This window comes from Asparagus officinalis, chromosome 7, assembly GCF_001876935.1.
Source record: "Asparagus officinalis chromosome 7, Aspof.V1, whole genome shotgun sequence".
Taxonomy (NCBI): Eukaryota; Viridiplantae; Streptophyta; class Magnoliopsida; order Asparagales; family Asparagaceae; genus Asparagus; species Asparagus officinalis.
In genome coordinates this window covers 144,483,791-144,550,661 of record NC_033800.1, presented here as the reverse complement: position 1 = coordinate 144,550,661, position 66,871 = coordinate 144,483,791, and the positions used below count along the sequence as shown (strand labels likewise).

At 41.6% G+C, this 66,871-nt stretch overlaps 6 protein-coding genes and 1 long non-coding RNA gene across 9 annotated transcripts in view; 4 read left to right on the top strand and 3 right to left on the bottom strand.

The window, feature by feature from the left end:
* Positions 1-4,228, top strand: part of LOC109847641 (receptor protein kinase TMK1-like) — a 4,935-nt gene extending 707 nt beyond the window's left edge. The window contains 3 exon segments of the mRNA XM_020416873.1: positions 1-1,700; positions 3,521-3,733; positions 3,736-4,228. The exon segment at positions 1-1,700 is cut by the window's left edge and continues 13 nt beyond it. Coding sequence (XP_020272462.1) covers positions 1-1,700; positions 3,521-3,733; positions 3,736-4,019 — 2,197 coding nt within the window. The 3' untranslated portion in view covers positions 4,020-4,228.
* On the bottom strand, positions 8,986-21,609 carry LOC109849266. Of its 2 annotated transcripts, none has more exons than XR_002249054.1 (8): positions 21,249-21,609; positions 21,120-21,165; positions 19,542-19,719; positions 19,377-19,463; positions 11,865-11,935; positions 11,420-11,519; positions 11,075-11,214; positions 8,986-9,732 (listed from the first exon to the last, which is right to left on the bottom strand). It is a non-coding gene; the product is annotated as an uncharacterized LOC109849266 (long non-coding RNA). The 2 variants fall into 2 exon arrangements; XR_002249053.1 differs by having other exon boundaries at positions 19,546-19,719; positions 21,249-21,606.
* LOC109849265 (cyclin-SDS-like) lies at positions 21,960-25,145 on the bottom strand. The gene is made up of 7 exons (XM_020419076.1): positions 24,218-25,145; positions 23,971-24,138; positions 23,153-23,319; positions 22,922-23,050; positions 22,663-22,843; positions 22,445-22,489; positions 21,960-22,338 (listed from the first exon to the last, which is right to left on the bottom strand). Exons 1-7 carry the CDS (start codon positions 25,109-25,111, stop codon positions 22,306-22,308), a joined length of 1,617 nt encoding a protein of 538 aa, XP_020274665.1. The 5' UTR covers positions 25,112-25,145; the 3' UTR covers positions 21,960-22,305.
* LOC109849185 lies at positions 31,507-32,727 on the top strand. The gene is made up of 2 exons (XM_020418998.1): positions 31,507-31,862; positions 32,257-32,727. Exons 1-2 carry the CDS (start codon positions 31,536-31,538, stop codon positions 32,440-32,442), a joined length of 513 nt encoding a protein of 170 aa, XP_020274587.1. The 5' UTR covers positions 31,507-31,535; the 3' UTR covers positions 32,443-32,727.
* Positions 36,048-37,700, top strand: LOC109847903 (RNA polymerase sigma factor sigD, chloroplastic-like). The gene is made up of 4 exons (XM_020417135.1): positions 36,048-36,093; positions 36,388-36,686; positions 37,422-37,622; positions 37,665-37,700. The coding sequence occupies exons 1-4, from the start codon at positions 36,048-36,050 to the stop codon at positions 37,698-37,700; spliced, it is 582 nt and encodes a 193-aa protein (XP_020272724.1).
* Positions 38,343-39,851, bottom strand: LOC109847902. The gene is made up of 4 exons (XM_020417134.1): positions 39,814-39,851; positions 38,922-39,207; positions 38,752-38,814; positions 38,343-38,670 (listed from the first exon to the last, which is right to left on the bottom strand). Exons 1-4 carry the CDS (start codon positions 39,849-39,851, stop codon positions 38,557-38,559), a joined length of 501 nt encoding a protein of 166 aa, XP_020272723.1. The 3' UTR covers positions 38,343-38,556.
* LOC109849286 (coatomer subunit alpha-1-like) lies at positions 42,741-49,782 on the top strand. 2 transcript variants are annotated; one of them, XM_020419095.1, is made up of 5 exons: positions 42,741-42,907; positions 42,991-43,229; positions 43,955-44,449; positions 45,999-48,965; positions 49,350-49,782. In XM_020419095.1, exons 2-4 carry the CDS (start codon positions 43,022-43,024, stop codon positions 48,962-48,964), a joined length of 3,669 nt encoding a protein of 1,222 aa, XP_020274684.1. In that variant the 5' UTR covers positions 42,741-42,907; positions 42,991-43,021; the 3' UTR covers position 48,965; positions 49,350-49,782. The 2 variants fall into 2 exon arrangements, with proteins under 2 accessions (XP_020274684.1, XP_020274685.1); XM_020419096.1 differs by lacking the exon at positions 49,350-49,782 and adding an exon at positions 49,150-49,320.

Here is a 66,871-nt window from a genome sequence, read left to right as displayed (position 1 = left end):
GTTCTCGGGTTCGAGCATTCGGTCCCTCTGGCTTAACAACCAAAATGGGGTTTCAATGTCTGGGGGTATTGAGGTCGTTGGCGCCATGGGCGGGCTCGAGGAGCTCTGGCTGCATTCTAATGGGTTCTCGGGCCCGTTGCCGGACTTTTCGAACTTGACCAATTTGAGAGATTTGCAGCTGAGGGACAACCAGTTTACTGGTATCGTTCCTCAATCTTTAGTCTCTTTGAAGGGCTTGGAACGGTTAACTTTGACTAATAATTTGCTTCAAGGGCCTGTTCCTGCTTTTGGGAAGATTAAAAAATTGGATTTTAATCCTGACACTGAGAGCTTTTGTAAACCAGAGGGTGGGGATTGTGATCCTAGGGTAAGTTCATTACTCTCCATTGTGAAATCTTTCGATTACCCCGTGAAATTTGCGCAGAACTGGAAGGGGAATGATCCGTGTAGCGGTTGGCTGGGGGTTACTTGTGATGATGGGGGGAACATTACTGTGGTTAATTTTCAAAAATTGGGTTTGAATGGGACTATACCTGATGATTTCGGGTTGATTCCTTCGCTACAAAGGGTTTTGTTGGCGGGTAATAATCTCACCGGAACAATCCCTAAGACCCTCTTGGAATTGCCTCGTTTGAAGGAAGTAGATTTGTCGAATAACAATCTTTCTGGTCAAGTTCCTATCTTTGCTAAGGGTGTGTTGTTGAAGACTGATGGAAATCCGAACATTGGCAAAGATGTGGTTACTCCTCCTAGCGGCTCTGGTTCTGGGTCTGGTTCTGAGTCTGGTTCAAGTTCGAGTTCATCTGATTCTGGTAGCGGAGGTTCGAAATCTAAATCAGTTTCTGTTGGAGTCATTGTAGGATCAGTTCTTGCTTCAGTTTGTGTGATTTCTCTTCTTGTGTTCTTGGGCTTACTCTTTTACAAGAGAAGAAGGCAACATTTCGGGCGGGTACAAAGCCCGAACACGACCGTGATCCATCCAAGGCATTCTGGGTCTGATCCGGATGCGATCAAGATCACGGTCACTGGAGCCGGCTCCAACGGAGCTCCAACAACTTCTGAAGTCTATAGCCAAGCGAGCACTGGCCGCAGTGATGTTCATGTGGTCGAGGCTGGCAATATGGTAATTTCAATCCAAGTCCTCAGAAATGTCACCAATAATTTCAGCGAAGAGAATGTTTTGGGTCGCGGTGGATTTGGGACTGTTTACAAAGGCGAGCTTCACGATGGTACAAAAATCGCGGTTAAGAGAATGGAGTCTGGAATCATGGGCTCGAAGGGATTGACAGAGTTCAAATCCGAGATTGCAGTGCTAACCAAAGTCAGGCATCGAAATCTTGTATCGTTGCTTGGATATTGCTTAGATGGGAACGAGAGGTTGTTAGTTTACGAGTACATGCCACAAGGAACCCTAAGTCGACATATTTTCGATTGGAAAGAAGAAGGATTGAAGCCATTAGAGTGGAAGAAGAGATTGGGGATTGCTTTGGATGTGGCTAGAGGAGTTGAGTATTTGCATAGCTTGGCACATCAAAGCTTTATTCATAGAGATTTGAAGCCATCAAATATTCTTCTTGGAGATGATATGAAGGCTAAAGTTGCTGATTTTGGGCTTGTGAGGCTTGCACCTGATGGAAAATGTTGTTCAGTTGAGACTAGATTGGCTGGGACATTCGGGTATCTTGCTCCAGAGTATGCAGGTAAACTCTTAGTCCTTAAATCATACTGTTTGCTTAGTTATTTTTCTTATTTCAAGTTTCATTTAGACTATTGCATGGTAGCATGTAATCATATTATTACATAGAACCCTTTTATTTGCCTTCAGATTTTTTGCATGATGGCATCTAATCATATTATTACAGCCCTTTATTTTATTGCCTGGGCCCCTTGTGACATCTGCTGTTTTGAAGTTGTTATTCCTGCAATTCCATTTTGGCTGATAGATCCCTTGGGTGAATTTCTTTTGACTCTTTTACCCTCATATAGAATCATTAATTCCACCCGGGGGCAATATCTACCAAGATTTCACCGGGGTAGAAGAGTCAGAAAAAATTAATCTGAGGGGTCTATTTGCGAAAGTGAAATTAAAGGGGCAATAAGCTCATAATAACAATACTTCCGGGGGTCTATGTGCAATTAGCCCTTAAATGTTAACTAAAATGTGTTATCTCAATGTTCAGAGGCATTTTGAAAGGCTTAATATGTAGCCTGCTGACCTCAGGTTTCTATGAACTATGAGTGAAACATTTTATCACTATGAATTTCATTGAATAAGAAATATAGCACTGATGTCCATCACATGAATTTAATTGATTTCTGAGAGTAGGGGAGCAGGTTGTCACATGAACTTAACTGGTACCTGGAAATAGTAGAGCAATTAATAGCAGGAGACTGGATATCAAATTTGGACACTGTGAAATCAAAGGTTATGCTAGTTTATGGACCACCAAGTAAATACCAAAGTAGAAATGTGACGTCTTACGAACTTTACAATGTACTGAATTTTTTCCATACAAGGAAGAATCCTAGCTAGTTCTTTGATTTGAATTTGTGATTTACAAACCCTAGTTAGTGTACTAGTGTGCAAAGAGATCTTGTACTGCATATGCACATATGTATCTATTGCTAGATTGCGCAAAGACAAGCGTACATAATACTGTTGTTGGATCGGGTCGGGTCCATTTTACATACCGCTAATACCCGGACCCAAAACCATTTTGTGTGCACATGTTGGCCCGGACCAGATCCTTCATAAACGGTCACTGGCAAGTTAAAAGTAGTAATAATTGTAACTTTTGAAGATAAATGATATGTTTGTTAACGAGCATCAAAACTTTAAACCCATTAGGACACCAAACAAAAATGTTGAGAATGATATAAACATCTAAAACTCTTGACTAGTTCCGTAATGCCATTTATTGCATTTGATGAAGTTCTCATCTAAAATCTCTCGGTTTCGTTACCTGATCAATTTTGGAATTTGGTCTGTATTATAAGTGAATTAATCGTGTATCGAACTAATATCTAAAAGTCAGGGTTATTTTCGTTTAACCCTGGTATTCCAACGTGTAAGAGTTGGATCGATGCATGCTAGTTTCTTATGTACTCTAAACCCATACCCGATTTTACAAGAGACTCTGAAACTAGATTTATTTCCTAAATTTCTAGTGTTAGTTGCAGATACATCTCTTCTACTACTATACAGAGTTAGCCAATTATTATTCCCAAAATTTTTAGTAGCCCTTGCACCTTGTGATTAGTATTCTATTGTATTGTATCGACACTGTTAAGGAGATGTGTGTTCATCAGCTATAAGAGGGTTTTTTCCGCAAATTAATGAAATACTACGGGATCATTCTGCAATCTGTTGACATCGTGTGATGATGCACATAATTCTTGTTCTGCTATCTGTTGACATCATGTGACAAACATGAGATGCATATAATTATTGTAGTCTTTGATGTATATTTCCTTCATAAAAACAGCTGCTAATCAATTTCCTCCAAAATCTCATTTTCAGTGACAGGCCGCGTAACCACCAAGGCCGACGTCTTTAGCTTCGGCGTAATCCTAATGGAGCTCATAACCGGCCGCAAAGCCCTCGACGAGTCCCAACCCGAGGAGAGCATGCACCTCGTCACCTGGTTCCGTCGAATGCAGCTCAACAAGGACGAGAAAACCTTCCGCAAATCCATCATCGACCCCAACCTCACCGTCGACGACGAGGAAACCCTCGCGGCCACTGCTGCGCCCGTGAGCCCCACCAGCGGCCCGACATGGGCCACGCCGTCAACGTGCTTGCTTCGCTCGCCGAGCTCTGGAAACCCGCGGATCCGGATTCTGAGGACAGTTACGGGATTGATCTCGACATGACGTTACCGCAGGCACTGAAGAAGTGGCAAGGGATGGACGGAGCAACGTCGTCAGCGTCGTTCTTAGATATGGACAACACGCATACGAGTATTCCGACGAGGCCGCCGGGGTTCGCGGACTCGTTTACGTCGGCCGATGGGAGGTAGAGGGGCTTAGGGACGTTCATGTTTCTTTTTGGGTTTTTGGATTTTGGTTAGATTGTGTAGAATGCTTGGCTCGTTCTTGTTTTTTGAGTTCTCCTCCCACCCCGTTTGTATTATGATGAAGATAACTTATCGGAACTACCTCGATCGTATTTATGGCTCACTTTGTAGCTTGTGTACTAAATCTTGGTTGATGCCTGAGGTTAAAATTTTTTCCCGGTATGTAGCGGTTAATGTTATTATGATAGCATACATGGAAAATTTAGAATCCTCGTTTTCTTATTAGATTTATAGATTCTCAAAATACCGGATAGATGCATTAAATGTGATTCGAGAAACTGGCGCTTACCTGTTTCAACCAGATACGTCCGTCAAAATTCACTCGCAAACAAACAGAAAATGGTGGCTCGATTTTGAGGAACTTGGATCCTCTTCACTACAAAAAAAAAATAGTGGAGAGGCCACTACTTTTAATCTCAATCGTTGATTACTTAGTAGGCGGTTATGATATAATCTAAATCTAACATTCACCATAGCTCCGTGTATCACACTCATTCCTAAGTTGGATTCAAAGAAAAAATCATAATCATCAACTAGATAATTAATAGTTGTGATTATGTAGTGGTCTCTCCCCTACTTTTTAAACAGTGGAGAAGATCCGAATCCGATTTTGAGTTCAGAGCCCAATTTATTTTGCTTTTAACTGAATAATAGTAAAGCGAAGCCTACCCCTCAGCCTTGCCTGCCCTTTTCAGGATCTCTTTTTTACACGAAACCATATAAGGGGTAATAAAAAAAAGCCCCTTTTGAGAACCTCGACTCATGACCCAAGCATGAAGGAGGAAATGAAAATGGGCCCTTCGCACGCGTAATTGAAGGCCGTTAAAGCCGCGGGGACGAGTTTGGAAAATATTGACGAGAATCAGTTCGGAGTGGGGGGAAAATAAATTTAAAAAAAAAAAGAAAAAGAAAAAAAAAAGGAGACGTGGAAGTCCGCGTACAGCTATATACAGAAGGAAAGCATGGGGCTGACGTGTACGCGAGAGAGTAGGATTTATGGGTAGGAGATATTTATCAAGGGGAAACGGATAAGAACGGTGAGCCTAGGATTCATAGTAGTGCACGTTTCGGCTTCTGTTTGCTTACGTGGAATTCTAAAGATTCTGCAAAAAAGCCGAGCGAGTGACAAGGATTCTGACAGAATCAGGATTCTACAAAAAATTCGTTTTCCCTTCGTCTTCATGAAAAAGTTTGACCAGAGCAGTGGATGAAATTTATTGTCACGTCAGCATGTTTCGGTAGTAAAAAGTAATCTTAAAACAAGAAACAAATCTGAAGTTTAAAATTTTAAAAAAATCATAATTTTTTCTGGAATCCCAAATACCTTACAATTTTTTTCACAATCTAGGCGACAATTAATGAAGAAAATTTAAAAGATCAAAAGATTAGAACCCCACAGAAACATACTTGTACGAATCCAGCTATGGGCTGTTTCCTATGGAAAGCTCGCAATGATCGCATCTTCTCAAACTCCATCACCACTTCTCATTAAATTTTCTCCAAGGCAGCTTACTTTATTCTTTTATGGGCATGTGTTTCTTCTTCCAAGAAGGCTATCAAGCTTAAGAACATCATTCGTTCCTCAGGGCTTGCGGATATCATTGAATCAAGCGAGGATAGCAGCGGAAATCCTTGAGTTGCGGTTCTAGCTCTTTCGATACTTTGGTTTTTACATCATGTTAGTAGTTGTATATATCCTCTAGACATCTACTAGTGATTGATATTTTACTCCATCTCAAAGTTGTCGCTCCGATCACCAGTAGATATCTACTTTTGTAATCCTCTCTCTTTTACACTTATATATTTATCTATGATAGGGCTCGTTGCCCTATTTTACATCAAAAAAAAAAAAAAAAACTATGGACTGTTTCGTTAAACTCTTATTAATGAAATACGAGGGTAGCTTCCCACTATATTAAAAAACAACTATGAAATAACAACTTAGGGCCACCCACCTATGAACAATAGCATGTTTTGTGTCGGTTCTCAAAAGACAAAAAGTTAAGACTTGCTCACAAGTCACAATATTCATCAAAAATCTCAGGTGGCTGATCTAACATGATAACGGTCAGGCAGCTCACGCTCAATCACATAAGTAACGAAGCAGAGTTTAACATCAAATTAATAGAGACTCACGAGGACACATCAGCCTCCGCATATTGAAAATAATGGTGTTCATGATCTAGACTACACCTAGCTAGCTAGTATTTGCGCATAATTCACAATCGTGCCTATAATCAATCAGGCTTTCTATAAAAGAAAAGAAAATTTCAAAAGAAAGCCTAGGTTATCATGTTGTCTCACACTATAAATTAGTTCTAGAACATGTAATTTTTTTGAAAATAATACTGGAACTGAAGTTTATTTCAGCCAATTTGACCATGTGGTGATGGTCACTAGGGCTTGGAGTACTATAAAAATTAATGTTTTTATTACAGATAAATTCCATAAACTTTCAAATTCATAGAAATATCATAAACTTTTGAAAAAAGTATACATGCAGCAGACAAATGGCAGTGAGAGTTATCCAACAATATTACCAATAAATTAACATGGTAGTTAATGTTGGATTTAATCTAATAAATCTATTTGTGAGCACATATGATTAATCAATGTGTATTGCTATCTTTCAGGATAATCCACTAAAGTGATCAATTAATTTGGGTTAATGGGTATTTAAATAAATCATGGGGTTATATGTGCAGATACCAGGTTGTAATTATGATTTGTTGAAGGGCCAAATTGTAAATTTATAATATCTATAAATAAGGGGTTATGGTCCATAATCTAGGGTTACTTTCTCTAATTTTCTTCACCCCAATCTAGAGAGAAATTCGGCTATAGAGAAAACCCTAAGGTTAGAAGATCCAAAACCCATCTCTGGTTTCATCTATGGATTCAGGTATAAGCTTCCACTCTTTTGATTCTTGTTAATCTCTTCGAATTAATCATGGCTTTATGGTTTAGATCTTAAGTTTTTTATTAGATCTAACAGTTAAGTGACTTTATCCAAACATCCATGATAGTTGTCTAAAACATTAAAAAAAATCATGGTATATAATTCACGAGATAATTTTGAAAATTTGCGATATTTTTCTCTACAGTTTAATGTTGGTGATGTTTTTCACTGATGAAAATAGTTTACGATAAAATTTACCTTAGACTTTTGTTATTTCTCAAGATGTTTTTCCTTGCCAAATAGAAAAACACTCAACTTATACAATAATTAGCTGGCTGAAATACCTTTGTGGTATTCCATCCTTTTTCTAAAAAAAAAACTTATACAATAATTACTCGCAAGAGCTTCATTAATGCATGAGAGAGAGATAGAGTGTGTGTGAATGTGTGAATATATATAATATGACCAAAAATTGCCATATATCAACAAGTGAACTTCTTTCACGAAATAAAAATAAAAATTAATGAAGAAGAAACCTAACAAAAATTATAGGAGATGGTACGTCATGTCGATCGAAATTAGTTCTTTTCAACTGCTGGTTTTCCATCCAAAAGAAAACCATTAACAAATAAATATGGAGGAAAAAAAAATGCAAAGACATAATAAGAAGAGTTAATTGCAGATACATTCCTTTATATGTATTACTATGCTAGTATAATTCACACCCTTCAAAGTAATTTGTTGGTACTGACAGTCTCTGAATCTTGGAGAGAGTTACTTTTTGTACTTCATTAATTTAGAGTATAATTTAGTCCTTGTTTAAAATTAAATGAAAACTAAGTACTAATACAGTCACATGAAAAATCTAGCGTGACATCTCAACATAACGAAAGAAGTAATGTCATCTGAAGTTCAATTAGTGTAACAAAAGTTTTATCAAAGGCAGATTAAGGAGAAGGCTTAAAGTAGTTAATCCAAAATAAAAATTAATCTAGCTAATTGGTTAGGTAAGATTTATTTCTATTTTATGCTCTTTTAGTGTTTCAAAATAGAAAAGATTAGTTAGCCGTTGATATAAGTAGTTAACGTTGATTAAATAGGTGGTGGGCCAGAATTTGTGCTGCTCAAATGATGGTGGACCCCAATTTAGCATTTTACGCATTATATCTTAATTTTATAATATTTGCTTGTTTAAAAAATAATCTTATTTCCAGACAATAATTTTAATTAGTTGTGGATAGACTTCCTGTACTATAGCCAAACTACGGATATACTCGTATACTTCTATTGTTGCAAATGGAGAATCTGAACTCTCGGCCCCTTAGCTTTATATGAAGATTGAGCACACAGGAAAAAAAAGAAACAAACAAAGAAAGAAAAGCCCATATAACTTCCTGTGTGTATGATTGAGTCAGAAAGGAGAATGTACTTGTGAATTGTGATACCCCAAACTTAGTGTCACGTCGGATATTGATTGAGAGATTAAATATTTTATAATGTAAATCTAAGGGGTCAAGTACAAAATTGACTAGTCAATTTTGATAATGTATCGAGTGAAATCACCTGTTGCACTCAATACATATCCCAATGCTTACATCGCATTAAAGTGTTAGTGGGGCAGGAGCATGACAGTGTTTACATCCCTTTCTTTATTCATCACCGGTTCTTTATATATATATATACACGAAGAAAAATTCCTCAAGGACCCAAAATATGAGACCAATAGAGGGGACAAGTGAGGTGTCCACCTTCTATTAGATAATGAGTTGGTCATCATTAATGATGACCAACTCATTATCCAATAGGAGGGGGACACCTCACTTGTCCCTCCTATTGATCCCATATTTTAGGTCCCTGTAGCAAAACAACATGAAAAATTTTTAATTCCTCTTTTGTTAAGATAGACCAACGCCAAAACTCATGAAGAAGTTTGAATAATGAAATGAGAATTAATCAATGAGTCCTATAGTCGTTCTCCTATCATGTGCCTTGAGTTCTGTAGTCGACATATTTTTGATGGTCCAACACGAACCATGATAATGAAAAGTATATATTTCTACTCAAGAATTTCGAATAAAGTTAGTTCCTCTAATGGAACGTAATTTTTGAATAACAAAAAAATTAATCATAATCACATTAATTACCAAAAGAAAGGATTGAACAAATCAGGACTGAACAGCTGCAAACTTTTTTCATCTCTCATTTTCTCACCCACTTCTCTGTTCCAAATTAGCTTAACTGAATCTTCAAGCTCAACCTCCCAACTTCTATCATCATCTTCAACCTCAATCAATGGCTTCACCACTTCTTCTTCTTCAAATTTCTCCCACTCAAAAGAAACCACAACCTGCATATCTCTCCCTCTCTCTTCAACCATCGTCTCCGACGAAGCCTCGTCCTCGTCCTCCGTCGTCCGCCACATTTGCTCGACGAAAGCCTCGAGCATAACGACCTGAATCGCAGGTATCTTCTCGACAAAAGGATACTCGTATGGCGCGCAATACCCCATCTCTCTACACCACTGATAAAACTCGCCAAGCCTGACTGCTTGCTCGGACGCCTTCTTATATACCCCGAGCCCTTCCACACAACTCCGGTAGGACATCTGCAGAATTCCGTCGAGCACCATCGACAGATTCTGCTGCATTGCGAGGTACGATACCACGCTCTCTCGAACCGCCGCATCACCGAGCGCACAACGGGGCTTCGTGCCGCGGCGCCCCTCGGCACGCAGTCCATGGCACTGTCAATCAGGCCCTGCAGAGAGGGGGTGCAAATGGGTCAGACACGGATCGGAGTACCATGTTTGCATTCACTTACCAAATGAGTCGAGATGGATTTAGTGCTAACTCAAGCTATGCATGAGGGTGAGCCGACGAAAAGGTATACATGAGGTGGTTACGCGCAAGTAACCCAATTTAAAATATACATGTCATATTATGCCATATTATGCAAGAAAATTCATTAATATGTTCCTGTTGGAACAATTGAAACCGTATGACAGATATATGTAGTATCCGTATCCGTATCTTAGCGGATATGAATATTTTTTCGCGCCCTACCTGCAGATGTTGCGCTTGCTGCAGCGGCTTGGACATTAAAAGTAGATGACGGTTCACAACTCCTTCGAGCAAGCGAGAGTACGAAAGAAAGAACGACAACCGGTCAAAAGTAGATGACGGTTCACAACTCCTTCGAGCAAGCGAGAGTACGAAAGAAAGAACGACAACCGGTCGCCGTGCATTTTGCGAAGATGGAAAGGGCAGAGCGACAGAAGAGAATTTTCGCGGGCAGAGAGGATGTCAGAGCGGAAGGGGTGGTTTAAGGGGAGGGTTTGAAGGAGGTGGTGGAGGAGGAGGAGGCATTTGAGGGCGACGGTCTGGGATTTCGTGCGTCCGAGTCGGCGGTGCATTTTGGCGATCAGAGAGGAGACAAGATCCATGCTTAGCGTTTCGAGTTGCTGTGAGATTTAACGGACTGAATACCATCAGCTCATGGAAAAGATCGAAGGGTGCTAAGAGCTAGCGGAACTCGGTTGTTACTATGGATCTAATATCGAAGCGTCGAGCGTTGGATCTTTGCTTCCTACGAACATTGTAAATGACAATTCCTCGGCTGCGTCAACATTTTCTATTGTCTTACCACATGCAAATGCAACCACACGATTCCTTTGTGAATCATTAAATTAACCTTAATCGTACGTACTATGCAAATTCCAAACAGAGTAGCTGCTTCAACAAAAAAAAATGAGTGCAGGATGTAACTGATGCCTTCATGGACCCTTGTCAACATGAGCTGATTTTCATAAGAGATAATTTCTGGAAATAAGTTTCTGATATATACTACTTGTATTTATACTATTTGGCAGTTGTTGATTGTCATAAAGAAAGAAAAATATAGAACGAAATAGTAAAGATAATTCTCAGCACTGTGCTTTGAAGAAAAGCAACAAGGAAACATCTGGGTAATAGATAATATCATAATAATATTAATATGATCATCCTTAAAAGAAGAAAATTGAAGTATTGCACGAATAGTGAGTCCTGGTTTACATGATATCGAATTTTTTACAACGATTAAAGGTCAGAGCATCACTCACAGTGATGATAGAAGACATTGGATCAGCACGGTTGTTCCTTCTTCGGATGGTTAAAGTTCAGGTAGAGTATCTGAGAGCTTCATATCATGCGGTGGCTTAGCACTAGCTGCTGACTGAGAATCTTCTGATTTTCGAAGCGACTGCAAAATCAAAAGTTAGGAATCAAATAATGGAAGTGTTCTTTCATAACTTGCGAAACATGGATCGAGAGAGAGAGAAAAGTAAATCAGGAACATCAACAAGAACTTTTCCACCTTTCCTTAAAAAAAGACATTAACAAGAACTCTAAAGAGAAAAACTAAATTCATGCACGAGCCGCAGACAAAAGATAAGTATGATTCTTACTGGAATATTATGCAGAAGCAAACTAGGAGGCACAGGTGGCAGCCTTTGCTTCTTAGGATCCAGCGGAACATCCCGGGCATCTATATTCTTCTATAGTAAGCTGAAAATAAAAAGATCACCCAGTTGTTACAAATTTCCACCATGAAACGATATCGCTTAAGGAAGTTCTAAGATAATAACATAACGTGTATAATTTCTGGTTAAAATGACATATAATTAGTCCAGCCAAACCAATAAATAATGAATACAATATGTTAATCATAGTGAGAAGGTACAGGAATATGGAAGTAAATATTTCTTTTCCTTCTTAAGAAGGGATAGGAACATTAAATCAAATCTCACAAAGAGCGCGAAGACACCATGATAAGATTTTATTGCCAACTATGTTGGAACATATAAATTATAAAGCATAAAGAATTGGTCAAATAAGCATGAAAACAGTTACCTGCTCCTCCCAAACTTTGGTGCTTCAAGAAGATCCTCTAAAAATGTATTGACATCCAAACCTGTTTTCGCCTAGATCAGTACAGGAAGAAGTCAGCCAAACACTCTTTATAATCTGAAAATATGGAAAGAATATCTTTTGCATAAGACGTTCAATGAAGTAGTACATCAAAATCCAGCATCTTTAGATTCAAAATGATGATATGTTACATTCAGGATGTATACCTACTGGAAACATGCTTAGCAGAAGAAAATATCAGCGACAAGAAGAATTTGTTTCATCTACCTCAAAAATCAAGCATGTACTCTCTTTATCATCGTGGTGTTTAAGAGTCCAGAAGTTATGAAGGAGAAAACATTGATTGGATATAGCTAGGAATATGGACTAGCAGAAAAAAGTGCAGTTCTGCAATTTCTATCTCAATGCCAAGTGAATCGGAACAAGTAACATTCTGTTCCACCAACTAGCAGTCAACCCTAAACCGGTCCTAATTAAAACTTCTAGAACACTTAGTGGATCTTAAAGGCAGTTGGCTTGACTCAGAATTAGAATGTTTGCTTTCTAAAGAAGCTATAGTAGAATGAGAATGTCTAAGGAAGTTAAGCAAAATGAGCATCTCAGACACACTGGAAAAAATACTATAATAATGGAACTCCAAAATAAATAAGCAAAAGAGAGCTCAAAATGGGGCTACAAGGATCAATTAAACACTTGTGATAATCTACGGAGAATTGGGAAAAGGAGATTGAGAGAAGGATAAACTACAACAATTGAGAAAACTAAAGAAAGCTTGAGTCTGATGTTTTAAGCTGTAATTTTAGTTAGTCAGCCTTTTATACAGGTTTTAAAATATAAAATCCCATTTTTCCTTCTTTTTACCCCTCACCTATTGTGATAGATTAAACCAGGTGAGTGTTAATCTGGTGGAGAGAGAAGGCGTTAGAGATTGGACATGTTACAATGAAGAGGAGAAAGCTCAGAACAATCACATATTAGACATTGGTCCTGACTAATTTTTGGGTTCATATGTGGTGTCTATATTTATGTTTCACTGTCAAGTTTCTTTCGTCCTGGAAACTGAGCTTGGAACCATTCAATAGGCGAATTCTCTCTACAGGCAGCGTGTCTCTTTGTTATATAAGGAATTTCACTGCAGCAGCTGAAAAAGATAATTGGCTTTTCTATTAGATAGACGATCCCAAATCCCAAAATTTTGATATAAAGGCTTTATGATCGCTGTTGTTATTTTTCTATTACTTTTTTTTGGGTCTGAAAGTGCAAAATTAGATTTGAATTATAATGGATTTGTATTAGGTAAATTTCATTACCGGGTTGAGATCAAGAAGAAGAAGAAGAAGAATATATTTGATTTTGGTATATTTATGTTAGTATCGACATCCACAAGTTCCACATAAGAGATAAATCATAGAACCTACCAAAGAGAAGACAATTAGGAGCGGGGCAGATCTACAGGATGAAGGAGAAGAATATAGAAGTAAGAAAAGAGTTATGGAGAAGGGGCCATAGGGATAGGTTTTGAAAGGGAGAGGCATTTATAGCTGCTGTAAGGGGCTGTTTGTTTTGTTGTTTTTGAGAGGTTTTAAGAGTGGAAAGCTGACATTTTCTGACATTTGAGAGGCGTTTTTGGGTGAAAAGCTGACATTTTCTGACAAAATGTCAGCTTTTCACCCTTAAAAAAATTACCCAAACGCGCCCTAAATGGACGGCTCAAGGAAAGTTAACTCTTTCGGAAGGCCAAAAGGAGTTATTAGTATAAAGAAATATTCCATGTCTATTACGTAACTGTTAAGCACAAGGTAATGGGTGAGCCCCATATGAGGTTTGTGCTGTTAGTCAAAGAAGGAGGAAGGACTTCTCTGATTAAGAGAAGCAAACGGCCAAAAATAAAAAGGAGCCGTCCACATGTTTTAAAGGAGCCGTCCACATTTTTTTTTGACTGCAACCACCGCCCAAAGAAACCAAGCCAGCATCTTTTGACAAAGCATCAAAAGAGGATAAGTGAGCGGGTCCCAGAGCAAGAAAACAATTGTACGTGGGCCCCACCGCGGGCCCATCACTAATAAAATATTGATGCATAGTATTTTTCCAAACACTATAAATAGACCTCAAACTCTTAAGGAAATCTCATCCCAGAAACAACTCCTCTTATAGAAGAGCAAGAGAGAGAAAAGAGAGGCTTAGAGAAAAATCTTTGTGAGAGAAAATTATGAGCAATTTTCAGAGTGGGATTGAGTTGTGAGAAAATTAAGAGTGTTGTAAAATTTTTCTTCATAGTGAAAGATCTGCAGCAGCCAGTGGACGTAGGCAATTTTGTGCCGAACCACGTAAATCTTGTGTGTCCCCCATTTTGAGCATTTATTTCGCTTCCTCTTAAGTCTGGAAATAGGGGAATCTGAATAATTACTATTCACATGAATAGTGAATTTCGTGAATAGTGAAATTTTGCCGACGATATCGACTTGTCGACAGAGGTGTTTTAATACACGGTGGTTTGCAGAAATTATCAGAAACGATCCAGAGAAAGTCAGATTCGAGTGGGAGCGATGGCTACAGATGAAGGGAAGGTGAAAATTGAAAAGTTCGATGGTGTGGACTTTGGCTTTTGGAAGATACAAATCGAAGATTATCTGTACCAGAAGAAGCTGTATCAACCTCTCTCAGGAAGTAAGCCAGATAATATGAAGGATGAAGAGTGGGCTCTTCTCGACAGACAAGCCCTTGGAGTTATCCGATTGACGTTATCCCGTAATGTTACTTTCAACATAGCAAAGGAAAAGACCACGACAGGTCTTATGGCGGCTCTCTGCAGCATGTATAAGAAACCATCTGCCTCAAACAAAGTTTACTTATTGAGGCGGCTGTTCAATTTGCGGATGACAGAAGGCGCATCGCTAGCTCAACATCTCAATGAACTCAACATAGTCACAACCCAGTTGAGTTCAGTTGGGATTGAGTTTGATGAGGAAGTTCAAGCGTTGATTCTTTTGTCTTCCCTACCAGAAAGCTGGAACGCTACAGTCACGGCTGTGAGTAGCTCATCGGGAAGCAACAAGTTGAAGTTCGATGACGTTCGTGATCTGGTTCTTAGTGAAGAAATTCGGCGGAGAGAATCAGGTGAAGCTTCAACCTCCTCAGCTTTACACACGGAGTCTAGGGGAAGAACTTCAAAAAGAAGTTCAAATCATGGCAGATCAAAATCTAGAAGGAGCAAATCTAGATCAGGAAAGAAAGACTTCAAATGCTACAATTGTGGCAAGAAAGGTCATTTCAAGAGGGAGTGCCGGGCACCGAAGAAAAACACCGGCGCACAGGAGTCTGCCAACGTGACCGAGGAAGGAGGTGATGCTATGATTCTAAGCGTCAATAGTCCGATTGAATCATGGATTCTTGATTCAGGGGCATCCTTTCACTCCACCCCATGCCGAGAAATCATGGAGAACTACATCAGCGGTGATTTCGGAAAGGTACATCTAGCAGATGATGAAACCTTAAAAATTATTAGCAAGGGAGACATCCGATTAAAATTGCCAAATCAGACCACGTGGAAGTTGCAAGGAGTGAGACATATTCCTGGTATTAGAAGAAATTTGATCTCTGTGGGACAGCTTGATGGAGAGGGTTATTGTACAACATTCTCGGGTCATGAATGGAAGATTACCAAAGGAGCACTCGTCATTGCTCGAGGTAATAAAAATGGTACTCTCTATATAACCTCTAACTTAGAGAATATCATTGCAGTAACAGATGCAGATGAAAAATCAAACCTATGGCACCAAAGGCCTTGCCATATGAGCGAGAAAGGGATGAAGATACTTCTGTCAAAAGGGAAGCTGCCGGATCTGAAGAATGTAGATGTCGGCCTATGCGAGGATTGTATCTTTGGCAAACAGAAGAAAATCAGTTTTACAAAGATTGGCAAGACACCCAAGACAGAAAGGTTAGAATTGGTTCATACCAACGTATGGGAGCCATCTCCAGTTTCATCTCTTACAGGCTCACTGTACTATGTCACCTTCATTGATGATTCTATAAGGAAGGTATGGGTCTATTTTCTAAAGAAGAAATCATAAGTCTTTGATACCTTCAGAAAATAGAAGGTCATGGTAGAAAATGAAACTGGTCTGAAGATAAAGCGGTTGAGGTCAGACAACAGAGGAGAGTACAAAGACAGTAGATTCAAAGAATTTTACGCAAACAACGGGATCAAGATGGAGAAAATAGTTCCCATGATACCACAGCAAAATGGCGTAGCAGAGCGCATGAACAGAACTTTGAATGAACGTGCCAGAAGCATGAGGATACATGCCGGACTGCCCAAGTTTCTATGGGCTGAAGCTATCAATACCGTAGCCTACGTAATCAACCGTGGACCCTCAGTTCCCTTGGATGGTGGAATACCAGAAGAATCTTAGAGCAGAAAAAAGGTAAACCTTTCATATTTAAGAATTTTTGGTTGTATCTCTTATGTACACATAGATTCTGCTGAAAGAAGTAAACTTAATGCCAAATCTAACAAATGTGTTTTTATTGGTTATGGTGATGATGAGTTTGGTTACCAATTTTAGGACTATAAAAATCGAAAGATCATCAGAAGCAGAGATGTCATATTCAACGAGAATATGATGTACAAAGACAGATCAACTGCAGAATCAAGTAGCTCCAGTACAAAAGCTGAAACAAAAGAATTTGTTGAATTTGAGGAGATTTCTGAAAAGGATATTCAGACTAGCCCTGAAGCAGTTCAAGAAGAACCAAGCACGCCAGAAGTGAGACGCTCCTCCAGAATTCCTAAGCCAACCCAGCGTTATTCGCCTTCTTTGCACTACCTGTTGCTGACTGACAGTGGTGAACCGGAGTGTTATGACGAAACAATACAGGTGAAGGATTCAGTCAAGTGGGAGTCTGCTATGCAAGATGAGATGGACTCGCTCATGTCAAATCAGACGTGGGACTTAGCTGAATTACCACTAGGTAAGAAAGTTCTTCATAACAAATGGATTTACAGGATCAAAGAAGAACATGATGGGAACAAGCGCTACAAGGCAAGATTGGTTGTCAAAGGCTTTCAGCAAAAGGAAGGTATTGACTATAATAAAATTTTCTCCCCGGTCGTGAAACTGACTATAATCAGATTAGTGTTGAAAATTGTAGCTGCTGAGAATTTACATCTTGAACAGTTAGATGTAAAAACAGCTTTCCTTCATGGTGATTTGGAGGAGGAGATTTATATGAAGCAACCAGAAGGCTTCATAAAGACAGGCAAGGAAAATCTAGTATGTCGTTTGAAGAAGAGCTTGTATGGATTGAAACAAGCTCCAGCTTTATGAGCATCAACGGTTTCACTAGATGCCAAGCAGATCATTGTTGCTATCTCAAGAAGTTTGACAATAGCTTTATTATTTTATTATTATACGTTGATAACATGCTCGTTGCAGGATCAGATCTGCAAGAGATTATAAATTTGAAGCAAAAATTATCAAAGCAGTTCGCAATGAAAGATCTTGGTGCTGCAAAGTAGATTCTTGGAATGAGGATCAAGAGAGACACGAAGTCTAGGACCTTGATGTTATCACAGGCTGAGTACATCAACAAAGTACTCTCTAGGTTCAACATGCAAGATGCAAAACCAGTGGGTACACCTTTAGGTGTTCATTTCAGACTTTCCAAAGAACAGTCACCGAACACATGACGAAGGTCACGTACGCCTTAGCAATTGGAAGTCTGATGTATGCCATGGTCTGTACAATACCAGATATTGCTCAAGCAGTGGGAGCTGTTAGCAGATGCATGAATGATCCAGGCAAGGTACACTGGGAAGCAGTCAAATGGATCCTCAGATATCTACGAGGCATCAAAGGTAAAACACTTTGTTTCAAAGGTGAAGATACAATACTAACAGGCTATGTAGATGCTGATCTAGCAGGAAATGTTGATATCAGAAAGAGCACTACAGGGTATGTATATACTCTAGGAGGTACTACAGTGAGTTGGGCTTCTCAATTGCAGAAGATAGTTGTTCTCTCCACAACTAAAGTAGAATATGTCGTTGTTACAGAAGCCAGCAAGGAAATTATGTGACTTTAAAGTTTCTTGGATGAATTAGGCAAGAAATAAGAAAACAATGTTTTATACTGCGACAGTCAAAGTGCTATTCATCTAGCGAAGAATCCGTCTTTCCATTCCAGAACGAAGCACATACAGATACGGTATCATTTTATCCGGTCACTTCTGGAAGATGGAATTTTGAAGCTTGAAAAGATCAGTGGACCTCAAAATCCGACAGACATGCTGACAAAGACGATGACTACTGACAAACTGAAGCTGTGTTCAGCTTCAGTTGGCCTACAATAGTATCAAGACCGGGGAAGAGCTACTGCATAGATCGAGATGTGAAGACAGATTGAAATCAGTCTTCAAGTGGAAGATTGTTAGTCAAAGAAGGGGGAAGGACTTCTCTGATTAAGAGAAGCAAACGGTCAAAAATAAAAAGGAGCCGCCCATATTTTTTTTGACTGCAACCACCGTCCAAAGAAACCAAGCCAGCATTTTTTGACAAAGCATCAAAAGAGGATAGGTGAGCGGGTCCCAGAGCAAGAAAACAATTGTATGTGGGCCCCACCGCGGGCCCACCATTAATAAAATATTGATGCATAGTGTTTTTCCAAACACTATAAATAGAACTCAAACTCTTAAGGAAATCTCATCCCAGAAACAACTCCTCTTATAGAAGAGCAAGAGAGAGAAAAGAGAGGCTTAGAGAAAAGTCTTTGTGAGAGAAAATTATGAGCAATTTTCAGAGTGGGATTGAGTTGTGAGAAAATTGAGAGTGTTGTAAAATTTCTCTTCATAGTGAAAGATCTGCAGCAGCCCGTGGACGTAGGCAATTTTGTGCCGAATCACGTAAATCTTGCGTGTCCCCCATTTTGCGCATTTATTTCGCTTCCTCTTAAGTCTGGAAATAGGGGAATCTAAGTAATCTCCCAACATGTGCATGCCTTGTCAGTGAGTGTATGTAGGTGTTGCTGGGAGTAGTTTGCTGTGTGAAGGTTTGCAGCTAATATCAAATTCTGATTCATAGAAAATTATCAACTTAATTTATTTGTTAAGCACTTGTATCCTATGAATCCAACGAAAATGGCATATCTTGAAGAACATTTGAGAGATAAATATACAAAAGATGGACCAAAAATATATCATGGAAAATTATAAGTAGGAAGACAGACTCACAGCAGATGTTGATTGTGGAGAAATGAGGATTGAGGGTGCAAATATATGGATATGGATATTACCATCTTAGCGGAGGAGCAAATAATTCAGCTGAATAGATTATTATTAGGCCCATATCAAAGAACTGGGATACAAGGATGCATCGTATTTCAAGGGCCAACTAATTTAACAAGGAAAGTGAAACAAAATTGTTGTAAATTTACCACATTAACATACGAACACAGGAAAGTGAAACAACTAATTTAACATTTTGTTTATACTAACCTTTGGTTGTTGTCCCTTTGATGGGCATTTAATATTTTCTTCGGAGAAGAATTGATAAAGCTCCAGTGTTGCATCCTGTCCAAATTCCTATAAAAAAGCAATCAGTGAATAATGAACCCTGGAACATAATGTAATTAGAGAATGAAACTAAGGATAATGACCCACATACTCTATTCAACCCTCCATCCACGGAAACTTTTGTTAGAAACCTGTCTCCAACCCTTTCATCCTTATAATGAAATAATGGGGAGAAGTCCTCTTCAGTAATACAACCTGACGGATACCTTGATGGAGGCTTAACAATGAGCGGTTGCCTGGAACGAGATATAGCATCAACCTTGGCCTATTACACAACAAGTAAAAATTAAAGAAAAAAAAAGAAGCTTTTGATGAGCGTAAGACAAAGATAATGCATAGTTAAATTGCACACGTGGAAGCATGTGTTCATGTGAAGTATTCATGACGCAAACTACATAATGTAAAAATGTGTGCATATGTAATCAGAAGTGTGTGCACACATTTGCATCTATGAAAATCTCCAACATGTCATCAAGAAGTAATTTCGCTGCCAGAATCATGAAATATGTCAAAAGAATGACCGCTGATCACAAGGAATTTCAAGCAGATCCATTTTATATCATGCTTTTCTCTAGAATATGATAAAGAAAATCAGATTACTAATACCAGTATGACCGTAATTTTCTAGGCAGCATTGCAATGGTTATAGTATTTTCTGTAAAATATCGATCTTTTAGAATCCAGTTAGGAAGAATGAACACAAAGATGTAACGTTCTATAGCCATGTCACAGTACTCAACTAGATCCGTGAATTTTATGCCCTAGTCCTAAGATTTTGGATATCAGGCTAAAGTTGTCTTCGATAAGCAACATTTTCACCTAATTTTCTTTCTCTTATCTAGTTTCAGAAAATCATGGCAGTATTGTGTCCTACTTTCATTTAGAAATATTGTATCCTGTGTTAATTATCAATTTTCAACAACAGATTTTTGCTATTTAGTATTAGATCTGAGTTAAAAGATAATGTTCAGTTGGTCAGCTCCTAAAACTAGTACTAGGTACCATAAATTTTTTTTAGCAAAACACAAACCTAGGCAAAGAATATGCTATCAAGGTATTTTCTGATAGAACATTCAGATCATAAAGAAGCTTCTTAGATTCACTGAAATTCTACTCCCTTCCCCATTTTCTCCTCCCTTCTATTTCCATCCTGTGATAACTTTTGCTAAATTAAGGTACAGTACAGTACCCCTCTCACTGTAAAATTTTAAGAAACAGTCAAGAACAGTGGCGGAGCTACATACTGTCCGTTCGTGTCACATGTCACCGGACACCACTAGATTGCTTACTTTATCCACATTTTTATTTAGTTTTACTTGTACTTACTATGCAGGACACCACTAAGGAGGATAAGATTAGAACATTGTCAATGTAGATAGTCTAATAAGTTATATAGGGACGATACCGCTAGAACAAAATCCTGGCTCCGCCACTGGTCAACAAAAGTAGACATGGTCATTACAATTTACAGATCAATATACAAATTCTAAATTTCTGCATACAAGTTCATAATAGAAGTGTCCATGCAAGCAAAATACTGCTATTAACTTGAAACCATCCTGCTTAATTTACATGTTCCCTAGGAAATACAGTAGGATCAAGGATGAAACTGCATATTTTTGTCCAAACCTCTTTAAAAGATAGAGCAATTGATCAAATATTCACCTTTGCTGTCTGAATCCTGTGCTAGCTTCTGCTTCTCTTTTGGAGTCTAAACAAATACAATTAAAAAGAGTTAAGAGGACAAATTAGGTTTTAAAAAGGAAAACTGAGGTAAAGAGGAATTTCATGAACTTTTTCAGAAATGCCGTCAACGATTCGATCGGAAGCTTGCTGGAGATCGTGAAGAGATCGGCCGAGTTGGCGGTAGATGTCGACGGAGTTCTCCCGCCGGGCGGCTGCCTTCCTCGGATGACACCCGGAGCATTTCTTCTTCTCCCCTCGGACGCTTTTGGCCGCGACGGCGAAGCGGGTCGGGTTCACCAATATACAACAGGATCTGGGTCTAGAAAAATTGGGCCCAAGTAAAGGCTTCACGCCTCCCGTCTTTTGATGGTCTACTCCAAGCCTAAATAGAAAATCTTTTCAATGTTCTTTAGAAACTTTTCATTCCTTTTTTTTTTAATAAGAGAAGTAAAATGCTCTTCATGGAATGAGTAATCCATTCCTCTCATAATATAGGAGAAAATTCCTTCCATAATATTACATGTGGTCTATATTCAATTTGTTCACAAGCGCATGCTTTACTGAATCCCCGTAATGGTCAAATCCTGTTGTCCACATTCACATATTGGGTAGCGGTGAGCATAATACCATGAGCAATTAGACCCGGAATATTATCTTTGAGAGGCAATATTAAGAGCTTGAGCAATACTTCCAAAAAGTTTCAAAGATATAATGTATGTTAGTATCTTGAATACCGACTATTTATGTGGATCACACAATTTACCCCAAAGTGATTAAAATGGTTCATACTCCTTGGATATGGAACTACAACAAAGCACAAAGTAAGGAAGGGCGTTCTATTCATTCCTCAATTTCTGTGGAAGTTCAAAATCAATTACAATTACCACTATTTCAATTCAAAAAAGTAAAAAAAAAAAAAGTAAAAAAAAGAAGGTTACAGCTAAGTGGATAACATACAACTCTTCGTATGGGATTCCCAGATTCCCCCACAAAAAACAACAATCTGGGATCTCCATCATTAAAGACGGAATCATATACCTGACTATTATCCAAATATAGGCTTTACAAAATGAAATGAAGCAAATTGGACTGAGACAAACTAACATACATGTCACATGTGTCTAATTTCTGTACTCTGAAGACATGAGAGTACTCCCCCGATATGCTAACATACATACTTAACCAACCATTCCAGGCTCTGCAAAACAATAGCTAGTTTCAGTTCAACCGAAATTGCAATCAAAATTGAATTCTTGTTGAAATGGAAATCAAACTGTAAATATCTCCAAGAAGAATATGTATACCTGAATACACTCAGGTAGATCATCACTCTTACTGCGCACGTGCCGCTGCATCAATTCATGATCATTTATGCATTCAGATGATATATTAAAAGACAATCCCTACTTGTATGTATCAAAATGAAGGGGCAAGGCAAACGTGGTGCTTGAAGTAACTACATCATTTGTTTGATAGTGTATTAATTCATTGAGCAGAAGTTAATAGCTGAGAGCTTAATCACCTCCATGACCCTGAGACAAGAGGAATCTCGACTTGTAGCAAGGCAAGCAAGGATAACCAATCCGGCAGCCACAGTAGAGGGCCAGAAGCAAAGCCTCTCGTGGTCAAGAAGTGAGAGGACAGCTAAGTACCTCGTCAGGGACTCCACCTCGGCATCCGCATTTGCTGCTTTCAGATAAAACCTGCAATATTGTTGCATCTCAATACCTACTTTCTTATAGCTCCCTCGATTTATGAAAAAAAGGGGGAATTAGTATTACCACAAGAAATTGTGCGTTGTGGGCAGCATGCACTGGAAATTGAGAACCTCTAGTACCAGCCATTCCATTGCAACTACTTCAGCTCGAGCGTAGACATTGTCTCCCACTGTGAAAGATCTTCGCCGAATACTAATCGAGTACAATGAGACAACAATAAAGAACAAATCAAGTCAGGAAAAACTGAGGTTTACTCCATAAAATGGAAAATGTGCGAGTAATGAGAGCATCTACTTGTTCCAAGGCTGGACCTCTTCGAGCCTAGTAGCGATAGTGACAGACGCAATGCCGAGTAGTTGCAGGTTCCTTTCAGTCTCAAAGTATCCCCTGGTGAGAAATCTGTCCATCAAGCTCACACCCAAGAACAAAGTCTCAGGCTGCAGCTCCATCTCCTGCGAATGCTGCAATTAATGACAACAAAATATGTCATCCTCCTAGTAGCCTATTTCATGAATAAAAATGCCATACATCAGATTTAACCATTTCAGGCTTTTTCATGATTAATTTGGCGACAGCTTTTGATCACTCAAAAGAAAATTGGCAATAGCTTACAGGGGTACAAATGAAAATTCAATAGCATTTTGCTCCCTAGAAAAGTCCCTATAATCATTACGACAGTACTTTCACCTATTGTGTTCTACTTATTCCCCAAGAAATCCCATATTACATATTTCAATACACATAGCAGCAATTACTGAATAGGAACAGAGAAATTAAAACCCAAATTCTACCAACTAACTAGTTCCAGCGGAACATTTTAAGTTCATAACTGAATTCACGCAAGTGCCATCATGCGGCGGTTAGACAGCGAGAAAGGAGCGTGGGGGTCCCACTGCTACTTTATTCTCGTGTAAACCTAGTACAAATCTACTGTACCATAGAAACCGGTTAAAGAATCTAAATCATAGCCCGTTTCATTTCATGACAAAACTAAATTTAACACCGTAGATAAGCACGAAACTAATAAAATAACCCTGTACCCGCGGAACACTACAACCAACAACGTGAGGCGGTTAGCTAAAAGGGAGGCAGCCAATTAAGATGTGCCTCACCTCCACCATCCAGTTAACCATCACTAACCGCTGCTGAAGGATCAGATCGCCGTAGTCCGTTGCCGATCTGAATTCCTCGCTGAAATCTTTCAAAATTACTTCTCTCCTCTCTCTGCCTCGTATATTCTTGTAGCTTTCCTCGTCCTCCTCCTCTTCGAATTTTATAATCTAAACAAAATAAATGATTAATTAACAGATAATTAAGCATTAAATCACTTCAAGTAGCAATTAAGGATCTGAAACGCACTCTGAATTCCTGTGAGCCGTCGTCCTGAATCATTTCGGTTGATTTTTCTCTTGAACCGAAGCTGCTACTTGATCTCGCGAACTGCTTAGCTAACTCACGAAAAATTGAGAAAGCAATAGATGGAGTCGACTCATTCGATCTCTCGGAGAAGTCTTCAGGAGACTCGAAAAGAACGGAGAGCGAGTGATCGGACGAGTCTCTCTGCGAATTTCGATAGAACAGCTCAGATTCAACTTCTGATAGCGTCATCTCGTTGCAAGTGGAGTAATCCGAGCACTCATCATCCGAGAGCTTCTCCGAGCAAGCGAGACCAGAATCGAGGTCGAAGGCTATCTGGAGGCTGCTGCCTTGATCTCCCACTGAGTTAGAGATTCTCGCGATTTTAGCATCAGAAACCGACTCGAGGCAAGAGGACTCGGAGATCTCCGCAAATTTCTCAGCCGCTTCACTAGACACAGCGTTTTCGTTGAGGCTCGCTGAAAGTCCTCCAGTAATTTGAGTAACCTCAGAGGTTTGGATCTCTGAAGCAGCAGCGTTCCCCTCGCTAATCTCTTGCTCCGATCTCTCCATCTCCTTCTTCCTCGCGTAGGATCTGGTGATCCTGCGGAACTCGTCGCCGGATCTGAGCTCAGAAACCTGCTTCTTGCTCTTCGCCGCTCGAGATAGCTTCGGCCGCTTCATCACGTCGGATCCAGCGAAATCGAAGCTGGAGTCGAAGGAAACCTCGCTGTGCAGGCAAGAAGAAGACGATTCTTCTTCTAGAACCTCGTCGAAGTCGGAGTTCGAGATCCTCGCCGCGATCGGAAGGGGAGGAACTCGTTTCCGACGAGGAATCTTCGATCGGAGGCGTTTGGGGCCGGCGGAGGATCGCCGGGAGATCGGATCGGCGTTCATTGAGCTCGCTCTATCTTGGAAAAGATGAAGAGTTTTAGAGTGGGGATTTGAGGAGAGAGGCATTCGTGTGGCTCCATTTATAGGGAAGGGGAGGGTTTGCCACGTCAGCATTCTTCTCCTTCTTTTTGGCTCGCAGTAGAAGATAATTTGATCATGCATTTCGCGACTGACGTCGTCTGGTGGGATCCGGATAGGGTCTAGTTACGGTCAGTGGACACGTGGCCGGCTATGATGGAAGTAAGCACTCAGGGGCTGTTTGGTTGTCTTTTTTAGAGGCTGAATCCCTGTTAAAACTGACAAAAACTGTCAGTTTTGACAAGAAATCACCCAAAAACGCCTCTAAAAAAGACGTTTTTGCAAGATTCTCTGTCAAAACTGACAGTTTTTGTCAGTTTTGACAGGGATTCAGCCTCTAAAAGAGTCAACCAAACAGCCCCTCAATGAACTGGTCTTTATGCTCCGTGGATGAAAAATGATACAGGCACAAAAAATTCAAGGGGAGCCCCTGCACTGTAGTTAGGGGGTGTGGTCGGAGGTGTACTCGAGGGTGTGCCTGTAGCACCTTTCTTTGTGGAATATCGATTCAGCTTGTGATCCTGTGTGCAATATTGAATTTGTGCAGATTTGCTCAACATAACTCGGAAAGTGGAAGTCTTTATATTTACAGGTTACGTTTGATTGGGGACTTTATTTGTCTCGTTATAGTCTGGAGATATAATTATACTGGACACTTTAGTGAGGTTAATTTTTAACAATATATTTGGTTCAATTTGTTATAAACACTTCTAATAGCTATATCATATTTGAAAACTTTCATTATAAAGTAGTAGAGGATTAGAATATGACAACAAATGTACACAAACACTCTTCTGCCTGTCTGCCATGTCTTAGTCAAATTTTAACAGTGTTTCAGGTAAATTGTTGCTGCCGAGCATCTAATTTGTCTAAGGGGCTGTTTGGTTGGCATTTTTTGCCCTTGTAAAGCTGTCAAAACTGACAAAAGCTGTCAGTTTTTGCAGCTTCACCTGCAAAAACGCCTATTTTTGAGCGTTTTTGCAGGTAAAGCTGCCAAAACTGACAACTTTTGTCAGTTTTGGCAGCTTTACAAGAGCAAAAAAATGCCAACCAACCTAAATGTTTTGTTCAAGAAATTCATCAAAAGTGTCTGACACCACCAAACATAATTAGCCACATGCAATTTTAAAAATTAAGTTGTTTTCCGATTTCTTTTTTGTGCTGAGCTCTGAATCTTCTGATCTTCTTCCTTTTTCATTTTCATTTTTATTTTTCCCGGGCACATGAGGGCTACAGGCCAATGAAATAATTAGGGAGCAAAACTATGTGATGTTAGGGAAATTAAGACACTCCACTCCCATATTTAGTCCAAGATCTCTGGACTATTATATCGATCTAGCCCCTCCAAACTTGTAAACTAAACACCTCACTATTTTATTTTAAAGTTTTATCAACTTAAAATAGTACCTAATCTATTTAAAGTTTTATCATAAGACCTTTTAATAGAAATTAAATATTTTGAATATTTTTATATTAATTATAGTACAAATAGAGTGCAATGAAAAGATGTAAGAGAAGTAGCTAAATTATCGGATCAATATTTTCAGTAAGACACATTTTCTGATTTGGTATTTTAAATTTCTCCAATTATTAACATATTAATCCTAAATTTTTACTTGCAATAAGGGATGTATGCTCGTTGCTGGCGAAGACTTTGGTGTGAAAGTGCCGCGTGCCGCCAGCGAAGATTTTTGTGTGAAAGCATCGTGTGATCATTACATGACTTTTATGGACCCTTTTAAGCGTAGTTGGCGCATAATATAGGAATCAAACTCTATTAGGGAGCGATGCTACTTTGCCATGTGAACTACTGGGTCGCCCCACCTTTTAATTAAACAGTTACGTGACTAACATAACGATACTGCAAGAATGAACAACGATTAATAGTTTGAAATTTATTAGGTATCCAGGCACAACCTGGAACTATATATATATTTTACTTAATTGAGAAGTTTATATTGTTTGATTAATGAATACCCTTTAAAAATTACACGAGTGTGTTAGAAAACGGTGCAAATCAACTAATTTAGTTGGATCATCAATCAAACAATAAAATTCTGATATGGATCATATCCACAGCTCATATATTCAATTCGTTTGATTTATTGCATTAATTAAACAAAAAATTAAACCCCACCAATGTAATCAAACTTGACAAGAACAACCTAAAGTTTTTTAGTTGGGCCTATTATTATTAACACACATTCCGTTTCTTTTTCTTGATTCTATCTATAACGAACCTGTCAATTTTTTTCTCCATATAGGAAAGTGCGTTTATAAAATAGTTTATTGCCATCCACATATGAATAAACCTACACAAATAATGATTTTCTTTAACAAATTGGCATTTTTATTATTTTAAAATTGAATAAAGAACGAAATACTTTTGGCATTTCTTCAAACTAACAAGCGGCATAGAGCAACCTCCTCAATCATCCCACTAACTACCAAACCTAATCCCATTTTAAACTAATTCAAAATAAATTCATTTCAAACTCCAAACTGCACCCAAACCGCCACCCCAAGCAACCAAAGAAAGCATAGCCTGTTCCTTAGTGGAGGTCCCAATATTAAGTCCAATTATTGATAGGTTGTTATCCCTCGTGCAGTAATGAGCACGGGAAGCACTATTTCCAGCTCACTTTCCCCCTCTTTTCGTCACAAGCCGTCTCGGCCTCGCCTTCCCCGCTTCCACTCACCTCCCTACTCTTTCACCTCACAGTTATTACCAACCGTTTGTTTTGCTTATCTAACATCTAAATCTAAATATTTACAGAATTGCCCACAAAAAAAGAAAAGAAAGTCTTCCTGAGATTTGCAAGATTAATATTAGCTTTCACGTTCAAGTTAATTCTGAATTTAAATTATAAAAGAGTTGGATAAGTATCATTTTTACAGCCTTATGAGGTTTCTGTGTCAACTTTAAATTTCATAGACGTTTTTTTTTCCTTTAAATTTACCTTCTTTTCTAGTTTAAGATTTAACGGCTCGAAGTGAAAATTATATTTTAACCAATCTCAAAGAATACGGAGACAAATTACCAATATTAAATTTAGGGGCGTATTCTGCAAATAACATAAATTCAGGGCTATTACATTAAAAACGCGCGGCCCTAAAAATCCGTTTCTCCGTCGTTTTCTCGCTTGGTCATCACCGGAGGTGACCACATCCTCACTCACTCTTCCCCTTATCCTTCCAAAGGCCTCACCTTTAAATACCGACCCCCGAATTTTTTCCAACCTCAAAAAAAATCTCAAACTCGCCAGCCTCTAATGGCCGCCGTCAGGGAGCGTAGGCTCAATCTAAGGCCCTCGAACTCCGCCTCGCCGGAATCTCCGAGCCGCCCGCCGCCTCAGCGCGCGCCGCGCACACCGCGCACCGCCTCCTCTTTCCCTCTCGCCTCCTCTCCCCTCCAACGCCGCCGCGGCGACTACAAACTGTCCGACTTCGACAAGCTCGGCGTCCTCGCACGGCAAGCGGCGGCACGCGTCTACAAAGGTCCGCCACGCCGCCGGAGCAACGCCGTCCACCCGCCCTCAAGGTCCTGCTCTCCGTCGACTCTCCGTCCGCGAGATCAACCCACCCGGCCCTCGCACAGCCTGGCACGTCGTTCAGTTCCTTCGCCGCCGTATTCCGCCGCCTCCGGCGACGCCCGCTCTCCTGCTGCGAGTTCATGGACGCTCGGGTCCCTGATCGCGCGGATCGGCGCTTCCCGAGCTCCGCCCTCGCCGAGATCGCCGCCCACAACCTAGCCGGCCTCCACTACCTGCCACAGCCAAAAGAATCGTCCATCGCCGACATCAAGCCCTCAAAATCTCTTGCCCTCAACTCGCGCCGCGAGTAATCAAGATCGCGACTTCGGGAGTGAGCGAAGCATCATGCGACGGACACGCTGGACCCGTGCCGGGTCCTTACGTCGCGCAACGTGCGCGTACATGAGTCCGCGAGAGGTTCGATCCGGAGAATATGGGCGGAAGTACGACGCCTACGCCTGGGCTGACGTGGTGGAGTTTGGCGGGCTGTACATCTTGCGAGCCCTGCTATTTGGGCCACTTCCTCTTGCTGCCCGGTGGGTCCAGAGGCCGGACTGGCGAACGCTTGATGTGCGTCGATGCTGCCTTCGGGGAGGCGCCGGCGGTGCCGGGCGGGCTAGGCGACGGAGGGGTTCAGGGGTTTCGTCGGCGTGCCTGGCTGCAGAAAGAGGCGGGAAGGAGGTGGCGGTGAAGGAGGCTTGATTGTGCAGGCAGCGCCGTTTTTTGGCGGGAAGGACCGGCGCGGGGCGTGCGGAAGGGCTTTGTAGAGAGGCCGGTGAGGGCCGCGGCCGGCGAGGTTTGAGCGGCGGAGGCGTGTTTTGGGAATTGTGTATAGATGGATCGGTCCCCGGGAATGATCGGCAGGATCCTTTAGATTTTCTTTTGTTTTATTTTAATTTTTTTAATTTTTTATTTGTTGGGTGAGACTAATGCCTGAGATTCTTGTTGTACTTTCTTGTTCGATAACAAATTAATTATACCATGAGTTAATTGTAGATAAGGAGTTTAGCTTGATGCCGCTTAGAAATAATTAATGGGAGAAATGATGGGTATTTGATAGAGAGATGACATCTACAATTTAATATTGGATAATGCTAACTAAATTGTTAGTGGTTGCATGAGTAAACAATATTTTTTATTTTTATTTTTTTTGATTTCAGAATCAAATTCAAAATCATAGGAGCAAACCTTTAAACGGTCTAAATCACTAACAAGTGATAATTATTTCGATATATGTTTTCTTTTCTCACACTTTACCTATAATTATAGTACAAACATAATAATTCTTTTTAGCTTGTTCCAACAAGCATATAGATACCGAGTCCATTGCATCACGTAGGTAACAATTGTACTATCTTTTCGTTACAAGAGACAAAAAGTGAGATTCTAAGAATGATCCAGATATGGGTTTTTTGTTTTTGTTTTTTACGATACAAAAATAACTCTAGAGTTTGTACGGTGCTTAATTATTATTAGATTCATGATCCAGATATAGTTTTATGGTAATTATTATGAAACTCCCTTCAGGTTGAGAGTTTATCATGCACCCTCAAATGTTATTTTTTCATTGCAAAAATATCGTGCGGTTATAAAGCCGTTAAAACCTATTTGTGAAGAATAGTGAAAAAGTAGAGGTAGAAGTACTCGTCGAATCATAAAAATCTCTGTGTTTATGTTGTTGCTTACTCTCTCCTATTGTGTGTGCTATTATGCTCTGGTACTTCCCCAGTAGGTACTTTAGAGGAAAGTGTACAAATTAGATTGATTTTAACAATTTATTGACAACAAGAGGTGTTGTAATGAAAAAAAGTAGCGTTAGGAGATTTCATAATAAAATCGCTCAAATCTGAAGGAGTTTTCATAATATTTACCCTATTTTTATTATAAAGAAAATTACTTTATTTTGCAGATGCAAATTGGAGTTTCATAAACTGATGTATACTATGCTTATAAAAACCAATCTTTTCTAACCTTTTACTTCTAAAATTCATCGCATTCTATCGTGCATAATTGATCATTACATGCTAAACCTGAATTCCAAGCTGTTGCTCACAAGAGACACTGATTAGATTTGGATCCTCTCTAATTATGTGGTAATTGGCACATCCAATTATCCCTATGCTTACTCTCAATTCTGATTTCAAGAGCTAAGATGAAATCACGTAAAATTTCCACTATTACAAAACTGCTTGTCACAATAGTAATTTTAAAGATCATAGTGATTTTTAAAATAATATATAGAGCTATACGTGGCTTCATCTCGATCGTCGAAACTTAAATAGAGAGTAAAGATCGACTTAAATGGAGATGATCCAAATCCGACACGGATGAAGGCGGATACGGGATACCGGCCTTCGTGATCGAGTGTGATGCGTCACCAAGAAAATAGAAATGTTAGGGACACACCCACAACCACAATTCAAACCACACCTCTACTCTCTCTATAGTGCATTGGGACCCACATGAAATTTTATTTTTAAAATTTCATGTGGGTCCCAATGCATTATAGAGAGAATAGAGGTGTGGTTTGAATTGTGGTTGAGGGTGTGTACCTAACACCCCTCCCAAGAAAAACCCAAGTCGCGACGTCAATGATTGTGAGTCCCATGAGATCCCACCAAGAAGATTCCAGTGACTGTGACCTGGGTCTTGGACAGGCCATGGGCACATATTCACAGCCCATTACCACAGCCCAATAAAGCGCACTCTATGAACGGCCCAAATATTTGCTTCAAATGCTAAAGGCCCGTTCTAGATAAAAATATCCAACATGCCCCCTCATCCAAACAAACTCCTTGCGCACCAATCACTTACCGATGCTCATCCGAACTCTCCTCCCTCGAGTTCAATACTCACGTCTCCCTCTCCAACCTCAACCTACCGTCAACAAATCCAACATGACAAATTCCGCATTTTCGTCGAACTTCTCGTGTTTCCGCAAGTCCGTGAGGATCAACTCCAGAGGCGTATGTTGTAGCGCAAGACGAAGAGTGAGATACGGAGACGACGAGGTTGAAGATGAAGAGTACGGGCACAACAAGGAGATCGCGATGCTCGAATCATACAGTGAGTCTGCTTGGTCCAAGGCATTATTGGTTCGAGCTTTGGTGGATGGCGAAGAAGAAGAAGTGCTCATTTTTAGAGTATGCCACTTAATTTCTGCCTCTATTTCTTTTCTTACTATACTTCTTGATTATATATTCTTAATGCCACTAGTCTAATTATAGTTTAGACATATCCAGTGTATTCCCAACTTTCCTATTTTGTTTAAGTTCTTTCCTTTTCCCCCCTCTTAGCCTCATCCTTTATAAAACATTCTAATTCTAAAACATTCTAATCTTTAATCTCAATACAACGACATGGATTGTTAAATTTGAAATCAATTTAGCCATTGCAGAAGATAGTCTATTGTTTACAGGATTTAGTTCTCTAAAAGCAATAAAAAAACTCCTTCTTAATTAGTAACAACAGTCCATTTTAAGTGGAATATTTTATTGGTTCTAAATCTAGCACATATTATATCCCATGTGATTTCAGGGGTTCTCATCTTGCTTAAGCTCGAGAACTGCAACGGAGCTATCGAAGAGTGTTCTTCCACAAAAGGCAATCATAAAGTCCATAGATGTGATCAAGGGCCCATTTGATCCTTCCAACATTGAATATTTGGAGAGGGACTTGACATGGGAAACTTTCAAGAGTCGCTTACGAACCAATACGCTTTAGATTAAGGAAAATAATAGGGGCACACCTCCAACCACACCTTCAACCACAACCCCTCTTTTGCTACAGTGCATTAGGACCCACATAAGATTTTTATTTTAAAATCATATGTGGGTCCCAGTGCATTGTAACAAGAGAGGGAGTGTGATCGGAGGTGTGGTTGGCGGTGTGCCCCTAGTGCCTCTCTTAGATTAATGGTTGCATTTTATTACTTTGCGGGCTTGAAGTACTTTTGTTCTATGTAAATGGATGTTTATTTATTTGATAGTAATAGCAGACCTTAGCTCAGCTTCTGTCATATCAAAGTAATCTGCCCATGATTCTTAGTGAAATTGGTGATTAAATAAGAATCTAACGGGAAAACCAAAATTGTACTAATATGACACGAACAAACGAGTACAAAGCTAAAGCCGTGGCAATGCAAAAGAAATCAAAATGGAAAATAACAAAATATTATGCTGAATGAAGAGCTAAACGGAACATATATGATGTTGAACTCTTTTTACTTGACGTAGAACATACAGCAGACACGTTTATGTCAAAGTGGGACAATCGCAAGCCCAAATGCGGGTCTGGTCGAAGAAAATAACTAGTTTCGAAGAAACGGCCGTAACTTTCAAACCGTATGTCAGAATTGGACGAATTATCTATGAAAATCGACTATCTCGACGAGAAGGAACCATCCAAACCCACCCCTTCGGGTTCGGTTTGCGTTTTTCGTTTCGCCAAATTCCTTACGGTTTGAGAGATATTTGTATTTTTATCCGTTTTTTACTATTTTTAGTAATATTTTAAGAGTCTTTTTGTTTAGGAAACAAATCCGATTTGATCTCAGATTTGACCGGTGGACTTTCCTAGTAATAATGAGTCTTTTTAGGAGTTTTAATATTTTAGGAATTCTTTTACTATTTTTGATAGAGTTTGAGTCCTTGAAGGAGTCTTGTTTCTTTTTTCTATTTAAGAAGAGTCTTGTAAGCCCTAGAGGCATAACTTTTGATTAATAAATTTTCTTTTTTCCTCAATATTTCTTCGTGGATTCAAAGCTCTTCGTGGATTCGAAGATTTTCCTTGATGGATTTCGAGGCTACTACTTCCGCGCTATGTCAAGAAAACAGAAATTGTGTCTCTGATGAGAGAATATATATGTTGCAAAAGCTGGAGAGGGGAGAAGAAGAATGAGTTCATCACTGCAGAATGTGTTTGAAGAAAGTCAATAGATATTTAGAAATAGGGTACGTAATGTGCAACATGATCTGGTTAGGTCCTGGATGAGAAGGAGATTATATTTGAGCGTGAAAGTTAGGAAAGAGGGACATACTTAATTTAAAACTGAAGGGAATTTGGGTAGTATAAGTTGTGGTTTAAATTTTATGATTGTCCTGAAAACTGTCTTTACTAGTTTAATTGGATAAATGGCTAATTTCCTTGTTGATAGTAATATAATTTAAATAGGAATGAAAGAATTTTGTTCTCAAACATGTCTATTAAAATGTTAGCTGCCCTGTATTTATATTGCTTTTCATAGGAATAATCTATTTGATGTAATATAATGATATAAATTTGTTTTACATGACTGTTGAATACAGACTTTCTTAATGCTGATTGCAGTCAATTATTTCATGTTTACAAGTTATAAATGTTTATTAATCTCTATTTTCTTCAATATTCAAAGTGACTTTTTTTTCATTTTAAATACATATTTCAAATTAGCTTACTATTGAAGAAAGCTCCTCTTTCTTGGATTTATTGTGCAACACGGTAGAGCATTAATTTCTAAGAACAAGGTTGAATTACGGTGGAGTGTCCCTTTAGATTTATGAAAATTTCATATTCATGCATAAAAATAAATTTTCTTACATGTTTCAGAACTTATAATTCTCAGTCTTCGCTAAACTACCATGAACTCTGGTTTTTTGCACAAAATCACCATAAGCTTTGTATTAGGAAAAAAAAAGCCATGATCAAAATTGCAGAAAAATACCATGAATTATTGGAAATTGTTGCAACATATTAGATGGGTAGAGGGAAATGTAGAAGACACATAAAGTACATAAGGGCACATTGTCCAAAATATGTTTTTTATCCATCCTGCTGTTAGACATGGTAGTTTAGCAAAGTTTATGGTAGTTTTTTCGGCAATTTGTTTCTGTCGATGCCTGCATAATAAAACTATAAGAATACTGATGCAGGGAGTGAGATATCTTTCTTCAAGAATGGAGTATGTCAAGGTGTTGCGTACAAAGACATCTCCGGTGGAAGGTACTATCCAGCAGCGTCAATGTACACAATGCCCAATCAACCTAATTGCGAAGTGAGATTCAATTTTGGTCCAAATTTTGAGTTTTTTCCACAAGATTTCGGAGGCCGTCCAATTCCTAGACCCATGAGTGAGGTTCCTTATCACGACTTCGATGTCAAGGTCGAAGCCCCAAAAGAAAATGGCTTCCATAACTAACAAAAGCTTTTGTTCCCTTTAGTTCTTTCCTAAAGAAGACTTTTTGTTTTTTGATTAGGTATGTAACTTAATTTTGTTTTTTATGTGATGATAATTCTTGAGAGCAAGTTAGTACTGCTGATGATGTGGTATTGTTCGTAAATTAGGTAGTGTTGTTGTTGAAATTATGTTGCCTGCCTCGAGGATGCTAGTGATATCAAGCTATTATTAGTGAAGAAAGTCTCTCTCTCTCTCTCTCTCTCTCTCTCTCTCTCTCTCTCGTTTCTTTTTTTTTCCATTTCCTTTTTCTTCACTCCTGAGCTTTTTTGTTGATCTAAATGAATATATGCAAGATGAGAACCATCATGTGCATGAAGGGAAACGATTAGATGTATGAAGTAAATTTTGGTTTAAAATGATTTTTTTGCTTCAGAGAAACTTGATATCGTGCTATCACTTTGTAGATTAGGTGTTGTTTTTCTTGCAAATTTCTGTTGCCTGTTTTGAGGATGTTACTAATATCGACCAATGTGTTACAGTCAAAAGAGGCTTGAATAAGGATTCTATCAAAGCACTTAAGTAAGGATTCTATTAAAACACCCAATAGAAAAGGGGTGATTTATATGAGTGGCACTAGGGGCATACCACCAACCACAACCTCAACCACACTCCCTTTCTCATTCGCTACAGTGTACTGGACCCCACATGGGATTTTAAAATTTTAAAATCCCATGTGGGGCCCGGTGCACTATAGCGAATGAGAGAGGGAGTGTGGTTAAGGTTGTGGTTGGTGGTGTGTCCCTATCATTTTCCGATTTATATACCATTTATAGGTGGCTAGAGAGTTGGGTTGGTAGATCATCCCCACCCCTCTAGGAATGGTTCTGATGGGATCCCTATTACTTGGGGTGACTTTGTCGATCTAAAATGAATATCTTCAACATGAGGTAACAGTGTAAGCTTACGTGGTTATTTCCATTGTATATTCAATTCTGAGCATTAGCTGGAAAGTTTAAGCATTATTAGTGAATGCCAACCAATTTCAAGTCTTAATCAGCAATAAAAGCTTAAGATAGGCTTGTTATTTGCAAGGTGGGGGGCCATAATGTATTTGTTACTTCATTCAAGATTTTATCTTCATTATCTCGATTTTCATGATAGTTCTGCATAACGCATGCATAGACTTCTTTGGGTATATGAAGATGGAATGAAAAGGAAAGGTGCATAAATTCTCCACCCAAATTGCCTTATCTTCTCCTCTCATAAGAAAACAAATCAATACCTTGTCCATTTTCAAAATATCTTTGCGCCATGGAGAGAGTACTGAAGGATAATATCCCTCTAACATTAAGCAAACATCTCTCTTCTGCACCAAAAGTAAGCCATGCCTTCATGTTCTCTTAACCGATCATTGGCTACCCTCTCTCTCCCTCTCACTCACTCTATCTCTTCAAAAACTTCAGTTCAAATACCGCAATCTCCTTCTAAGCAAAGTTCTAATTTGGTAATTTCAGATGATTCTTTTACTATTGCTGCCATCGTCGAAGCTGTTAGCCTTGCAAATGCAGCTGCTGAGGCTGCGAAAGACGCAGTTTCTTCTGCTCTTGTGCTTGAACAGCTTGAGATTGGAGGAGGAGATGGTTGCCGGAGGAGGAGGAGAATGAGGAAGAGGAAGAGGATGATGGGTGTATTTAGCTATTTTGAAGATGACGAAGGCTTAGGTGGAAATGTAGTTAAGGGATCTTTGTCGAAGTCAGAGAGATCTCGGTATCTGACACGGAGACAAGAGGCTGAGTTTTCGGTCTCTCTCAAGGTATTTGGAACAATTTCATCCCTTAATCCTAAACAGATTATCAAATGTTAGATACTTAGAAGACATATTTGAGTGAGCAAGTTTTATAATATAATTGAAGGGTATTAACATTATGTACCGTTCACCCTTTTTGATAAATACGTTCACCCTTTTTGATAAATACAACAGTGAAAAACTAAATGGGTCTCATTGGAGATTGGTATTTGGATATCGCTCTTCAAGTTATGCAAGCCCCATTTGGGTATTGTTCTTCAAAACTAACAAGATATTACGCTGTTTTACACCATCTAAGCAGCAACCTACAACAGAAATTAATCATGCAAAATATCAAAATCATGTGATTACTCATAGGGGGGAAAAACCATTTTTATAGGGAATTTGAAGACCATATCACACAGTTTGGAACCATCAAAGTAGAAGACATCCCAAAAATAGCACAACATCCTCTAATAGAAAAGCATGTAATCCATCCTTGTTACAATAAGAATGTCTTATAAACAGTTATTGCTAACTATATCCAAATGATAGTTTAGATTTACACATAATTAGTCCTTGTGAACTGCCATCATCATTATGTAAACATCCAATTGTCATCTACATAATGAAATCTGCATTATGCTTTGATTTCTCCACATTTCCAATTTCCACATTGGCAAATACCATATGCAATCAAATTTTATAAAATTTTCTTATTGGATAAAAGCACGATCTTCAACGAATTTGGTATACCTGCAGGTTGGAGCTATGCTAGAGGATACGGACTCAATAAGTAATAATACAACAGCCGAAGCAATTGAGAGGAGGGGGAAAGCTGACAAAGCTTGCCTGAGAGCAAGGGAGTGCAGAGAGAGGATCACTCTGAGCTATAAAAGGCTTGTTGAAACACCACATATGCTCTCTATTCGCAAAGGGCTGAGTCTGCAGGATCTCATCCAGGTTGAACCCATGTTCCTCTAAAACTTTCTCTAAAACTTTCAGGTAGTGGATAATATGCCCAAGGTCCAATCCAAGTGATAACGTAGTCTTAACATGAGTCCCAAGCATCGGCTTAGGCAATATATGGATGTTAGATTTGGGGTCTATCTTCACTTGGCTCGTAGGCTCCTTTTTGCATCGTAACCAATACGTTAGGTGTGAGCTTTACAGCAACTGCCATTGGACTAAAGCTGTTATTCAACTATTTCAGATTGAGCATCAAGTTAAATTGTTTCAGATTACAGCCATTGACTAAAATAGCACTTGCTGTCAACTCGTTCCAAAGTCTAAACACGGGATAGTAGAATAATTCACTAACTTTAACTGTTTGAAACTAAAAGGAGAAGAATTCCTCTTGAACATTTTGTCTACGAGACTACAACTACACCACAATGGATGGTGCTTAAAAACCTGATATTTTCCATAATGATAGTATAAGATGGAAACACAACCAAACAAAACCAAAAATGACGAACTTGTCTAGAATCAAGAAGTTAGAAAGGTTGAATAGAAAACCATATAGATGAATCCAACAAAAGCCCATGGTTATACACTGTTTTCAGAACTTTACGCGTCTTATAAGTCATGAAAGCTTACAGTATACAACATCCATGAATATGTACAACATAAGATACAAACAGCAGCTGCAACAAACCATTTTCATTTCATATAAGACACAATTTTTCCACAACAGAGTCACCAGATAATTTCTCATACAAGCGATAGATTAGAGTAGACTTCGACATTTGAGGCTCCCTCTCCAAAACAGCGATTATATCCTTTTGAGAAATATTTCGTGCAACTTTGGACTGCGATATGGCTGCTGGGCTCCTCCCAAATCTTCTACTACCCCCTGAAACTCAAACCTCCAAATTGTATACCTGGTCTATTCCATTTAAGAAAGGAAGATCACTGAATGCAAGTAAGAGTACATCATCCCCCCAACAGCAGCTCGGGCTGCAACATTTGCTGTTGTTGTTCTCATCTTGTCATCCTCTTCCTTGTTGGCCTGAATGCAAGTAAGAATACTGAAGACAGGAAAGGGAATATTTTTTTCCAATAAGCACAAGTTTACTTCACCTAATATTACCTTGTTGGCCTTTGATCGGCCATCATCCTTGTCCTTGTCTACATCTGACCCATTGCCATCAGACTGCAATTAAAGAAAAAAGTATTAGCTTGCAATGTATAGATCAGAAGACCTCAGGAAAGAAGTGTTAGATAAGTATCAGAAAGATTAGCAGTTTTGACTTAATAAACCTTAATAAACCTCAGGAGTCGTCCACGGGCGGCCGATGGAGGAGCGGCGGCGGAAGGAGGAGTCGGGACGGAGGAGGAGTCGGGCGCGGCGGTAGAGGAGCGGTGGCCGATGGAGGAGTCGGGGCGGGCAGGCAGCGGGCGGCGGAGGAGGAGTCGGTGGAGCGCGCGGTTGGAGGAAGGGAAGACGGGCGCAGGCCGATGGAGGATTCGGGGGCGGAGGAGGAGTCGGGGGCGGGCGGGCGGCAGAGGAGCGGCGGCCGATCGGAGGAGTGCGCGGCGGCGGCGGCTGGGCGGCGGGGGAGGAGGAGTCGGGCGCGGTGGAGGAAGCGAACGGGGCGGGGCGGAGGAGGAGTCGGGGAGGCGGCGAGAACGAGGAGGCGGGCGTCAAGCGGGCGGGCGGGCGGGAGGAGTGAGATTGAGAGCAGGGGAGGGAAGGGAGAGAAGAGCTTGAGATTGAGGGGATGGGGGGGGGGGGGGGGGGGCGTTGCCTGAGAAGGCGGTGATTTTGGGGGGAAAGAAAGAGTGAGGGGGCTGTAGCAGCATTATTAAGGCTGCAAAAGATGGGTAGCTTTTTTGGGCATAAATTTCCTTTCCTAAAGCCAATTTAGATGGGCAAAGTCAAAGCGGCTCACAAAGCTCCACCCTCACTACGGCAAGGAGATTGGGTATGGCTTGGTAGCGCAAGGGGCATAGCCCAATTTTCGCCTCTAATATTATATATATATATATACTAGAGAGAAAAATGGTATACTTGGTAACAAAGGCATCCTTGGTAGTGATGTGGACACAAGGTCTTGTGCCATAGGCATCAGGCAGCTTGAAGATGGTAGGGCCTCACGAAACTTCAAGGTGTTGATGTAATGCGAGCAAAGATGTGTCCAGCACAGGCTACCAAAGGATCGGCTTGGGCCGGCAAAGTAATAGCGCCATATTGCCTATATATTATAAATATATAATATATTATATATATATATATATATATATTATATATATAAGAGAGAGAGAGAGAGAGAGAGAGAAGCAACCGTGTAAACACGACATTTTTTTCCTACTACAATAATCCTGGTTTAACTTCTGTAGTTTTTTTTTAAATTTTTTGGATTGCTACAGTATCCCGCTTCTTCTACAGTATTCATGTGTGCTACAATAATACTTTTTCAAAAAATTGTGTCATGTTTCATGTTTGCTACAATAATAATGCAACAGTAAATGCTGCTGAAGCATTTACTGTAGTATGAATAGTGAATCTTAGGTTTTCCCATTTGTATAGAGGAGTATACACACACACTAACTAGTGTGCACCCCGTGCAGAGCACAACCCCTTTTTTTTATTTTTGCTGCAATAATTCCTTTTTTAATGCTACAGTGTTTTTTTTGTAAAATGCTATAATGGTTTTTAAAATAGTATTCTGTTTTGTGCTACAGTGATATTACTATAGTAATTCACTGTAGTATTTACTGTTGTATGAATAGTAAATCTTTGGATCTTCTTGTAGTATAAAGGAATAGATACTAAAGCAACTTTCATCGGTTGCAGGATTGACAAGTGACTGCTATTTTATCAATCATATCAATATTCATTAGTATCTACTCCTTTTCCCAAATATAATCTTCTCCTCCTTTTTTTTTCTTTCTTTCTTAATAACACATTAATAAATCGTCCTACTATTCCTTTTGAATTCCGGACATATTTGTCTTTTTAAACAATTTAGTATCACTCACAATACGCTGGCACAAAGAGTATTAATCTGGCCCAAGACAATTTCCACCAAACTTAAACGCGGACTTCAGATCCAAAAGCTAAACCGGGTCAAGTTCGGTTATCGGGTGGATTAAATGTAAATCCGTTACGGATCCTTAGGGGGTGTTTGGTTCAATTTCTAGAAATTATAGGAAATGTTTTCCACTTAAAATATGATTTCCTTGTATTTCTTTAAAAAATTATAGGAAAAGTTTTGAGAAATCAAAAAGTACTAATTTTCTTGTTTTTTGTACTTTGCTTGTTTGGTTCAAAACAAGAAAATGACTTATAACTTTATAGAAAATAACAAGATTTGGTAGGTTTTTAATTAAATATAGTATGTGTCAGATTTCTGGTGGTAGGTTTTTAATTAAATATAGTATGTGTCAGATTTCTGGTGATTTCCTCTCATTTTGAGAGGAAATTGTTTTTTGTAAAATTTGGTAGGTTTTTGAGAGGAAATTGTTTTTTGTAAAATTTGGTAGGTTTTGATATTTTATAGAAAATATTTCTGTAAAATTTTTGTTGAACCAAACACAATTTACAGAAATATCTGAAAAACTTTTAATTACAAATTTGCCATTGTCAGATGTTTTGAGAAAAGTTTTCTCAAAAAGTGTGCAACCAAACAGCCCCTTAGAGTCGAAGCGGCTTCATCCCCGCCCGTAAATATCCATACGGTTAAACTGAATCGACGGCTGAGAATCGACCTGCCAACAATACAAAATTTATAAGCCAAGCGGCCCCTTCCAACCCGTAAAAATCTGACGGTGCAGAAACCACACGGGTCAACTAAATCGACGACCGAGAATCCTTCTGCCAACAATACAAATTTTACATTCCTAGTATAATGCATGTGCTTTGCACGTGAATGTACATGTTTTTAAATTTTGATTTTTTTATTAAATAGTAAAACTATGTGTTAATAAATAAAACTGTATAATAAGATTTCTCCCTTTGTGAAAAATTTGAAAATAGTACATAAAATAGCAGAAAAAACACTTAATTAATATATGTAACAACAAAAATTGTGACTACACGTGAGAAAGTCACATAATTAAAACATTTTATGATAGTATAGTGCACATGATTTGCACGAGAGCGTACTTATTTTATTTTATGTTTTTTATTTTTTTGTTGGTTGCAAAATAATTAAATGACTTGCATAGTAATATAAATTATGAATAATTATAAATTTGTTTAAGTGAATAAATTATACAATAAAACTATATATAAAAACTGTATGATTAATTATTATCGTTTGGATAATTATTATTTATTCATAATTTATTAAAATAATTATCATATATTAAATAAACTATGTATAAAGAACTGTATGATTAATCATTATAGTTTAGATAGTTGTTATAATTTATTCATAATTTATTAAAAAATGATCATATATTAAATAATTTCTTTCCTTTTAAATATAATAATATTATACATAGCATACTTATACTTATAGTACTATTAGTAACTATATTTTAATTTAATAATTAATTTATTATACTATTAGTAAATAATTTACTAAATTGTTTAATTATTAAATTATAATATAATTTATTAATTTAAAAAACACTATTAATATCATTATATTGTTAATACTATTGCAATCATAATAAATATAGATTATTTTTCATACTATTATCATATTTTTAAAAGGCTAGTAAGATAAAAGGTAACAGATAGTAAATTTTTCTTATTCTTAATTTTTTACATAAGAGATGAAATTCTAAGGCACAAAAACATAAGCCTAATGAATTTTTCTTATTCTTAATTTTTTTAAAATTTTAAATATTATGTGAAGATAAATTAGGGATAAATTTTAAATTTTCTGACATACTTAAATAATATAAATTAATAGTGTGAGCAATGGTTAAAAAAAGTTAGGAAATGTATATAATTAATAAAAGGTGATATATAATTAGTGAATGATTAATTATAACTAGTGGTTTTAAGAATTATCAAACCTAAAATAATAAAAATAGAAATTAAAATTTTTGACAAGTCAATCCTTTTCTTTTTTATATATAGTATAAATATAGATTTATTTATTTGTTTGTTTTTACACTCTCCTCGTCTCTCAATCGTCAAATTCCTCAAAACTTTATTAAATAGAAATCGAGAATAAAAACGAAGCTTAAATAAAACGAGAGAGAGAGTGTAATCGAAGCGAAGAGGGTAGAGCAACGAGACATCAGATCCCGCGCTCTCGAACTCAGATCTGATTCCAGATCCCCCAAAGGTCAGATCTTGGATCCAATTCAAGCCCTAACCCTAACCTCTCTCTCTCTCGATCTCTACTCAGTTTCATCGGTTTTGTTTCAGATTTAGGGTTTGATAGAAGGAGGGGGAGGAGATGCTGACGAAATTCGAGACGAAGAGCAACCGAGTGAAAGGGCTGAGCTTTCACAGTAAGCGGCCATGGATCCTCGCAAGTCTCCACAGTGGCGTGATCCAGCTGTGGGATTATCGCATGGGAACTCTGATCGATCGGTTCGATGAGCACGATGGCCCCGTTCGCGGCGTCCATTTTCATAAATCTCAACCTCTCTTCGTCTCTGGAGGTTATACATTTGATTCGTTTACTTAATTGTTGTCTAATTGTTTTAGGTCTTGATTTATAATGCGTAGACCTAGCAAATTATCTGTTTAGTTTGAAGAATTTGATGAATGTTGGTTTCTGATCTCTGTGCCTTCAGATTCTAGAAAAATATTCAGTGGCTTGATCAGTTGGAAATTTGTGTTGTTGTGATACTGTAAAGATCCAACTTTGCGTGAAACTGTTAAAACATTTAACTAGATTTGGAGTGTAGTGTCATGACCGGATCTAGTTACTGCCTTATTCTTGGTTGTTGACTCTGCATTTAGATGTCTGTACTTTGTACATTCACACGACTGCCTTTTATGGGAAAGTTAATCTAAAAGTAGTCATCTTTTGGGGGGATATGCCACTGCTACAAATCTTGGGAAGGATAGATGCCAGTTACCCTTTTAATTTTCTACATTAATTTTTAAAATTTAAACACTCAAGAGGATCCAGTTAATATATAATGACTATTAGATGAGGTGCATCATAAAGTTTGGAAGTCATATATTTACTCAGAAGTTGGCATTTACTATAGCTCCAACATGATGTGTCATAGGGTGTTTCAGATCAATATGAAAATGTCTGAAAATGCTATTGCTTTGTTTTCTAAAGGGCATCCAGAATTGGAATGACCCATGATCGATTTGTATGCCTATGCCCCCTTGATCTCCTTAATGACAATAAAACTACCTTCTTTTACAGGTGATGACTACAAGATTAAGGTGTGGAATTACAAAACACATAGGTGCCTATTTACCCTTCTCGGGCACCTTGATTATATCCGTACAGTCCAGTTCCATGATGAGTACCCTTGGATTGTTAGTGCTAGTGATGACCAGACAATAAGAATTTGGAACTGGCAATCTCGCACTTGTATTTCAGTGCTGACAGGGCATAATCATTACGTCATGTGTGCATCTTTCCACCCTAAGGAGGACCTTGTTGTTTCAGCTTCACTGGATCAGACTGTTCGTGTTTGGGATATTGGGGCATTGAGAAAGAAAACCGTCTCTCCTGCAGATGATATCTTGCGTCTGAGCCAGATGAATACAGACTTATTTGGTGGAGTTGATGCTGTTGTGAAGTATGTCCTTGAAGGTCATGACCGAGGAGTTAACTGGGCATCTTTCCATCCCAGTCTTCCTCTTATTGTTTCTGGGGCAGATGATCGACAAGTGAAGCTATGGCGGATGAATGGTATTCTCAAAACATGCATTTTATTTGCTTGATTATGATGGGTAATAGTGTTCACTTGATTATATATTCCTTTGGTTTACTTGACTAAATCCCAGTGACAATTTACTTGCAGCTTAAAAGTCTTCGAATTTGACGTTCTTGGGTCGCCCGCATTCATGCATTTTTGGAAATAAGTTATATTTGGAATTATGAACCTTTCAAATGTGTTTAGTCATTCGCTAGTTCATTTTCATTTGAATCATTTCTATTTGCTTATTATTCTGTGCAACATTTGTAGATAGATTTTATCCTTATTTTTAATTTATTTGCCTCCCTTGTTAAAAGATACTGGTTACAATAGTCCTATTAGTCCTTTCATGCTTTTTCTTTCTCCTCCAGTCCCTCCTTCAAAAGATTGAGGTTGTAAGATTCTTTATGTAAATTATAATCTCTAGGACATTTCCTATACGTAATAGTGAAATATTTCTGATATGTAGTTACTCAATACTTATTTAGTTTTAGAATGGTCCCGTCATTATGTTCAAATTACCTGAACTTAGTAGTAAAGTCTCATCTGTGACGGCAAATACGAATAGAAATTCATTTTTCGTCATTCCTTCTATAAGGATTGGAGGGCCTGGATATATCCTTCAATCCAAATGCTACAGTCCCATTTGGTTGTTTTCTCCAATGCTTATTACTATTAATTTTTTTTTCCGTACTGTAGTCATACGATGGTCCGACAGGTTCCAGGTTATGATTTCGTAGATACAAGAAAAAAATCTGGGTTATTTAGGAATATTACTATGTTAGTACAGATATAGCTCAGAAAACAATATTGAAGAAGTGCATGTATCCTAATATTTTTGTATTTAATATGCATGTGTCTAGTTCAAGATTTTATGTGCATATGCATATGAAATCTTTCAGCCTTGTCATAACCAAAACTATTGTCATATTGGCGCTCTACCATTTTTATGCAGTTGCATTTTCTATGCGGTTTTCAAAACCTTTAAAACGGATGATGCTGACATCAGTTGTTGGACTTTTACCACATCTTCAGTGTCTTACTATATGTTGTCCTATCTAATTGCTCAATATGTGCACATTTGCTTGTATCGGTGTGCGCACACGTGCGTCCACGCTCACCCATTTTCAACTGTTAAAAGTCAAATACACATAAAGGTGATGTACTGATGTTATATTTTTTCTGTGCATTCTCATAGCTAGTAAACTTATCATGACATTGTATTTTTTGCGTCATGGGATGGTATATCTTGCATGTATGATGGTAAATGATTAATAGTTGCCACATGCATTTTATATCTTTCTGACATGGCATCCCGTTGTACATATACTACGGACATTAACTGATGAGGTAGGATCGGGCAGTTGGAAGGGAAGTTGAAAATGTTGGCTTAGAAGCTTGTTTCTTACTTTTATGATTCCTTTTTTACATAACTTACACAATATTCTAGTGATTTTATATTATGCTTCTATTTATTTTTACTAGCGTGCTCTCTTTTCAAGGAGATTAAAAATGTTGTAAGGCAATTTGTTCTGTTTGCAGATACAAAGGCTTGGGAAGTGGATACATTGAGAGGTCATATGAATAATGTTTCTTGTGTGATGTTTCATGCGAAGCAGGACATTATTGTGTCCAACTCTGAAGACAAAAGCATTCGAATATGGGATGCCACGAAGCGCACTGGAATTCAGACTTTCCGTCGTGAACATGACCGTTTCTGGATCCTTGCAGCCCATCCAGAAATGAATCTTCTTGCAGCTGGTCATGATAGTGGTATGATTGTTTTCAAACTAGAGAGAGAACGTCCTGCTTTCTCTGTAAGTGGCGATGTTCTTTATTATGTCAAAGATCGGTTCTTGCGGTTCTTCGAGTTTTCATCTCAAAAGGATAATCAAGTGGTTCCAATAAGAAGACCTGGTTCTGTAAGCTTGAATCAGTCACCCAGGACACTATCCTATAGTCCCACAGAGAATGCTGTATTGATTTGCTCTGATGCTGAGGGTGGATCATATGAACTCCATGTGATTCCCAGGGATACAAGTGGAAGAGGTGATTTCCTGCAGGATGCAAAGAAAGGATCAGGGGCTTCAGCTGTTTTTGTAGCTCGTAACAGGTTTGCAGTGCTTGACAGGAGCAGTAATCAAGTACTGGTAAAGAATCTCAAAAATGAGATTGTGAAGAAGAGTGCTCTCCCTATTGCTACTGATGCCATATTCTATGCTGGGACTGGAAACTTATTGTGCCGGGCTGAGGACAGGGTGGTCATCTTTGATCTGCAGCAGAGGATTGTTCTTGGAGAGCTTCAGACTCCTTCTGTGAAGTATGTAGTCTGGTCTGGTGACATGGAGAGTGTTGCTTTACTCAGCAAGCATGCTATAGTTATAGCTAACAAGAAACTCGTACATCGATGCACACTTCATGAGACCATTCGTGTGAAAAGTGGTGCATGGGATGAAAATGGTGTCTTCATCTATACAACTTTGAACCACATCAAGTATTGCCTCCCCAATGGTGACAGTGGAATTATTAGAACCCTTGATGTCCCAATATATCTCACCAAGGTCTCTGGGGGTACTCTCTTTTGCTTGGATCGTGATGGGAAGAATCGCATAATATCTATTGATGCTACCGAGTATATATTCAAGCTTGCCCTGCTAAGGAAGAGATATGACCATGTAATGAGTATGATTAGGAATTCACAGCTTTGTGGACAGGCAGTGATTGCTTATCTCCAACAAAAAGGCTTCCCTGAAGTTGCATTGCATTTTGTCAAAGATGAGAGAACCCGATTCAACCTAGCTCTTGAGAGTGGTAATATCCAGATTGCTGTAGCTTCTGCAAAGGAAATTGATGAGAAGGACCACTGGTACAGGTTAGGCATTGAGGCTCTTCGACAAGGAAATACTAGTATTGTGGAGTATGCCTACCAGAGAACCAAGAACTTTGAGAGGTTGTCTTTCCTATATCTTGTAACGGGGAACAAGGATAAGCTATCCAAAATGCTGAGGATCGCCGAGATGAAGAATGACATTATGGGTCAGTTCCACAATGCCATGTATCTTGGTGATGTCGAAGAACGTGTCAAGATTTTGGAGAACGCTGGTCATTTGCCTCTAGCCTATGTTACTGCTTCCACTCACGGGTTGACAGAAACTGCTGATAGGCTGGCTGCTGAGTTGGAGCAAAAAGGTATAGTTCCCTCCATTCCCGAAGGGAAAACACGCTCTCTTCTGATGCCTCCTGCACCCCTAATGTGCAGTGGGGATTGGCCGTTGTTGAGAGTCATGAGAGGGGTTTTTGAAGGAGGATTGGATACTGTAGGAAGGGGGGCAGGTCATGATGAGGATGAAGAAGAAGCTGTCGCTGATTGGGGTGATGAAGACTTGGATATTGTCGATGTCGATGTCGATGGTGTTAAACGAGATGGAGATGTGATCTCAGAAGTCGAGGACATCGAAGCACATGGAGAGAATGATGAAGGAGGATGGGATCTCGAAGATTTAGAGCTTCCACCTGATGTAGATATTCCACAGTCTGCCAATATTTCTCGTACTTCTGTATTTGTTGCTCCTACACCTGGAATGCCTGTTGGCCAAATTTGGATACAGAAGTCCTCTTTTGCTGCAGAGCATGTGGCTGCTGGAAACTTCGATACTGCAATGCGACTTCTTAACCGGCAATTAGGCATCAAAAATTTCGACCCCTTGAAATCTTTGTTTAAAGACATACACATGGGGAGTCACACTTATCTTGATGCTTTTCCTTCAGCCCCAAAGATATCCATTGCTGTTGAAAAAGGATGGAGTGAGTCTGCAAGTCCCAATGTGAGGGGACCACCTGCGCTCGTGTTCAAATTCTCGCAAATGGATGATATGCTTAAGGCAGCTTATCGAGCCACAACAGAGGGAAAATTTCCTGAGGCCTTGCGGCTGTTCCTTAGCATTTTACACACCATCCCTCTTATCGTGGTAGACTCTAGAAGAGAGGTTGATGAAGTCAAAGAGCTGATTGAAATTGCTAAAGAGTATGTTTTGGGCTTGAAAATTGAGGTCAAGAGGAAGGAAATCAAGGACAATGTCGTTCGACAACAGGAACTAGCAGCATACTTCACTAACTGCAAGCTTCAAAAGGTTCACACAAGGCTCGCGCTCATGAGTGCTATGACTGTATGCTATAGAGGAGGGAGCTACACTACAGCAGCCAATTTCGCTAGAATGCTTCTTGAGCACAACCCACCTGAGTCGCAAGCAGAAAAAGTGAGGAAAGTGTTAGCAGCTTGTGGCGATAAGAGAGACACTAGACAGTTGAACTATGATTTCAGGAATCCCTTTGTTGTTTGTGGATCATCTTTTGTTCCTATTTATCGAGGGCAGAAGGATATCTCATGCCCTTACTGTGGTGCTCGATTTGTGCCAGATATTGAAGGCCAAATATGCACAGTTTGTGAACTTGCAGTGGTAGGAGCTGATGCTTCTGGTTTGCTGTGCTCTCCTTCACAAAGGAGATAAGGTATGCATCATATAATCTGCTATTATATTCTTCGCGTTCCCTTTAGGTTAAGATATTCATGCTATATGTTGCCTGGAACATTACTTATTGTGTTTTAAGGTTAAACAATAAAAAGATAGGAAATGTTATTTTCAAGTATTATGTTCACTTCTTTGTGCCTGATGGGCACTTTTTCACATTTTAGGTTTTTGGCAAATTAAACGAGTGCTTCGGAGGAGGAGGTCCAGCTTTTAATTTGCTTTTGTTAAGATTAGGGATATATATATTTTTTCTTTTGTGGGAGTTGTATTGTATTAGTATGAACTATGAAGGATTATCATTCTGATGCATTATATATATTTTGCTGCATTTGTAATTTATTGTGACAAACACATAATTTTGTAGATGGGAGGTAATCATACTGTAAGGGCCCGTTGATCTAAACTGGGAAGATGCTGGTTAATCTGCTGGGGGTGCTTTCTTTGATTCTGAGTACATACTGCTCTTAATTTTATTGAATGGTAACACCTGTTACTGGATCTTGGATCACAAGGGAGATCTTTGAAGCTATGAACATAATTTGAAGTTTTTCTCGCCTCCATAAGTGTCACATGTCTTCCCTCTAAATCTCGAATCTCCCTTGCTTTCTTTCTTATTTTCTGTCTTTGAATGAACAGATTTTAGAGTATGTACAAGGTTTGCAGAGTTCTGTACTGTATTTCCTTATTATGTGATTCTGTTGCTGAGTTTTTTCATTATCCCTGGAATGTGACTCAGCATCGCATCCGGTCTAAAGAGTTGATGTTTTTTTTTTATTAAAATCCCCTCATCTTTTATATTTCTTGGCTTAATATTTTGAAATGCAGGTTTTGGATCTTAGTTGCACTTTTATGAATATAAGCATTCTTTAGATTTGATAGTGCTTTAACTGAACTTCGTGTACATCCGGATGCAAACAGCTGCAGATCTTCAACTTAACTACCGATTTCAACGCGCATCCATTTTTTCACACCCTTCGGTCTCAAGCTCACATAGTACAAAACTACAAGTCACTTAACATTCTTGAATTAGCAATTGAGTGACCACATGCCATCAAAAAAATAAAAAAAAATAACTAAAATAATCACCATTCCTTGCATCCTATCACAAGTTTGTTGGTTATGGCGTGTTCACTTGTGCAAAAGTAGGAAGTAGATCAAATAAGTAATTTGTAAAATTATGATATAGGCACTAGTGAAAGTAAAAAAATTATTTATTTATTTTGGTAAGTAGTGAAAATGGTATTTTCTTCCTCTTCATTCACTTTTACTAGGAAGAGTGAAAGAGGATCTTTGAGATTTTATTTAGGAATGAAGAATATCTACAAAACTAAATATGGCAAAAAATAATAGGTTATATAGCCCATGAAATAGTGGATTTTCATCTCCATGGAATTATTTGTCAATGGTTGAAATGAACAAAAATGGCCAAAAGTCGCGGGTTTTAGCTCATGAAATTGTGAATTTTATCCTTCTGAAAATTATTTGCTAATGTCCTGAAACTACGAAAAATGGCTAAAAAACGTGAGTTATAGCTCATAAAATTGTAAATTTTGGCATCTGCAAAATAATTTGCCAATAGATGGAATCGACTAAAAATGACAAAAAAACATGGAGTATAGCTCATGATATCGTGAACTTTGACCTACGCAAAATTATTTGCCAACGGGTCGAAATAACTAAAAAAGTCTAAAAATCATAAGTTATAGCTCATGTTATTGTGAATTTTTTTCTACTGTGAAATTATTTGTCAAAGAGTCAAAACGACTAAAACTGCGTAAAAATCATTGGATACAACCCACAAAAAATTGAATTTTGTCTCACGCGATAATTTTTCCCAATAGATCAAAATGACTAAAAATGTCCAAAAATTATGGGTTATAACTCACGAATTAGTGAATTTTAGTCACCACAGAATTAATTAGCAGTGTGTCAAAATAAACTATGGTAAAAAATCATGAGTTATAGAACAAGTAATCGAGAACTTTGCCCTCCGCAAAATTGTTTGCCAACAGCTCGAAATGACGAAAAGTGACAAAAATAATGAGTTATGTAGCACACAAAATTGTGGATTTTACCAATGGGTCAAAATGACAAAAAATAGCAAAAAACCATGGTTTATAACTTATGAAATTATGAATTTGGCCCCTATAAAATTATTTGTCAATGGGTTAAAATGACTAAAAAGGCAAAAAATCATTGGTTATAGCTTACAAAATTGTGAATCTTGGTTATTGCAAAATTATTTACCGATGAGTTAAAATGACTAAAAATGGCTAAAAATAATTGCATATAGCCGATGAAATCCGTGAAATTATTTACCAATGGGTCGTAATGACTAAAAATGGTCAAAAATAACTGGTTATAAGTCATGAAATTGTGACTTTTGGCCTAAGATAAATTATTTGCCAAGACATCAAAAAGACTGAAAATGACCAAAATCCTGGGTTATAGCTCATGAATTCTTGAATTTTGGCATGCATGCAATTATTTGCCAATGGGTCGAAACGACTAAAAAAGACCAAAAAATATGGGTTATATAGCTTACAAAATCGTTACTTTTAGCTATTGCGAAATTATTTGTCAACGAGTGAAAATGATTAAAAATGGCTTAAAATCGAAGGATACATTTTGGCCATTGCAAACTTATTTTCAAAATATCTCCCAATAGGCCAAAATGACTAAACATAACAAAAAATCACTAGTTATAGCTCACGAAATCGTTAACTTTGTCCTCCCAAAATATATTTGCTAATGGGTTGAAACTTGAAATGACTAAAAAAATGGCTTAAAAACTTGTGTTATAGCTTACGAAATCAAGAATTTAGATCTATACAAAATTATCTACCAATGGGTTGAAACGAACAAAAATGGTGAAAAATCATGGGTAAATGACCAAATATCCTGTGTTATAGATCATGAAATCATGAATTTAGGCATCTTTAAAATTATTTGCCAACGGGCAGAAACTACTAAAACTAGCCAAAAAATATGGGCTATAGTGAAAGGCCCTTGGGGGGTGGGGGGTGAATAGGGTTATGAGACAATAAATGTGCAATTAAAAATGAGACAATGCAATACACCACAAAATAAAATGCTAAAACAAGATAAGAGAGATGAGTTAGGAAATAGTTAGCCAATTGTGACACGCGATAAGTTCACGAGGTTCGGTCCTCCGCCCTACGTCCCCGCTCCCCACTCTCAAGGAGAATTTCACTATCACAACCCGATTTGGAATCCAGAACTTCTACACAACGATCTCCTCTTGAGATCTCATAACCACACAGTAGATCTTCACAAGATCTTGTACTCCACTCGATACAAAGAACAGTAAGAAGCTCTCTTGCAGCAGCCCTATGGCAAGAAGAAGAGATTCCAATTGAAGCTTGGGATGTGGGATTTGCAAGTGTGAAAATAGATTGAGGGAATTTGAAAATTGAAGCTCTTTATAACACAAGAACACAAGCTCAATCAATTTCTCTTGCAAAGTTAGTTCATAATTAAATGTGGTAGTTGGGTATATATAGGTAATCCTAGGAAGAAGCCAAAAACCCTGGAAAAAGACAAAAAAAACCAGATCTCGAAAATCTAGAAGCTGGCATAAACTAGCCGTTACAGTACTGGCGGGCGAGAGCCACTGGCGGTCGACTGCAAGAAATAGCCGTTACAGCCAAAACTCTTTGGACTTTTTACGGTCGATTGCAGAACTAAGTCCGGTCGACCGCGAGAAGCTTCCTAGCTCCCAAACTCTCTGAACTTTTAACGGTCGATCGCAGAATCAAGTCCGGTCGACCGCGAACTGACACAAAACATACACAGAGTTTGAAACATGTTTTTGACTTTGGAAAATTATAAAAAATTATCAAACAACTTTCAAAAATTGTAAAACACTGAAAAATATTTTTAAACAAGAAAACAAACTTGTTTGACAAAGGATTTTGCAAAAAGGTCTTTATACTTGTGAAAACTCATTGTTTAGCAAAATTATCAAAATATGAGTTTTGAAAGTGTGTGTGTGTGTGTGTTATCCCAAGAGCTTCAAATGCAATCTATCAAACTAATTGCCTACATTAAGCACTAGAGAGAAATAAAAATGCAAATACCCTCACATATAAGTACATAGCTTGAGTCTTGATATTTGCTTGATTCTTGATGAAGCTTCTAATTTGATATTGTGCTCTTGATAGCTTTGTGTAGGGTGAATATTTGATTTCCCGAAAAAGGGAGTTTCGTTTGTATTTATAAGAAAGCTTATTACAAACTAATGATCAAATAGTTACAACAGAAGCAGAGGGAAGGCCCTCTTTGTTTTGTGTGGGGACTTTTAGGTGGCTACAGGATGCTTCGCTCGATGCTCGTGTCGAGTCTGCTTCCCTTGGACCGTTCGAATGAGGTTGCTGGAGAGCTTCAGTTCGCAGTAGAAGCTCAACTTGAGAGAGTTCGGGTCTGTTTAGTTCGCCGGCGATCGGAGCTCGGAACTAAGCAGTGGTGCTGCAATGCAAAAAGGTTGTGCAGAGAGCTTGGTCTCAACTCTTTTCTCTAAGTTTTGCGACCCCTCTTCCAGTGTGCCGGAAGGGGCTTTTAAATGGGAGAAGGACAACTTGACTCCTCATTGAATTGTGGGATGTGACCACATCTTCTTCAGAGGCGTCTAGCTGTTCCTCGAAACCATGAACGGTCATTCCAGGGAATGTGCTTTATGTCCTGTCACCTACGATGGGAAGGCCCATTCTTGTATGTGAGGCAACAAACGACTACTATCCGAGTGGATTTGACCAGCATTAATGGACCGCATTTATGAGTCCGCAGATCGATGAGGCGTCTGTCCGATCACCAGTACTGTGCGTGACCGCCCGGCGTGCTTTGAGCACGACGCTTTCTCCTTTCCGGTCAGGAGAGGCGGTGAAGTAGGTGTACAGTACTCGAGTGAGTCTAGCCAGCTTGCCGAGTGCCGGCGGACCCAGCTCCAGACTCAGACAGCCGAGGTGAGTCGCATTTATGAATGCTCAGGTTGACTCGACACCTGTCCAGCTCCTTCGCGCTGTGCGCACTGTGGGCGGCCGTTTTGACGGCCCTGGGGTACTGTGCTCTCTCTCCCTTTGGGTCGAGAGAGGTGGGAAGGCCCACCTCAGCACGTGGGGTAGTGGATACCCAGCTGTACTGACGGTTTTGGGGCTTGCTGGCGGATTCGACTCCGAACTCGGGCAGGCGAGTTGAGCGAAGAGCAAATTTCCGCCATCCTGATCGCTCCTGACTCATGCTGGCGAGTCGACCGTTAGGCGAACCTGGATTTGAGCACAGTCGACGTCTACGCGGTTTAGGTCCGTGTCAGAGAACTGGGCGTGCGAACTCTTCTCGTAGACAAATTCCCTGTAGACCCATAGAGGTATTTTTTACCGTCTACAAGACCCCCTTCAAAGTTTTCGGACCTAAACTGGCTTGCGTGTGGTCTGGAACACTTTGAATGAAGAAACTGTTGGCGAAGCAAGTGCCTTCGATTTCTCTTAGGATTTTTAGCAAACCCTCAGCTATCAACGGGTTTGATGTGCCTTTACCGATTACCGTTTGAATCGGGCTAGCCATACTATTCTCCTCAGTATGATGAGTTGTCGAACAGTTTCTCTTAGGCTTAATGCTAAGATTTCTGCTCTAACCCTTAGCCATCTGGGGCGTGGGTTTCAACCGTTTAAGCAAGGTCATTCTTTTGGCTTTGTTCGTAATTTTACCTTTAAGGGTGAATGCATCGTCAAGGCGAAATTAATTTTTGAGAGCCAATTTTCGCGCGACTCGTAGGGTTATGCCCAGTATTTGCAGGCGAAACCCTTCCTTTTGTAGGCGGAACCGGATCTGACGAGAGATGAGCCACGCGTCTGCTGATAGAGCCTCGTGCTTCCCAGCTAAGACATTGGATCGTGGCGATCGTGACTTGACAGCACGATCCTCGTGCGTTTCGCCCTGCGACGTATCGTGGCCGTGGTTCTCGGACTCAACCGTCGGATTCCAACGCTAATCTCGGTCCCTTCGATGCACTGAGGGTGATCTGGGCCGTCGAATTTGATCGTGGCCCCGTTTCCTGTCCGTTAGGGTTTTCGCCTTTCGAGGGCAGTCGTGGCCACGTGGGCAACTCCGCCCTTCTAAATCAGCCGTTTTCCTCCATTGGGATTTACCGTGCTTTCAAATCTCGAAAGGGAACATCCAAGGAAAGAATTCCCGCTTCCTCTTACAATGGCTCCGAAACCTAAGAGGTGCAAAGTGAGGGGTGCAGGTCCCGGACGTTACTCCGACCGTCTCTCTGCCGGCATGCCTGCTGGTGCTCTGGAGTCGTGCCCAGGTACGTTGATGGATTCGTTGGGCGATCCCTTGCAGGCCTTAGGCGTCGGATTTAGGGAGATGAGTGTTGCTTATTTCCCCGATTTGGGGCAAAGTTTGCCCTATTTTGCCTTTAGAGGATGAGTACTGTCCCCGCAGGCGAATCCTCCAGTGGGGAGGAGACGAACCCCCTTTTCGTAAGGCGAGTTCGGCCCTTCCCATTAGAGGGGAGTGTAGTCCGTAGGGACAGACCTCGTTCGAAGTGGGTTCCCCCTTTCGATAGGCGATTTCGCCTTCCTATGTTCGATGGGCGATTTCACCTCTACAGCGGATTTTGTCTCAATTGACTTTCTATTTCTTGTTGCAGCGACCTTCCCTGATGAGGCTTTCCCGGAGGGTGTGGCCGTTGGCCACGTCGGGGCTAAGAGCTACACGGCCCCTTCTCGTTTTCCCTCGTTGGCTCCAGTACCCTTGTTCACTGCTGATAAGCTGCATGGTCTGGTACAGAGGGTCACGGATGGTCATCACTTGACCCTGCGCGAGCTGACGACCAATGCGGCGCTGACAGATGAGGCCAGGGCAGAGCTGCCGAAACCTCAATTTCTGTTCGGCGACTCCATGACCGACCCTTCTGCCCTGTTGCTCAAAGAGAGCCGGTGGTTCCGCACGGTAGAGGGGACCCATTATTACCTCCCCAGCATGCCGAGAGGGTTTTCGATTGTTGAGCTGCGGTCCCTCGCGATTCCTCGGACGATGAACTGGGATTTGACCCCCACTCAGGACGGGGTCACTTGTGGCGTCTTTACGGGTTCTACGGCTGGGTATGGAGTGGAGAGCTCATGTAAGCGCGTGACGGGTCTGCGCCCTGGCTTAGTGTCTGCTGAACCGCCCGTGGGGGAATCGACAGCGGTGGCGGAGACCTCGCGTCACGCTTCTCTTTTCGAGTCGGTGGAAGCTTTCCCCGAAGGACTTTTAGACACCCGGGGTCGGGTTTAACTCTGCACCTGGCAGTGACACGTGGTGGTCCAGATCACCGCGACTATGTTTGGGCCGAGAATGCTGACCTCAAGGGCACAGAGCTGTATGTGGCCCTCGCGAAGCCACTCGCAGTGGCCTGCGGATCAACGCTTTCAATTCCATAGCATTCTGGAATTGTATTGTGCGGAAAGCGGCACGACTTTTCACTCCCATGGTGAGCTTGGTAATCACCCCCTTCGAGATGCACGACGTGTCGGGCTGCCTCTGGGAGACTTTCCTTATGAGGAGTACGTCCCGATACAAGATGAGATCAATCAGCTGTCGGACCATTCCCCTCTGGCGGTTGAGACTCTGTGGGAGTTACTGTGCCACTTCCACATATGCCTCAGTACCTTAGGGGCCTCCGATCATAAAGGGGAAAAAGAAGAAGACCCCTGGGATCACGCCACAAGAATTGGGCTGATTATCTGTTCCCGGGAACGATGTCAAGGGTACGCCTGCTTTCCCGTTAGGCGCGACTGTGGGATGACGCCGAAGTGGAGGCGAGGATAGCTAAAGAAGGAAGCACCGTGATTCTCGACCGCGACGAAGGCGGATTTAAGTCTGGTACGGTTCTTCACTCATTCCATCATCAGGCGAAGTTTCTCATCTCGGGGAAGGCGCTGCTCGCGGGGTACCTCATGTTATGGCTGAAGAGGTGCGTAATCCCCACTCACTCCTTCGAGGCTCTTCCTATAGAGGTCGTGTATCCGGCGGTTTGCCTGGCTCACGGGAAGTCTTATTCCCTGGTATCGGCGACGATAGCGTGCATCCATCGGGGGCTCCGTACTCTGACGAGCCAATTCTGCCGTGTGTCGGTCCTCGACGAGGGGGAAGGAGAAGTTATCAGAACCCCCAATCCTAGGGTGGGGCTACCGTATACCTACTTGATGGCATGGTTCGTCTATCACTGCGAATGCTTGATGAGTGCCCCGGCAGCGCTTCAGGGAGACAGGTTTGTCCCCTTTGTCCAGCGTTTGGAGAGGTGCTCCTGGAAGTGCAAGGACATCCCCGATACGAGGAAGACGCTCTCCCACTTCGGGCACTATAATTTTCGTCGATCTTTTCCTTACTTTAGCGGGGGTGGATATGGAGAATCTCTCAGGGATGCGCCGACGGCGGATCACCACACAATCCTTTCCCGTGGTGCCTTTCGCTGGTTGGTGGACATTCGACCGGGGTATCACGTTCTGAGAACAGGCTCCACATGCTATCTCGAGCCATACATCCCTTGCAGGTTTGCCCGCCAGTTTGGGTATGATCAATTGTATGTGGGCAACGTCAACCCTCGCCTACACTTTGAAGGAGGACTGGTTGACGGCGCTCGGGGGTGGTTCTGGACCCATGCTGGAGGTACTCAAGCTCGTTTTGAGCTGCCTGCGAAGGACCGCGATTTACACCACACGCTCTTGTACTGTCGGTGGTATCGGGGTGCTAGTGCTGACCCTGCCAACTTCTGGTTCCAAAGCTCATGTCTGGCGGAACGCGATCGTCCCATCAGGGGCTCTCTCCGTTCTTCAAAGAGAAGGGGCCACCAAACTGCCAGGGAGTTGTTCTCGGAGGATCCCGTGGAGGACCATGAGGGCTTCGATGCTGGTGGTGAATCCGAGGCTCCCGATATTCGAGCTCCAGTCCAGAGTCCGACAATCGGACAAATGGGGGCGCCTCTGCTATCCCCGAGTAGCTCGCTTCTCTCGAAGCGTCAGCGGGAGGCAGTGGCTGAGAGTTCCCGAGCGGGAGCGGCTAAGAAGGTCCGTCGTGATGTGATGGCGGAAACCGTCCGAGCGGCGGAAGGTCAGGATGATGTTCCCCAGGTGGGTATCCCCGGAGCGGCGACGTCTGGAGTCGTATTGCCCGTCTCTTCTGCTGCATCGGGGGCGGCTCCGGCGACTATGAGAGACGCTCCTCCGCGATCTGGCGAGAGGTTACCGACGGGAGCTCCAGCGGCTTCTGTGCCCGCATTAGGAGGTAATTTTTCTTTTGTAATAGCGTCTTTGATCGCAACGATGATCTCATACCTTTTGCCATTGGTATTGGACCTATGCAGGTGCGATTGAGAAGGTGATTTCCATTCCTTCCGACGAGGAAGGGGAGGCTGGAGATGAGGAGGGGCCCACCGGCTCGGGTAAGTGTGTGTTTTAGCATCACTTTTCTTCCCGTACTCGACTGTTAGTAGGGTCCCTTTCGAGGGGTCTCTGTTAACCTCTTTTTTTGTGCATTTGTAATTGACCCTAACCGTGAAGTCGCAGGTGAGGAGGATCCTCACTCTTGGGTGAATCGCTCATCTGAGGCGGGCGAATCTGAGGAGGATGACAATATCTCAGTTCACGAGGCATTGTCCAGTGAGGCAGAGGATTTGGCGCTTGAGGACGCGCCTGGCCGAATAGGGGGATCTCCTGCTCCTATGGAAGCGTTGGCTGGGGGTCATTCATCGGCGCGAGAATCTCCGCTTCAACGGGAGGCCCCCATTCTGCAGGTGACCATTTCTCCGTCGACGGCGGCCGTTGACGTTGTGACCACTACACCGAGGGTGCCATTGGTCGCACCGTCTCCGGTGGTGCCCGTTACCACTTCTACGGTTATGGCTATAGGCACCTCGACCGTGATTTCGTCTACGGCGGAGGAGGTCGCCCTCTCTCCCTTGGAACGCTGGCGAAAAACGCAGGTGGAGCGAGCTCTGGCGAATTTCGAAGATACTTTGGCCCACTGCACCCGGCTGGTCTTGGAGGAGAATTGCCCCTTCGAAGAATTCAGGGAAGTTCTTGAACACGATGCGTCCTTCTTGCGTAAGAGGCTCGGCGCCGCCGCGGCGAGGCCCTATTTTCAGCGTCTGAACGAAGTGGAGGGGGCTGTTCGGCAGCTGCTCGCTCTTCGTGCGGAGAGTTCCACTCTTGTTGATCTCGCCTCCCGCGAAGTTCGAGTAGCTTTGGCGGATCGTGATCGCCGCCTGAACGAGAACATGACACTAGAGTTAAAACTGTCGGCAGAGTCGGAGCAGGTCAGAGCCGAGGATGCACAAGTGGCCCGCGAGGAAGAAACGGTCGATAATCAGTTCTCCCGACTTTCCTTCGAAGTAGAGAGGCTGAAACAGGTTGTAGCCGAAGCACAGGCCGCCCTGGCCGTTCAAGAGAAGGCTCGCGATCACGTGGCAAAGGAGTTGGAGGGCGTAAAGTCTCGCCGGCGGTTGACTGCTGGCTCCGTTGCAGAGAAGGATCGAGCTCTCAAGGATGTCAGGGAGGTTATTCAGGACTTGATCTCCTGCACGGAGGAAGATATTCGTCGAGAGGTCCTGAGGAGGCTTGAGCTTCGCCATGCTGAAGAAATTCGTGGGGCGGAACTGAAGTTGAAATCCCTGTAGTTCGCCTTTAGTTTTCTGCTTGTAATAGGACTTCTTTCTCATGAATGAAATTGTCCCTTTTGTTTCTTGGCTTATTGTCATTTACGTGTGTGCTCCATTTTCGTAATCATGCATTGGTCAGAATTTGGTCGTAAGAGAACCTCAACTATAGAGGAATTCTTGTTGGCGAATTTCGGCTGCAAGTCTACTTCAACTGCGGGCGAATTTTGTTCGCGGGCGGATTCGCAGGAGCTAACGGCGAAGCCTGGCTCTGATCGGGTTCCGATTTCAGTGGGCCGCGTGTTAATCCACGTGTACGTCAGTTAAGGGGACGTGGGCTAGCCGTTTCGCATTTAATGCGAAGTAGTGGGCCTCTTCGTCTCTCGCGCCCGATTCGGGCCGTCGTTGCAGATCGTGGTCACGAACCGTTAGATCTCGTCCGTCCAGATAAGATCCGATCTGTTCGGCCTTACCCTTCAACTGTTCCAGCCTTGAACGGTCTAATCGAGTCTCGAGTAACCGCCTAGGACTCTTAGGTATTTAATGCCCCTATCCTCTGTTAAGAGGATCTACAGGTCTCCCCGGAGTGGACCCGACTTTCTTCTTCCTCATACCCCCAATGGCGCCGAAGGTGAAGAGGGTTGTTTCCAAGAAAAGGAAAGAATCTGGTTCTTCGGGTGCTGCTGAAGGTATCTCCTTGCTTCAACTTTTGTGTAAGTTTAGTAGGTGTTCCTCCCCCAACTGTTCCCTGTATCGCTTGTTGCGTCTTACAGGTCGAGAGGAGGTGCCGGCTGCCGAGGAGCATGCGGCCGATCCCATTCTGATTTCAGACGACGAATCTGAAGGCCGTGCGAACTCCGCTGCTCCGGATCCCGCTCCCCAGCCGGGAGCCGAACCTTGCCTCGAAATTCCTCCCATCACGACGCTTGCTCCGGGCCAGAGGTCTGTTCCCTCCGAGTCTCAACCGTGGCAGGCCCGTATTGAAGAGTTCGAAGGTGCTGTAAGGCAGGCAATTTCCCTCGTCGAACTCGGTATGGGTAGCTTTGACAGCTTCAGGCAGTCCCTCTATGATCGCGTGGCCGATTTACGGCGATCAGGTGAAAACCGTCTCGCTACCCGTTGCGTGCGTGAACTCCGTCTCTTGGAGCCACGCATGATGGTGCTAGAGGACTTGCTACGGGGAGGTCCGGAGGCTAAAATGGCATCCTGTCTAGCTCACTTCGGGCGTCAGGAAGCCCTGGAACAGGAAACCCGCTCCAAGGAGATAGCGGATTTGGAGTCTGTGGCTAACTTTTGGGTGAGCCAGCAACGTTTGCTAGAGGAGCAAGTCATTGATCTCAATCATACCATGGCTCGCCTGAGGGCCGAGTTAGGGCAGGCGGAGGCGAAGTGGAAGGCGCTCCAATCTGACGTGGTCAAGGTTAATGAGAACGCTGAGGCAGAGACTCGACGCCTGCTAGCTTTGCGCCAAGCAGATGCTGCCGCTGCGTCGAACCGCGAGGACCGGATCCGGAAGGCTGCTGAAAACAAGGCTCGGGAAGACCACGCGAGCCAGGTTGAGGCGGTCAAAGAGGAGATTTCCACCTTCAGCGTGTTCGACTGAGACTTCTGCCTCAGGACTGTATTAAGATGTTTTGCTTGCTTGTTTTTACATTTGGGACTATGCCATGACTCTTAAAGTCATAACTTTGTTCAAATGTATTGTCTTGAAACGCTGGGTGTATGTTTTGCTTCTTTGAACATGTTATTATGACTTTCGCAATTTGCAGAAAACATAACTTTGTTCAAATGTACTGTCTTAAAGTCCCAATGAGGTTTGTGCCCGCTCATTGCTTGCGTATTGGCGAGACTTAATTTGTTTTCAGGCGAGACTCGATCGCGGCGAGTTCCGCTTGGGTGCTAAACCCAACTGTTGGCGAGTTCAAGCAGATGAGTAAACTCCTTTGCTGGCGAGTTTCGCTTGGGAACGGAACCCAACGGCTGGCGAGTTTATACTACGTGCGAACTCCGTACGATGTTGGGCTTGTGTTGGAAACCTGACCCGATTTGCCCGGCGAGTTTGAACTTCAGGCGAAACTTGAGCAGTCAGCGAATTTGTCCAACAGTCGGAGATCCAACTACGGGCGAAACTCGTGCCACGTGTCAGTCGGCGGGGCCAAGTGCTTGCCAGCCAGGAGTCTGCAGGCGCATTAATGCTTATTTATGGTGAAGCGACCGGTCGCTTCGCCTCTCGTGCCCAATCCGATCTGTCGGTTCGGGGTTTCGAGAGCAGCCTTTAATGGCGTCGAGTTCGAAGCGTCGCAGGGCGTTTGGACCGCTTGATCGCTTGGGGTGATGAATCTCCACCGTTAAATTTTTCGGAATATATACTTGCACTTGCTCTTCTCCAGCAGAGTCCCTACCGCTTCGAGAGAAATCCGCTAGGAAGAGATCTCTGCGAAAAAGAACTCTCTCTCTCATGGCTTCCTCTTCTAATGATAGTGGTGCGGAGGGTGTCGGTTCTTCCTCCACCGTCGTCGACGTTGGTGCTCCGGCTGCCGTCCCCGCGATTCCGGACCCCTTGGCTCATCCCGCCTTCGTGCCCCTCCAGGAATTGGTGGGCTTGGTGCACGGGGTTGCCATCTCAGTCAGCGTTGGCGACGGACGTTACTACGACGCGCTCCCTCATGTGGAAGCGTGTTTGGAGGCGGTTCGCCGTGCGGGTGATGCCTCGCTCACACGGCGATGTGAGCGGGAGCTTGAGCGCATTGAGGGGTGGATGTACCGCCTCGAAGAATTGGCCAACGAAGATTCCTCTGATGAGCCGCCGCCCCCTTCTTTGTGTCATCTACTCGAGCGCAAAGAGCGAGCGAAAAGGATTCAGGCGAAAGAGGCCGAGCTCCAACGTCTGCGGAGGCGTCAACAAGCGGTGCTGGACCGGATGGATGCCTATCTGGACAGGGCCTTCTTCGAGGACGCTGGCTCCCTCCGCGGCGAGGCGAAGTTACGGGAGCGCCAGCTTACGGTGAGGAGGCTCGGCGAAGCTGCCGCGGCGGTGGACCAGGAGCTCCAGCTCCTTCGCCAAGAGGAAGAAGCCAGCGAGGCGGAGTTGGCCCGGCGGCAACCGGAGCGGAAGGAGAAGGCGAGGATCCAGCGGGCTGCGGAGCGTGCGAAGCTCAAAGCGAAGATCGGCTCGTTCAGCCTGCTGAAGTTTTTGTAATGCCGTGTTCAAGTCCATCCTTCTGTCTTCTTGAACTTTTTTTTTTGTGTCAACTTAGTTGGTACTTCGGGCATCACAACTAAACTGAAAACTCATGTAAATTATGGCCCGTAGTGGCCCTTTTGCTTATTCTGTTCACCTTTGCTTTGCGCATACAGTTTTCTCTCTTTGACTGCGCCGTTGGGCATTTGAATTGAACTTGACGATCCACTGATTGTCCTGTTTAGGACTTAGTCGTATTAAGCTCTTGTTTTGCTTTCTGTTGCTCATAGCGTGGGATCGGATTAACTCCGATCTTCGCGTTGTAGCTCCAACGGGATCGAGAGAGTAACCCTTGGATCGCAATAAAGAACAAACATTCGCCTTTACGGCCAACTGATGAACTTGACTTCGACTCGCTTTTCGGCGAGTTGTTGTATGGGGGAACCGACAGACAGGTTGTCTGTCGAACCGTGTTCGACAATTGTCGTCATGTGGGAATGTGACAATTGATTGTGGTAGGAGTCATCGCCTGGTAGACTCTACCTATCAGTTATCCTAAAGCAATGTTAGGACATCTGGAATAGGTCAAATAGTTCAGGGACGTAGGAGTGTGACTATTGACAGAAGTAATAGCACGTCGCATGGTAGGCTATTACTTAGGCTATGCTATTCGTAAGAATAACGGCGCCAACCATCAGAGGTGATCATTAACTTGATGGGATCTTGTCGCGATTGGAGCGACCGTGGGGGGAGGCTACCATTTCTCAGAATAAGAGTGGTAAGCGGATTTTGTCAGAGGTTTGATGTTAACTTGACGGGGAATGTCGTGATTGGAACGACTTTGAGGACCCACCATCCTTTAGAAGAGGATTGGTAAGTTGATTTTGTCAGAGGTTTAATGTTAACTTGACGGGGAATGTCGTGATTGGAACGACTTTGAGGACCCACCATCCTTTAGAAGAGGATTGGTAAGTTGATTTTGTCAGAGGTTTAATGTTAACTTGACGGGGAATGTCGTGATTGGAACGACTTTGAGGACCCACCATCCTTTAGAAGAGGATTGGTAAGTTGATTTTGTCAGAGGTTTAATGTTAACTTGACGGGGAATGTCGTGATTGGAACGACTTTGAGGACCCACCATCCTTTAGAAGAGGATTGGTAAGTTGATTTTGTCAGAGGTTTAATGTTAACTTGACGGGGAATGTCGTGATTGGAACGACTTTGAGGACCCACCATCCTTTAGAAGAGGATTGGTAAGTTGATTTTGTCAGAGGTTTAATGTTAACTTGACGGGGAATGTCGTGATTGGAACGACTTTGAGGACCCACCATCCTTTAGAAGAGGATTGGTAAGTTGATTTTGTCAGAGGTTTAATGTTAACTTGACGGGGGATGTCGTGATTGGAACGACTTTAGTGGATCCGCCATCTCATTGGAGAAGATAGGCGAATTGGATGGATTTGTCGTGATATGAACGACTTTAGTGGATCCGCCATCTCATTGGAGAAGATAGGCGAATTGGATTCCGTCAGAGGCTTTCGCCCGAACGGGTAAAGTAGGAGCAGTTTAGCCTCATGTACCAGTTGGAGGGCGCTGAGGGCCAGTTTAGACTCTTGCACTCGTGGGAGTTTGTGAAGGAGCACTATGGGTAGTACTTCTTCAGATACTTGCCGTTGATGGGCATCATGATTTTATCGCCGTTCGGTTTGACGAGGCGATAGGCGCCGTTCGAGTAGACTGTCTCTACTACGAATGGCCCTTCCCATTTGGACTGGAATTTCCCCTTCTTCTTGGAAGTGAGGATCATTGGTCTACGGACGGATAGGACGAGCTCTCCTTCTTTGAAGGCTCGGCGCTTGACTTTCTTGTCGAAGCTCCTGGCCATCCGAGCTTGGTAAAACTCGATGTGCTGCTGAGCTTCCAGTCGCCTGTCGTCCAGCGCTTCGAGTTCTGCGAGTCGAAGCCGGTGATTCTCCTCGGCTGTCATTCCTGTTGATAAGGCGACGCGGAGGGATGGAATCTGAATCTCTAACGGCAATACAGCTTCGCAGCCGTATACCAACGAGTAGGGCGTAGTGCCAGTCGGTGTGCGAACCGTCGTGCGATATGCCCACAGGCTTTCGCCTAGCTTTTCATTCCAGTCGCGCTTGCTAGTGGAAGTCAGCTTGGTCAAGATCTTGATGATCGTCTTGTTGAAAGCTTCGGCCAAACCATTCGCTGAAGGGTTGTAGGCCGTGGACGAGAGGTTCTGTATCCGGAGTTTGTCGCAGAACCGGGTGAAGGCATGGCTAACGAATTGCGTGCCGTTGTCGTGAATGATACGCCGGGGTACGCCGTATCGGTATATGACATGGTGCTTAATGAACTTAATCACGTCGCTAGTCTTGACTTCTCTTAAGGGGATGGCTTCTGCCCATTTAGAGAAATAGTCGGTGATCGCGAGGATGAAGCGATGGCCTCTCGCCGATGGTGGAGAAATTGGCCCGACTATGTCCATCCCCCATGCCTCGAAGGGCCAAGATGCCCTCGTCGGATGTAGATCCTCAGGAGGCTGGTGCATGTAGTTGGCGTGGATCTGGCATTCGTAACATCGCTTAGCATAAGCGACTGCATCAGTAACCATCCCAGGCCAGAAGTAGCCCATCCTACGTAAGCGATCCCAAAGCTTGGGTCCGGGCTGATGAGCTCCGCACACGCCGTCATGTGCTTCGCGTACGGCTTCTTGCGCCTCTGCTTTTGAAAGGCAGCGAAGTAGCAAGCCGTCATATGACCTGCGATACAACGTTTTAGTGGTTGAATCGTAGTAGAATCGCGAGGCACGTCGCCGGATAGACTCTCGTTCCTTCGAATCCTCAGGCAACATGCCGTATAGGACATAATCGATGATCGGGAGACGCCAGTCTTCCTGATCTGGCTGACCCGAGGCTTGATGAGTGGCGTTTGCCTCTGGGACGTCTCTGGGTCGAAAGAGTTTTCGGCTGGCGACAGCGACCTTTTGGGTCGTTCCAGGAGGCTGGGCTAAGTTAGCTGCCAAGGATGCGAGAGCATCCGCATGGGTGTTCTTTGAACGGAGCACGTGCTCAATACGGAAGCTCTCGAATGACTCCACTAGTCTGACCGCTGCTCGGTGGAGCGGGATAAGATCTTCATTCCTGACTTCGTATTCGCCAGTCATTTGTTTGACAATGAGTTGCGAATCGCCATAAGCCTCCAGATGCTTTATCCCGAGCTCTTTGGCTAACTCGAGCCCTATGAGCAACGCGTTGTACTCGGCTACGTTGTTGGTACATGGTTCCGTCAAGGAAAAGGCCCGGGGAAACACGTGACCATGCGGGGAGGTGAGGGCCACTCCCACTCCTGCAGAAATAGAGCCGCTCGCGCCTGCGCGGGACGCACCGTCGAAGAACATCTGCCACACCTCCGGCGACGAAGTCATATTGGCTTCGGGAGGTTCATCCGGCAGATCTTCGAATAGATCGGTCTTCTCCCCCAGCGGGTGACTAGCCATGAGATCGCAGATGGCTTGTCCCTTGACCGATTTCTGCGGCATGAAATGAATGTCGTATTGAGAGAGCAGAAGTGCCCACCTGGCCAGGCGCCAGTTTAGCGCTGCGGGTTGTGTCATGAAGACCCGAATGGGATTCATCCGGGAGATGACATGGATGGTTTGGCCAACCAAGTAGTGCCGCATCTTTTGGATAGCGAACACCAAGGCTAGGCATTCCTTCTCGACCATTGGGTACCGTTGCTCGGCGCCCTGCAAGGTTCTGCTCAGGTAGTAGATGCCCTGCTCGTGGCCTGCATCATCGTTCTGAGCTAAGAGGGCACCCAGAGAATGTTCCATAGCCCGTATGTATATGAGGAATGGCCTTCCTGAGATTGGCGCCGCAAGGACAGGCGGATTTGAGAGATAAGCTTTGATCTCCTCAAAAGCCTTTTGGCATGGCTCATCCCAGACGAAGGAGGTACCTTTCTTCATCAGCTTAGAGAAGGGTTGGCACTTGCCCGAGAGATTCGAGATGAATCTTCGGATATAAGCCAGTCGT

Bases quoted from the DNA above. Each gene is read 5' to 3' on its own strand.
- LOC109849185 (XM_020418998.1), top strand. From the start codon at position 31,536: ATGCTCATCCGAACTCTCCTCCCTCGAGTTCAATACTCACGTCTCCCT. The intron at 31,863-32,256 runs GTATGCCACTTA...ATGTGATTTCAG, and splicing joins AAGAAGTGCTCATTTTTAGA to GGGTTCTCATCTTGCTTAAG.
- LOC109849286 (XM_020419095.1), top strand. From the start codon at position 43,022: ATGCTGACGAAATTCGAGACGAAGAGCAACCGAGTGAAAGGGCTGAGC. The intron at 43,230-43,954 runs GTTATACATTTG...CTTCTTTTACAG, and splicing joins ACCTCTCTTCGTCTCTGGAG to GTGATGACTACAAGATTAAG. The intron at 44,450-45,998 runs GTATTCTCAAAA...TTCTGTTTGCAG, and splicing joins GAAGCTATGGCGGATGAATG to ATACAAAGGCTTGGGAAGTG.
- LOC109847902 (XM_020417134.1), bottom strand. From the start codon at position 39,851: ATGGCGCTATTACTTTGCCGGCCCAAGCCGATCCTTTG. The intron at 39,208-39,813 runs GTAGCCTGTGCT...CCCGCCGCCCAG, and splicing joins CGGCCCAAGCCGATCCTTTG to CCGCCGCCGCCGCGCACTCC. The intron at 38,815-38,921 runs GTTTATTAAGTC...CTTTAATTGCAG, and splicing joins GACTCCTGAGGTTTATTAAG to TCTGATGGCAATGGGTCAGA.
- LOC109847903 (XM_020417135.1), top strand. From the start codon at position 36,048: ATGCATAGACTTCTTTGGGTATATGAAGATGGAATGAAAAGGAAAG. The intron at 36,094-36,387 runs GTGCATAAATTC...TGGTAATTTCAG, and splicing joins AGATGGAATGAAAAGGAAAG to ATGATTCTTTTACTATTGCT. The intron at 36,687-37,421 runs GTATTTGGAACA...GTATACCTGCAG, and splicing joins AGTTTTCGGTCTCTCTCAAG to GTTGGAGCTATGCTAGAGGA.
- LOC109849265 (XM_020419076.1), bottom strand. From the start codon at position 25,111: ATGAACGCCGATCCGATCTCCCGGCGATCCTCCGCCGGCCCCAAACGC. The intron at 23,320-23,970 runs GTGAGGCACATC...CATTAATTGCAG, and splicing joins TGGTTAACTGGATGGTGGAG to CATTCGCAGGAGATGGAGCT. The intron at 22,339-22,444 runs GTATACATATTC...ATTGTTTTGCAG, and splicing joins ATCTACCTGAGTGTATTCAG to AGCCTGGAATGGTTGGTTAA.